The 72,089-nt window shown below is 46.0% G+C and overlaps 1 protein-coding gene across 2 annotated transcripts; it reads right to left on the reverse strand.

Annotated features, from left to right (window-relative positions):
• Positions 1 to 219: 219 nt before the first annotated feature.
• On the reverse strand, positions 220 to 28,461 carry LOC122946169 (X-linked inhibitor of apoptosis). 2 transcript variants are annotated; one of them, XM_044305576.1, is made up of 7 exons: positions 28,360 to 28,461; positions 15,453 to 16,340; positions 13,145 to 13,244; positions 9,563 to 9,641; positions 9,031 to 9,061; positions 3,531 to 3,719; positions 220 to 511 (listed from the first exon to the last, which is right to left on the reverse strand). In XM_044305576.1, the coding sequence occupies exons 2-7, from the start codon at positions 16,315 to 16,317 to the stop codon at positions 318 to 320; spliced, it is 1,458 nt and encodes a 485-aa protein (XP_044161511.1). In that variant the 5' UTR covers positions 16,318 to 16,340; positions 28,360 to 28,461; the 3' UTR covers positions 220 to 317. The 2 variants fall into 2 exon arrangements, with proteins under 2 accessions (XP_044161511.1, XP_044161510.1); XM_044305575.1 differs by lacking the exon at positions 28,360 to 28,461 and adding an exon at positions 27,966 to 28,350.
• Positions 28,462 to 72,089: the final 43,628 nt, after the last annotated feature.

Raw genomic sequence — 72,089 nt, forward strand, 5'->3', positions numbered from 1 at the left:
ACTTGATGCATTTCCAATGCACAGCGATATCACCGCAATCTTTTTGTAATGTCATTAAAAGGTCTAGGTGTCAGTCTAGCCTACAAGGGGTTCACTGTCTGGGGGTCTCATGAATCTTAGTCACGTTTCACCCATGGCTACGGCATAGATGCTGCAGAACAGGAGACATCTATGGGCTCCACGATTATGCAGTGCAAAGATAGGGTGTCTACTTTAATGATCCTTTATGTATTAAAATTTTATTAAAAAAATAAAAGACAAAACAAGAAGTCCCTTGAACTTTAGAATTAAAGGTAAGATTGAAAGACGGCTGACCTTTACGACATGAAAATTTTCTGCCGTCTTTCTATGAAACTACAACATATAGGGCATTTATCCAGGACCTCTGCACAGGCAGCACATGCCACCAAGTGACCACAAGGGATGAACACCATGCACACAGCTTTGTCCATACACACTTTGCATATTTTCTCCTCTTCCAGTTTCCTCAACTTTTCTTCTATGCTGTTCTCTGCAAAATGTAAAACAACAGTTATGAAGAAGGAAAAAGCCAACATGGTGAGAGACAGTGTGCATGTTAACAATACTGTAATGTATAAATGGAAAGGCCGGGACTGCCTTATCCTGCAAACTGCGATTTAAAATGATGATATCAAATGATACTTCATTATAAAGTATTATAGTTAAGTCTCATCCACATTGAAAATTGTCTGGGATACTTGACTCAAATTCCCAGAGTTCTCTACTTGTTCAGAATCTGCTCTGGCGATTTAGATTCTGGGGACATATGTCTGATCAGCCCGGCAGTGGTTAGGTGAGCGGTCAAGAGGAAGCATGGACTGGCGGGGGATCGGTATAAGCATCAGAATGGGAAATGATGGGGTAATGGTGAGTTGAATATGATATTTTTTTATTATTATTAAATCATTATTTATGTGTTCACAAAGGCTATTAAAAAAAAAGTAAAAAGTACATTTGGGATGGGACCCATGAATGGAGTCAGTCCGCTACCTGGACGCGATTCTCACTGATTTCATGCAGACTCGGCCTTTATCATGCAGATTTCAAATCCACGCAGACAAAAAAACCATATGAATGGTAACAAGGATTCCAACAATGGACTCTTGGATATGATGAACAATAGTCCTTTATTATTGCAAGCTAAAAACAATGCGTTTCAGGGAATAGTCCCCTTCTTCGGGTACAAATAAGAAGCAAGCATAAACCAAGGTGACTGGGTTCACGGAAACTTTGTTTCTAGCTTGCAATAATAAAGGACTATTGTTCATCACCTCCAAGAGTTGTGTGCCAGAAAACCGTACTACACCTTGAACCTTTGGCTGCTGCAAGGGTATGTTCACACAGCTTAAATTTCATTAGGATTGTATGTGAAACCTGCAGTAAATCCATGTCCCATTGTTTCCAGATGGAAACCACACCTTGTACCTGTGGATTCTACATCCCTACTGAAAAGCGAGCACTCGCTAGGGGTAGATTGACAGTAGCTAGTACCATCACTATATCACGCGAGATTTCTCCCGGTAAGACTGTTACAGTTTGTCTAAATAAGTGATCACATTATTTGGGAGATACAGCAGGACGCCGCTGTTGTAGACAAGTGAGCGGGACGCCGCTCTGTTCTGTGTCAGCGCTTGCTTGCACTTAAGATTGGAGACTGCCTCGTATAGGGATTCGGATTTTAGAGGACATTGGGCGATTATCTATCAAATTTGATACGATTTTTATTATGAAAATTTATATCACTGCATCATTCCACCTAGTTTCCTTTGGATTCTTCTGATGGACTATGTATGAGATTTATAAATCACCAATATATATATTATCGTTGCTGTCATAATACTGTATAAGCTACCACTCAGATTTTACCTATTTCTTATATATATTATTAAATTCTACTAGTTACATTACTACAGAGAGTGCCCCACTATATCTTATTTCTATACATTTTATTTTCTGTCAGATTGGGTGTTATCTGTCAATGGGAGGGAGCACCTCTAAGTGATTCCTCGTCACTCGTGTGCGACATAATTCTAAATTATACTATACACACTTTGTAGAGTTCTCCCTACCACTCAAGGTAAGGCTAATTAACATATTATACATTTATCTGTCTTTACGTAGTAAAGCTTATATTAAAAGGGGCAGATAATCCTGAATATCATTGCTAATGAGCGTTCATATGGACCCTCGTTAGCAATGATCTGGCAGTGTAATACTGCCACCACTGGAATCTTTTAGCAGGTTTAAAAATAGTTTGCCGGCAAACAAAGATTTAGTATGGGGATGAGTGATGGCATAGTGTTCGCTCCTCCACATACTGAGGAGAAGATCGCTGCATGCAATAGCAGTGGTCTCCTCCACTGACGAGCAAGCGACTGCCAGGAAGGAACGCTTCCTTCCCGACAATCGCCTAGGTGATCTGCAGATCTCATATAAGCCTTACCCTATGGCAGGCCAGCTTTGTGTTTTTTCACATGCCTAGCCTGAATGTTAACATATCCTTACAGCATGTCAGTCAAAAAGCTGACTACAGGTTCCAATAACAAAGAGTGGAGATCTGAATGCAATTGTGCCATCATACATGCCCTAGACCACCAGCGGGACCCATGAACCCACCTTCATTAATCCTAACTTGCCTGCAAAAGAAAGTTTGCAATTTATTTACTGTCTTAAACTTGCTTGGATCAGAGGCTCTGGATCCGGTCACGTGACATGTCTTAGGAAATCCTACATCCTTCAGTCTGAATAGCAGGTTTCTGGTCAGGGCTATAGGCAGGAACATCACTTCCACAGCCCAAGAGCTCATGAATAGACATGACTCTTCTCAGGCAGCCATGACTCTTTCCCAGGCCCAGGGTGAAATGTTTATGATGCTGGTTCTTAGCAACCACTTTTAGCTCATGAGTGATGACAGCATCAAGTTGATGACAGGTTCCCTTTAAGCTTTGTAACCTCTCCTGACATGTCCGTTTTAGTAGCTACTTACATCCTTCGTGTAAAAATTATGAAATATCTTTTCTTATTACTGTATGTTGTGCCATTCCTTTATTATTCCTGCTAGAAGTCGTGAATTGCTAGCAGTTTACAATGAAGGTCCAGCTGGTTGTTACCAGTTGAAGGTACATCCCTGCCCAGTCTAATACTGGCAGCACTGACTGGATAGTGTCAAAATGTTGCAGGGACACACCCCCAACTGGTAACACCCACCGTAGCTTCATTGCAAACTGCTAGTAAATCATTCATAACTTCTAGAAGGAATAATAAAGGAACGGCACATCATAGAGTCAAAAGAACAGATGCCCCAGAATTGTTATTACATGTAGGATGCAAGTAGTTGCTCAAATAGACAGGTTAGGTAAGGTTACAGGTCCTCTTATGCCCTTCTGTGGTCATAGATCACAGACGTCATTAATGTGATCTTCTCCCATGTATTATGACATACCAGACTATCATTCACTGAAACACCCCTTTAAGGAACCACAGACTGTGCACTGCCTATATTTTCTTACCTTTCTCTGTTGACTTAACGTTTCTGTTTGCAGACTGAGAGTTTAATAAGTCGGAGACCAGAATTTCGACGGATGTGTAGTTTTTTCCAGTGTTTTTTATTCTTTTTAACATAAGTTTCTTGATTTCTTCTAACTGAAATCCCATTTGCTGTGCATGATTCACCAAAGGGTTCTTCACCAATTCACTGTCTAGAGAGATACAGTTCTATTAAATGCAGAGAAGCTAATAACGCGGACAGTTTTCCAGCAGCGCATATCTTGGTAGAGATGCATTCCCTGGTTATCTCTAACGGGGAATGTCAGCACTGCCCAGGAGACCGTGCCCTTTAACCACCCTCACTGTGCTGCCAGCTGATGCCACTGAAGAATTTACTGTCTCCAGTCTCTTGAAAGGGAATCAGTTAGTAGTCAAGATGCATTTAGCAAGGAAAATATGCTCCAATAAAGCTGAAATAACGCATGCAACCCCCTCCCCCACTGACTGACTGATACATGACTCCTCATTATGCCTGATTGGCAGAGAGGGCATGAACTGTCAATCACAGCTGCCCGCTTCATTACCGTTATGTACATGTTATGCCAGAAGGCAGAATGGGCCACATACGTGATGTGCATGTTGGAGATAGTAATGAAATCTGAATAATCACATGAGACTCATGCACACGCTTTCCAATAGTATTCATTACATCCAAAGATAGCAAAATGACCCCATGCCAGTGCCACCCGGCCACAGTCCTACCAGATTGCTTTTTTTCCCCTTCACCTACACAGAAGTTACTAGATGCCACTCACATGTAAATTCCTCTTTCTGTGCCAAAGAGCGTCCATCAGAGAATGTCTGGCCAGCGCAAGCAATGTGATCACTTTTCTAGGGCAGAAGTGTTTTGTGCCAGATGAAGCCAAAAATTCTATACCTAGAAATGAAATGGGTTGTGCAAGAATGGGGGGAGGGTGTTGGGTTTCTTTCATTAAAGGGAGTCTGTCACCTCCATATGGCCATATACAGTGCTTACATGGCTCTGTAGCACACCTATACAGGATTGTAACGCTACCTTTGTTCTTTTCTTTAGACATCCAGAAGCAGGAAAAACGAAGTTGAATTCATATGCAAATGAGCCTTCGCAAGTGCCCAGGGGCGGCGTTCGGTGTGTAGGTGCCCAGGCTGCTCTGCCGCCTTTTCACTTTACTCCTCTCCAGTCTCTGCCTTTGCCCGTCCTCCAAGTCTTTTGCCTCATCGATAGGGCAAAGGCAGAGACTGGGGAGGAGTAAAGTGAAAAGGTGGCAGAGCAGCCTGGGCACCTACACATTGAACGCCGCCCCTGGGCACTTGCGAAGGCTCATTTGCATATGAATTCAACTTCGCTTTTCCTGCTTGTGCAAGTCTAAAGAAAAGAACAAAAGTAGCGTTACAATCCTGTATAGGTGTGCTACAGAGCCATGTAAGCACTGTATATGGCCATATGGAGGTGACAGACTCTCTTTAAAGTCAACGGAAAGCTACAGTTGGTGTTTTTATTGCAAATTTTTTGGCAGAAAATGTTTGTTTTCCACGATGGAATCCGCAATGGATTTTAATCATGTGACCATATTCTTACAGCCAGACACAAGACTGTGAAAAGGAAGAATGGGGCATGGCTGAGCTCCTTTGACCCAGGAAGATGTCTTCATGAGATAAACTAGGACCTATGGAACGAGGGATAAAGGCAAGAGCTGCGATATTGTTTTGTGCAGGTTCTGTCTGCAGCGTTCCCTATAACGAGAGGTCCAGCCGCTACCAGACAAAAATGCCAAGAATCATCCAAACAAAAAACGCTGCAGCGTGTTTTTATCCATCCGATTCCCGGCATTGTCGGCCGGAACAACCAGCCGCAGGTGTGAAAGAAGCCTTAAGCAGAGTGATATGTACAATCCAAACATATCTGATCTGCTGGCATTTCAATTCCTGGCTGGTTTCTTTGATACTGACTCTGGGGTAACATGGACTACTCATCCTGAAAATGGCAACTCAGTGTTGTAGGCTTTCCTTTTGTATCCTGACAGACTGGAAGTTAAAAGGGCATCCGTCAGCAGTTTTGTACCTATGACACTGGCTGACCTGTTACATGTGCGCTTGGCAGCTGAAGGCATCCGTGTTGGTCCCATGTTCATATGTGCCTGCATTGCTGAGAAAAATGAGGTTTTACTATATGCAAATGAGCCTCTAGGAGCAACGGGGGTGTTGCTGTTACACCTAGAGACTCAGCTCTCTCTGTAACTGCCGCGCCCTCTGCACTTAAAGGGAACCTGTCACCTCTACGATGCTACCCTCACTTAGCGTTTCTAAAAGTTCATTGTGTTACCCTAAACATATAAATTACACTTTTAATTTCATTTGTAGACAAATTCAATAAGTATTATGCATTTTTGTACTTCCCACCTTTTATGAAAATTAACAAATATCTTACTTGTGTGACCAGAGAAGACTCATTTTCAAGCTCTGACTCATCTCGGGTTATTTTGCATATGTATCAAATTTATTTTTATTTTTTTACACAATAAAAGCACACAGAGCTATGGGGACTGGGTATTGCGGATGTGCTAGCGGCCATCTAGCAGCCCATGTCCTCAGCTCTATACACAAAATCCTGGTGACAGGTTCCCTTTAAATTGACAGAGCTAAGCAGTGTAAACTTGATCATGTCTGATCCTGACTTCTCCTAAGGTACACCGGGAGCAGCAGTTGCAGAGCGAGCACAGCATGCTGCGGTTTTATCTCTGTCCAAAATTCCGGAACACTTGCCGGAATGCCAGATCCGTCACTTTTTCCCATTGAAATGCATTAATGCCGGAAACGGCCCTGGATCTTTTCAGATCGCAAAAAATAAAATAAAAATTTTAAATGCCGAATCAGTTTTTCCAGATGACACCAGAGAGATGGATCCGGCATTTCATTGTATTGGTCAAACGGATCAGGATCCTGATCCGTCTGACAAATGCCATCAGTTTGCATACGTTTTCACGGATCCGGCAGGCAATTCTCTGCACCAAGTGTGAAAGTACCTTTAGGATGCATACATGCCATTCTCCCAGACTCATTATCACAGAAAACATGGGAGAGAACAGTGTGAGCAGTCCGTTGTATGCTATGGCATCCGGTAAGGGTTCTGGTTTTGAGTAACAATGGTAAGATTTTACTTACGCATCATTAACATATTTGAATGGTTATGAATTATTCCCAGTTGTTAACCTTTTCATATAGTTTATTTTTATTTTTTAAGATCTCCGCTTACTGTTGGTGAATCTGTCAAAAGCAGTGGTAGTCCTGTGGGCAAACTTTAGATCAGGACCTCCTTTCCCCCACAATGTTACACCTGCCACCACTTATAGCGTAAAATATGTTCTTGAAGGCACAGAGGTAAATTAACCAAGTAAAATGCTCCAAAATGTGCACAAATTGAGTCAGTAAACTGGATGTGACACCTATATTATGGATTTACATGACGTGGAGAAGTGGAGACATTTTTATATGTGCCCTATTAAGGTGTAGTGTGAGGCCTTATTCACACAACAGTGTCCGGTCAGTGATTTTGAGCCAAAATCAGGTGCAGGTCAGAAACACAGAGCAGGTGCAGATCTTTCCCTTATGTCTGTGGAGGCTCCAATCCTGGTTTTGGCTCACAATCACTGCCAAACACTTGACATGTCCGCATCCGTTACTCTGTTCCGTTGTCCGCAAAAAATAAATAAATATATAACCTGTCCTATTCTTCTCAGTTTTGCGGACAAGAATAGGCAGTTATATCAATGGCTGTCCGTGCCGTTCCGCAAATTGCAGAACGCACATGGACGCCATCCATGTTTTTTGGATCCGCAACTTGCGGACCACAAAACACACAACGGCCGTGTGCATGAGGCCCAAGGCTGGGTTTACACTGCATTTAGCACTCCACTGGGCTTTTTGTTGGAGGTGTATGTCTGAAAGCCTGAAAATGGTATTCAAACTTAGGGCTCGTGGCACACAACGTATGTATTTTGCAGTCCGCAAAAAATACGGATGACGTCCGTGTGCATTCTGTATTTTGTGGAACAGAATAGCTGGCCCCTAACAGAACAGTGCTATCCTTGTTCGTTATGCGGACAATAACAGGACACGTTCTATTTTTTTGCTGAACGAACATGTAGACATGTGGAAACGAAATGCACATGGAGTAACTTCCGTATTTGCTTTTGCGGACCCATTGAAATGAATGGTTCCGCATACGGTCCAAAAAAAACCCCAAAAAAACCGGAATGGACACGGAAAGAAAATACGTTTGTGTGCATGAGCCCTAATACGGAGATGGACTCCATTTGCCTCATTGAAGCAAATGTTTCTAAAGGTTCATCTTCAGATCTGGTTACTGGTGTTTCCATATTTTTTTCCAGACAGAATAGTGTAATCTACCACGCTGTTGTGTCCAATAAGAAACAAAAAAACTGAAATGAACGAAGAGCTGGGTAAACGGAGCCCGAAAGTGAACCCTGCTGAAGAGGGCAAGGCAGATTTACTAACACCGTCACACTTTGCACTGTCTAAGAAACCAAATCACAGTCAGAATGTTGGAAAAACGTCATTCTGGCAAATGGAATATGCGATAATTCTGTCCATTCGACAACATTTTGTCCCAGTTTCAGAAGTGTGGTATTGTTGCCACTAACTGAGTAGAGAGCAGGGAAATCGATAAGTAATACCGTCTAACAGTACGCTGCTGATATATTTAGCTCATAGGTTTGCTGAATCAGGATCCGAATGAAGCAAAGCCTCAGTACTGTCCTACGGCTATAAACAAGCAAGCTTGCATTCACTTACAGCAAGAAAAGATCTTGATAATGCACAACTTAAACATAGGGATGCTCAACCTGTGGCCCTCCAGCTGTTGTAAAACTACAACTTCCATCATGCCCTCCTGTAGGCCGTCTGGGCATGCTGGGGGTTGTAGTTTTGCAACAGCTGGAGGGCCACAGGTTGGGCATTCCTGTACTAGAAGAATTAAAGAGGACCTGCCCCCTCTCCTGACATGTCTGTTTTAGTAACTACTGGCACACTATGTAATAACAATTCTTGTGCCGTTCCTTATTATCCCTGCTAGAAGTTATGAACAAATTGCTAACAGTTTGCAATGAAGGTCCAGATGGTTCCTACCAATAGGGTAAGTGTCCCTGATTAGTGCTGCCTGTCTCAGACTGCAGGGATCCCCCCCACCCCCAACAGGGAACAGCCATTTGGACTTCCATTGCAGATCGTTTCAATTTCTAGCAGGTATAATAAAAGAATAGCACATCATAGGGTCATTAGAATAGATGCTCCAGAATCGTTATTGCAAGAGGGATGCAAATAGTTTTAAGTCCAGATTGACACAGGGAAGTTTGGATAATTAGGAGTAGATCCTAAAAGGGAGGAAAACTGGAACATGCTTTGATTTTTATGGTTTTGACAAAAAAACTAAACTGCACTACAGTAAGTATGTAAGTGTTTTATTACCTTCAGGTAAAGCAGGTGGGGTGCCACTTTCCTAAAGAAAAAAATATTTAAGAAGTTACATTGCTGCATTAAGAAAACAGTTACAGTTAACTTTTAAAAGGGAACCTGCCCCCAGGTTCCTACAAAAAGATTCAGTGGAGCTTGTTCTTCATTTTAATACCTGCCCATTCTGGTCTTAATAGTGACTGTCAGTTTTTCGGAGTAGCACCGCCCACTGGACTCCTGAGCCAAGGTTGAGTAAGAATTCAATGACAAAAAATGACAAGCCAAGCTGCTGAGCTCTCCTGCTCTATAACATGCTGCCGAACTTAAAACCCAAGTTCGCTCAACACTAGTCATCAGTATAAAAGTCTCAGAAAACACCTTTAACTTTTGCTCATTTCACACCAAAAACCAGAGGTGTCAGCCATTGTCAGACTATTACACGTCTGAACACTACCGCATCCATGCAGCAGACTTAGCTTGGTTACTCGTCCCTCATTAAATAGTGATCACGTATCCGACGACATTGTTAGGAGGAAATGGAACTTACCGGCTTGCCTGGCAGAGGCCTGGTTAACTGCACATTATTGATAAAATGTTGTCCTTTTTCCTCAATTAGAAATCTGCATCTACAGAGACACAAAATGACAAAGCAAGGTATGTTACATGGTTACATAGACGGTACGTTACCGTATTTTTCCCTTTATAAGATGCAATTTTTTTTGGGGGGGTGGGGGGGGGGGGGGAGGAAGAACACAGCTGTGCGTCTTAAGAGAATAGTAGTGAGCGCTGCCATTATGGAAGCACTCACTAGTGTGCATTAGGTGCCGGGAGCAGGGAAGAAATGCTGCAAGCGCTTCAGGTACTCACCCTCCCTTGTCTTCTTTGCTGGGGCCGGCGCTGCACTGTCCTGACCCCGTACAGCGTCAGGATGTTGTGTGCACACTATGACCTAAGGCTACAGGCCGGAGATGACAGGGGAGATTGACTTCTGCCGGAGATGAAGAGGAACCGCGGCACAGGAGAGGTAAGAGGAGTTTTTTTTATTTTATTCTGATCTGAGTTCTGATGGAGGTCAGAAGTAAAGGGCTGATCTGAGGGGGGGGGGGGGGGGGTTAGAAATAAAGGGCTGATTTGAGGTCTGATGGGGTATGACATGGAGGGCTGATATGATGTCCTTATATTTATGTGGGTCTGATATTAGGATCTGATATGAGGTCAGATTAATTTTTTTTCTTATTTTCCTCCTCTAAAATCTGGGGTAAGTCTTCATCATCGGGTGCATATTATAAAGTGAAAAATATGGTAAATTCTTGCACTGGAAAAATCGTTGCATTTTACTGGTCCAATCACAAAAACCTACAAGTTCACAACATTGGCAGGTGACAACATTGTCTTCCCAGGAGTCTGGAGATACCACTTGCTCGTCATGGCCCCAATAACATTAGGGGGCTACCTACCCAGAGCAGCGCATAAAAGAAAATACAGCCATCTAGTGAGTAATAACAATGGGACAAGTCTATTTTCAGTAGATTTCTTTTTGCTGTGGAAAAGTATATAACAAGATATGGAATTGAAAGAGAGGAGTATGGGCAGGCAGCGTACCTGCAAGGCACATGGAGGTTTTTCGCTCACATGCCATGTTGCTTCGAGGGGAGAATCTGCTTCCTCAATGTGGCGCCACTTGATTGCACTCAGAGTGCCCAATATATTACAATGCACATATACAGCAAAAAGTCAGCTGAAATGGCCTATTTTAGCCAATTGGACCGACCATTGTTTGAAAATTGCTCGCTGGTGGCTGACAGACTACCGAATATGCAAGTGTATGGCATGCTCTGCAAAATGGCAAATGATTGCCCAAATTCTGCTGCTGTTCAGTATGGCTCCCTGGTCAGACAGTTTAGGGCTCATTCACAGAAACGTAAGGGCTCCGTGCCCGTACTGCGGACTGCAAATGGCAAGTCGACAATATACAGGCACTGGCCGTGTGCACGCCGTGCTGCGGATCTGTTGACTTGAATGAATAAGCGATCTGCAAGATACAACAAAAGATAGGACATGCCCTATCTTTTGCAGAGCGGAGGCATGGATCAGAAGACCACGGAGACACTCGGAAGCGATTCCATGGACTTTCGCCTCTGTGCCTCCGCTATTTGTGGTTCGCAGCATGGCCACAGGCCCCCAACGTTTGGGTGAATGAGCTGTTACTCTGCTATGTTAATAATTTAAGGGGTTATGCAATATCATAAACAGACCCCCCCATGTGCAGCTCCTGGACCCTGCACCGCCACTTCTCCCTGTACATGGATGAAAACATCCGGTGTCGGGGGAGGAGCAGCTAATGGCAGGCAGGGACGGGGACAAGCCTCCCTAGTGTCACCCACGATGATGGGGACAAGCCTCCCTGTCCCCCATTGGCTGCCCCGCCACCCCACACCAGATATTTTCATTCATGTACAGGGAGAAGCAGTGGCAGTTCAGGGACCAGGAGCGGCATAGGGAACGGGTAAGTATATTCCATGTGAGGGGCCTCATGGGGGGGGGGGAGGAGGGCTGTTTATGACATAGGATAACCCCTTTAATACAACTAATCCATAGGACAACTAACTGCCCTTCTCTCATGTGCAAGGCCAGCTTAAAGGGGTTGTCAAAGTTATCCTAAAATATGCCTATGTCACTACACATCTTAAAATAAAAACCCCCCACTGCTTCTCCCCGCAGCTCCAGTCCTCCTCCCTGTGTTTGTATAGACGACAGCAGTGACGTCCAGGTACATGGCAGATAAGCGCTGCAGCCAAATACTGACTTCAGCGCTCTCATGTCTTATAATGCAGAGAGGACAGTGATTGACTACAGTGGTCACGTGTGCAAAAGAAATAGGTGACTACTGGATTTTCTTCTTTATTTTAAGGGTGCCTGCATGTGCTGCAGATTTTTGTGCAGAAAATCCACAAAATAATCTGCACCAAAACCACCACACAAATCTGCACCAATTATTACAGGGTTTTTTGGGGCACTTTTTGGTGCAGATTTTCCATAGATCTCACTCTTCCATTGAAAAGGGTGTAATCCGCAAAAGAAAAAAACATGACATGCTGCAGATTTCAAAATCCGCACAATAAGTCAATTTCTGCACCTAAGGAAAATGCATTTGTCTAATCTCCTACTGTCACGGTCCCTCCTGTGACAGATGTCAGGAGATCAAAGTGACTGGCTACACATGAAGGAATCTAACTAATCTTTGGTTACTTGCTTCAGTTCTTGTTATTGCTCATGACCACACCCCTTGTTTCAGGTGTAGCTTAGTGGTCATCACACCTCCCCTATATAGTCTGACCTCACCCTTCTGACTATGTGGTTGATAGCTTCATTTTGATTTTGGAAGAGCTGGTGTGTTGTCCTCTTTGGAGGCTGTGCTCGTCCATCTCTTCTGAAGTTAAGTGTCTTGCTCCTTTGTGTCTTGTTGTCCCTCCTCATGTCTGCTGCTACTAGGCCTCAGGGAGACGCTGGTTCCTTCAACTGGGAAGGAGCGGGTCGCCTCAAGCCCAGCCTTTATCTATAGGGCTCCTTAGGGTCTCAGGTTACGGTGTATGGGCATTCCTAACTTCGGGTGTGCCAATACGGATAGGAGACAGGGCAAGGAGTAGGGTTATTATAGTGGCTTTTTCCTTCCCCCCTGTTGTCGGTGTGGTGTTCCCTCTCATACCTCACCCGTGACACCTACACTTTGCAGGTATTTTATTATGCTGCGTTTTTTTCTTTGTGGAAAAAACGTATATAATCTGTATTGTGTGAAGGCATCCTTAGGCCTCTTTCACATGAACGATACTGATTGCGTCAGGGTCCGTTAGGTGAAAAACCACTGAAATGAATGGGTCAGGATTCAGTGCGGGTGCTATACGTTCACTTCACGCATTGCACCCACACGGGAAACTCGCTAAATTCCTTAGGCATTTAGTGGTACATTTTAGGTGTATTCTAACAATCCCTTTCATGGCCAATACGGGAATAACCGCAGTAAGTGTTGGCCCAGGGAGGTGAAATTCCGGAACTGTCCAAGAGTTCAGTGCTCCACTGCTTCCATAACTCCCACATATCCATATGATCAATCATATCAGCCACATCTTACCCTGGAAACCATCTTGCGTGTAATTCCCATGGGTCATCTTTTACAGTCCAATCTTTCAGTTCCCCGCCACAGTAAAAGCATCTTGTCGAGTCACGTTCACCTGACAAAGGCAATGATACATTAAAAACCAGCAGTACTACAAGCAGAAATGTCTACACCAGTAAAGTTATAACATGCAATGGTAGAAACTTCTTCAAATCTGAGGTTGCTACTTCAAATGCCATATTAAAACAGTAATGTATGGTGGCATTTTTCAGCTCCCATTAAAGGGGGTCATCCTGGAAAAGGTAATTGCTTATCCTCAGGATAGGTCATCATTATCACATCAGCGGGGATCCAAGTCCCGGCACCCCCGCCAATCAGCTGTTTCAGGAAGCCGCTGCGCTCAAAGGGGCTCTGCTGAGTGATGCATGCTCCCGGCAGCTTTCGAAAGATAGTGCCGTACATCATATAGTGGCAGTGCTTGGTACTGGAGCTCAGCCCCATTGACTAACATGGGACTGAGCTGCAACTAGGCCATCTGACCAATGTACAGTGATGTCACTGGCCTAAAAAGTGGATGCAGCACTCAAGGCCTCTTCTAACAGCTGCTCGGCGGGGGGCCAGGGAGCAGCACCGCTGCACATCTGATACTGATGACCTATCCTGAGGAGAAGTCATAAATATCTTTTTCCTGGAAAAATTATCTTATATTTGGGGGCTGATCATAGAAAACAATTGGTGTTCATGTGATCACTAATCGCTATAGCACTTATAGTAAAATTGCGTTGAAATATGCACTAGCAATAGAGAGAAGATGGACACCAGTGGATAATAATTCTCTCCACAACTGAAAACACCGGGCAGCACCAGAAAACTTGAACCTTTAGGACCATGCCACCAACCCTGGCGACCTGCAGAATTCAAACTGAATATTTCAGGTGTTGAGAGCGGTTGCAGTGAAGTTCTGTAAGTTCTGCCTGGAACTACAAGTCACCTGACCATAGCGGTGGAACTAAGCTGTACCGCTACAACGAACATCCAAGAGCGTGGGAAATCCTACTTACAGGTCCTTGCAGCTCACAACAGAGCATTACACAAAAAAAAAAAAAAAAAGCTCTGGTGCACAAGCGGACCGACGATAGTAGAAGACGCAGGAGTGGTAAAGTACCCTGCTATACGAGTACCAGTGAGCACTGTTATACGAGTACCATTTGCGTATATACCAAGTATATGACTCTGACGTTTCGTTTAACCCATTGTGACATATATTTGCATCAGACTCTATACATCTGGGTCACAGACTTTGGGATAATTTATAAAAGTTACGGTGAAACAGCCCCCTTTTGGCGCAATTGCCTCAGTGCTATTGATTTTAGGTCTTTTATAAAGTTTTTATATATTATTGCTGCTTTTAATGTATATTGTTTTATGCAACATGTACATATTATGTGTGTGATATATACTATAAATTTATTCTGATATAATCCAACTTGTCTATATGTTTGCTTGATAATGAGTGACGCCCAACCCAATCCATTTTCTTTTTTCACTCGATCAGCATTAGGAAGTGCTCTGGGGCAGTGCACCTTTCCAAAAGTGGAACAGTGAGTGAGACACCATTTTCTTCGTATTTGCAAGTTCTGTAAGTTACCTACTTCCTAAAACTTCACAAAAGTAGAGATTTACTAAAAGGACATCCAATATTATGGACATTCCCATTACAGAGGTTTATTGGAGAAACTAATCATTCATTGGATTCACTGACTTACTCCTGTGGCATCCACAAGTGGTGGTAATCAGGCTAGTTTTACACTGGTGCTCTTAGATCCAGCAGGCTGTTCTGGCAGGGAAAACTCTGCCTCATCTCTCTGCATTGCCGGAAGCTACCGCATTGCTGTCTGGCCACCTTCACTATAATGGAGACCGATGTCGGGCGTCGTCTGGATCCGGCATTGCTGGACACTACCTATCTCCAGCTGCCTGCTCCCTGCCAGAGATGTCTAACACTAGTGTGAAACTAGCCTAAGCCTTTGAATTCATACAGATCTGTGGATTAAGACTACAGTGGTAATATATATATTATGGGGACTGAAGCCTCCACACATGCCCCCACCACATGCCTCATACACAAATTAATGTTCTCCCTATGCTTGTGTAACCTAGATTCCTCCCACACTGTGAAAACAAAAATAGGATTATTGCTGATAAGGTCCACTGGGGACAGAAGGCTATGTGACTACAATCAATGTATAGCACCAAAGACTAGGCTGGCGCTACAAAAGCTAAGAGAATAAGGTACACGTAAAGTACACAACCGTCTTCTCACCAGTACTACAGAATCCTGCTCTGGCAAGCAACTCCTTGTTAACGGCAGAAGGCCAATTAGCAAAACTCTCAATCCGAGCCTTTAGGTGACTCATAGAGGGATTTTCCGGAACTTCAGAACTTCTTCTTCTACTGCTAAACATACTGCTCGACTCAACTGCTACATTCCCGACATCTCGACCCAAAACGAACAAGCAGTCTGGAAAATGTTTGCGATGCTCTGTCCATGCCACATCACTGGGCTCCCAGTTCATCAGCTTTCCTCCACAGCAGAAACATTTCACCTGGTCATCGATGCCTGTGTAGAAGAGACCAGCGCTGGTCAGCTCCTTTGGAGTCTGGCGCACATAGCTTGGCCAGTTTTGAAAGGTCTTAAGTCGTGCTTCTTCACTACACATATTTAAACATCGAGGGAATTTTGGTACTGATTCATCAACTATTCTTCCAGTCCTCAACAAGTAATCAGTGTGGATATCGGAGTTGGAGGTCTGACCCAGGTCAAAGCTCGCACAGTTATTTAGTAGGGGAGGACCGGCGCTCTGACTCGCAGGAGCTTGGGTTTGTATGCTTTCACTTCTCGAGTTAAATGCATTAATGAATTTACAGTTAGGGCTGATTTTCCGATGCTTGCCAATCGCTGTGTCTCCATGCTGCCAGCCCTCTACAACAGCCTTACAGCTGAAGCACTCCACTCTGTCGTCAGTCCCAGTGTAATAGAAGCCAGCACGGGCCAGGGCTGGTGCCGAGATGGGACAGGTGCTTGAAAAATTTGCAAATGACGCCAATCGACTGGGTTCCTCAGAGTAGTCACTGTCCAGTTCCATGTCGTAAGCACCATCTGACACTTTTGGACAGTTACATGTCATGTCCCCTGGAAAGAACGGTTTATCTACAGCAAGAGAAATACAAGGAGGAATTAAAAGCCAGCAGAAAACCTAAGAACCTACATCCTGAAGAAATGGTTTTAAATGGTGCATCAATTACGACTGTTTAGTTAAATTAGATAAGCCAATAATTAACAGGAGAAATATCTGCTGAATTAAATGGGTTCTCCTGAAAACGCCTACTTTCACACTAGCGTTGGACATCTCCGGTAGGCTTTTCCTGAAGGGGGCAGCCGGCTGGAGATGTCTGGATCCAGCATTGCCGAACGCTACCTGACACCTTCACTATAATGTGGACTGGCGGAGATCTGTCTGCAACCCGGCAAACATGCTGAGAATCGGGAGGATGAAAACTGCTGTGTGCAGCGGTTTTTGCCCGGCCGAATCTCTGCATATTTCCTGGGTCATGGCTGGATCTCTGCTGGTCCCCTTTATAGTGATGGAGCCGGAAGCTTCCATCAATGCTGGAAAGCAGGGAAAAGCCTGCCGAATCTAAAAGCGCTAGTGCGAAACTAGCCTTAGGGCGCCTGTGTGCGCGCGTTCACAGGAAATCTCGCCTCTCGCGAGAGGACGCGTATATGCGTCCACCCAGAATAGCAGGGCCGCCGCCAGGACGCAATCCTGCGTACGGCAGTCCTGAGGAGGTTAAAGAGGATCTGTCACCACTCCTGACATGCCCGTTTTAATAGGTTCATGCACTCCCCGTGTAATAATTCTGGAGCATCTATTCTTATGGCTCCATTGTGTGCCATTCCTTTATTATTTCTATTAGAAGGTATGAATTGCTAGCAGTCTGCAGTAAGGGTACAGAGGGGTGGTAAGAAGCTATTAAAACAGGCATGTCAGGAGTGGTGACAGGTCCTCTAACTCCTAGCAATCAGCTGGAGGAAAAATGAAAGGGCGTAGAAGTAATATGTGTCTGCCAGAGCAGTGGGTCCCTCTCAGTCATCCATATCCTCCAACAGGCCCCAAAGAGGTGGAGAATAATGTTCACTTACTTATATATTTAAAGATACTGTAACAATTATAGAAAATAAATACAAATGAAACCATCAAATATCCCAGTGAGAAATGCAAACCTGCACTCCCAGGCCTGCCTGTAGCATCACGTGCCTGTCATAAGTTCAGGATTTACCGGAGGCAAACCCGCCGCGTACTTTACAAAGAATCAATAGATTAGAGCGATTTTTGTTTGAATTCCTGTATAATCAATGTTCAGAGCAGAAGTCCAGCTTCCAATACAAATGTGGCAGCTTTTATTGAAATAGTGCATTAAAAACCAAAAAGGAGGTCCATGTCACGCGTTTCGGATCATAGAATACTGATCCTTACTCATGACAAGGATAGACTACACAGGCTTAGGTGAGCGAAGCTGGCCCCCCTTCAATCAGCACAAACAAAAACTCCAGTGTGTTTCTTTAGTGCTACGTTTGTGCTGCTTTTATTTTAAAGATAATATCAATTGTTTGTTTCAAGATGATGACATCACCAGCCCCCCTACAACAGCAAAAAGACATGAAACTTGCTGGATGGTTAGTGCTACGTTTGTGCTGGTTTGTGCCGTTTAAATCTCCATTCTACCTCCTTTCGTTTTCGAGTTATTAACCATTTATTGAAAGGTCACAAAAGGTCACCCAGCCCCCCATCACAGCCAAAAGACACAAAACCGGGCCAGTTGGTTAGTGCTACGTTTGTGCTGGTTTGTGCCGTTTAAATCTACATTCTGCCTCATTTCGTTTTCGAGTTATTAACCATTTATTGAAAGGTCACTAAAGGTCACCTAGCCCCCCATCACAGCCAAAAGACACGAAACTGGGCTAGTTGGTTAGTGCTGGTTTGTGCTGTAGAAATTAACATTTGTGCTGGTTTTATTTGTAAGATAATAACAAAACCGGGCTGGTTGGTTAGTGCTGCATTTGTGCTGTAAAAATGATCATTTGTGCTGCTTAATTTTATGAACTCCATTAACAGGGCTGAAGCATACTGACTTTACACAGGTAGTAAGACAAGTTACTGTGGACTGGCATCACTTGAAGTAAGAAAGATTATAGCATGCAGACACATCAGTCTCAATGAAAAAGGCAAAAATAGGTTTAATAAGGAATGGCAACATCAGAGACCTGCAGCCTGTGAAGGTGTGCGGACACCCAGCGAGAGTCACAAACACATGTGCATTTGATGCATTTTGTCAGTGCCTTTGTAGTGCCTTTTGTGACAGCACATCCTACAGTAATTATGTGACGCAAGAAATAAGCAATGTAGAATGTTTTCAGCTTGTGAAAGCCATGGCAGAAAAAGGTGTACAAAAAGAAATTTACATGCTGAGAGGTAAAATCCTAAGGGACATATTTGGAGCAGAACAAATAAAAGCAGGACTCCAGCTGGTTAAAGCTGAGTGCAACATATCATCAATAATTTCAAATGTGTTCTCAACAGTGCCCAGTATAGTGGCTGAGAGCAAATGTTCTTCAGAAACATGTTCACGACATGTTGGAGCATCAAGAAATATTGCATGTGTATCAGTTGACCAAGACACATTAAAATCCAGAGGAGTTTCAGCTCTACAAGATGCAGTCAACAAACACATTCACTTACCACCTTCAAAATGCCTGTCACACATCCACGCATCCATGATGTGCAACATACACCCATAGAAATGCAGTTTTTTGACCCTTCAGTTTCTGGAAATGTTCTTTGTAATGGCACAGTAGGACACACCTTCAAAACAGGACAGCACCTTTGGATTGACACTGACATAGGATTCTGGGCAGCTGGTGAAACACGAAGCAGAGGTTCACAAGAAAGATTTCTTGAAGAAGAACTCTCAGAATTTCCAACCTACCTTGAATTAAATGAGAACAGGTTCACTTTAAGAGCTGTTGTTGCATTTTGCCAACCAGCTACCAGAAGCTCTCTAGGCCATTACATAGCCTACTGTAAAAGGTCTGATTACGCATGGGAAAAATATGATGATTTGACAAATGGTATGGCAGTGGTAAATTCACATACCAAGATCTGCCCCCATACTGTTCTGTACACAAGAGGTAGCTGCTTGTAGTCCGCAATAGAAGACACCAGCACTGGATAATATGTGCCAGAAGTAAAGCACTTTTTAATTGACAACTACATCAAACAGCCAACATTTCGGGGCCATGCAGGGTCCCTTCTTTTGGCCAACATAGTGACGGTCACTATGTCGCCCAGAAGAAGGGACCCTGTATGGCCCCCAAATGTTGGCTGTTTGACGGACACAGCGCCAGGGCCGTTTGAAGGAATTTGGGGGCCCCAAGCAAAATAGACATGGAGGCCCCCCCCCCCCCTCCACACCTTACGCACGCAAAGCCTACAGGAACCACAGTATAGCCATACAGTTTAAGTTCACCCACACTTTATATTAAGAAAAAAGGAGGTTTACAGTGCAAATACTGCTGTTGCATTTAATGTGCATGAAATTCGAACAGTGCCATCCACAGATCCCCCCCTAAACAATGCCATCCACAGATCCCCCCTCCCCTAAACAGTGCCATGATGACATTGTTTAGGGTAGGGGGGATCTGTGGGTGGCACTGTTTAGGGGGGGATCTGTGGATGGCACTGTTTAGGGGGGAGATCTGTGGATGGCACTGTTTAGGGGAGGGGGGGGATCTGTGGATGGCACTGTAGGGGGATCTGTGGATGGCACCGCCATCCACAGATCCCCCTACAGTGCCATCCACAGATCCCCCTCCCCGACGCTCACAGCAGTATATTTATAAACTAATCAGTAACTACTTTAACTTTAATCATTGCTCATTGCTGAGCTCTTTACTTGGATTATTTGGATATCTTACTTTGTCTTAGCTCCGGTAACAGCAGGCAGTGCGGGGGCGGCGCTCACTCACTGATGTCACACGCCTGCGCCGCCTAGTGGGAGCAGGCACGTGAAGTCAGTGAGTGAGCGCCGTCCCCCGCACTGCCTGCTATTACCGGAGCTAAGACAAAGTAAGATATCCAAATAATCCAAGTAAAGAGCTCAGCAATGAGCAATGATTAAAGTTAAAGTAGTTACTGATTAGTTAGTTTATAACTATACTGCTGTGAGCAGCGTGGCCCTGTATATTCTAACCCCCAGGCAAGCGTCCTCGTCACCATGGGAACGCCTGGGGGTTAGAATATACCATCGGGCACCGGCTCTACTTGGCCCCGGGCCAGCTCGGGGCCCCAAGCAATTGCTTGTTTTGCCTGTTGGGTAGCGACGGGCCTGCACAGCGCCATCGATGTTGTCACTTCAAGCACCAACCTCTTACTCAAGGTCTGTACACTGTATGGAGTGCTGATGATTTTGTATTATTAGCTGCTTGTAGTTCCAAGTTACTATTTGTTAAGCGTAGGTAGCAAAGGTTTTAGCTTGAGATAATCTACTTTTTTATGCACTTCCCATGGACAAGTGCAGTTACCGTTTAATGAAGACTGCGAAAAAAATCAGGACTTAATATGGATATCTCTATGTTTGGGTTTATTTGTTCTTTATTTGTCATTGATTTTCATGAAAACTTTATGATCTTTAGTTTGTAAAATGATTTGTAGAATAAAAATGTTTGAGACACATTTTACTATTCTACTTTTTGATAGTATTTATTTTTTTGGCTGTAGCTATAATCATTCTTACTTCAAGTGATGCCAGTCCACAGTAACTTGTCTTACTACCTGTGTAAAGTCAGGATGCTTCAGCCCTGTTAATGGAGTTCATAAAATTAAGCAGCACAAATGATCATTTTTACAGCACAAATGCAGCACTAACCAACCAGCCCGGTTTTGTTATTATCTTACAAATAAAACCAGCACAAATGTTAATTTCTACAGCACAAACGTAGCACTAACCAACTGGCCCGGTTTTGTGTCTTTTGGCTGTGATGGGGGGCTGAGTGACCTTTGGTGACCTTTCAATAAATGGTTAATAACTCGAAAACGAAAGGAGGTAGAATGGAGATTTAAACGGCACAAACCAGCACAAACGTAGCACTAACCATCCAGCAAGTTTCATGTCTTTTTGCTGTTGTAGGGGGGCTGGTGATGTCATCATGTTGAAACAAACAGTTGCTATTATCTTTAAAATAAAAGCAGCACAAATGTTAATTTTTGCGGCACAAAACAGCACAAACGTAGCACTAAAGAAACACACTGGAGTTTTTGTTTGTGCTGATTGAAGGGGGGCCAGCTTCGCTCACCTCACAGGCTTGGATTTATATCGTGACCCGCTGAGAAAATCAGGGGACCACAATTAACCTTAACCACACCTTCATACAAATAAAATACACAATGTTCTTATGTTTCAACAAAAAACTATCCTAAAAACAATGTTGCACAAAGAGTCAATAATGAAGAATCAAGTCATGTCTGCGATGTAATCCCTTAGGAATGCATGAACCCATAGGAAAGATCCAAAAGGATTCCCTATTCAGTAATTCCCTTCTGTGGTCACCTCCTCGAACTGGGGGATTAACTCTTTCAAGTCCCTGAACATGCATCCCTGTAACATCACCTCCATGAACAGCCGCGTAGTGTGAACTGACCGCCGACACATTTCTCGTTCTAGAATGTGGAATGTCCGAAATGTGTCTGCAGATTCTTTTTTTTTTTTTATATTCAAATATCTTTATTAATTTTCTCCAGACAAAAACAATATACAAGGGTATGAAAGGTAAGGAGCATAGTACATATATACATATAATATTTTTTTACTTCTCCAAATGTATAATCTCAATTATATACAAACTAACAAGATTCTAATCTGACCCATTAATCTAATAGGCCAGTCAGCATAGTGCCTGCAGATTCTAACCTTGAGGCCGTTAGTGGTGCATCCCGCATATTGGAGCTGGCACAGGGAGCATGTGATGCAGCAAACCACTAAATTTGTATTACAATTGATATATTGCTTTAATTCAAAAGATTGTTGATTAGCAATAGAACCAATGTGACACCCCATTTGGATCACTGCAGCACATACATACCAGATGGCCACATCTGAGGTTGCCCTTATGTCTCAACCCAGTGGGTCGACCCCGCTCTGTATCAGAACAGGAAAGGACTCACTTTCTGTGCCAGCGTGGGTGCTCGGCGAGCTACACACCGGCACTGGCAATGTCAGCCCACTGCTCGTCACAACTAAGAACAGGTAGATGCTTCCTGATTATATGGCAGATCCGCGAGTATTCCAAGCTATAGCTGGTGGCGAAAACCGGGACTGACAGATTTTAATGATTTTGGGACTGATTTGCAGGGAAAATCAAGTTGGACCGGGATTTACTGAAGGCATACTCTCTGGACGATTTCAGTGCATGGCCAGAGAATTTGCGGTCAGAAAGACGGCTAGCAATCAAATCCATTTCTCTGCGGCAGGCTGCATCATTAGAGCAATTGCGTCTTGCTCGAATAAACCCGCCCTTAGGCATGTTTTAAATGATATGGCGGGGATGGCAGTATGTCGCTAAGGCCTCATGCACACGGCCGTTGTTTTGGTCCGCATCAGAGCCGCAGTTTTGGCAGCTCGGATGCAGACCCATTCACTTCAACGGGGCCGCAAAAGATGCGGACAGCACTCCGTGTGCTGTCCGCATCCGTCGCTCCATTCTGTGGTCCGCAAAAAAAATATAACCTGTCCTATTCTTGTTCGCGTTTTTCAGACAAGAATCGGCAGTTATATTAATGGCTGTCAGTGCCGTTCCGCAAATTGCGGAACGCACACGGCCGCCATCCGTGTTTTGCGAATCCGCAGTTTGTGGACCTCAAAACACACAACGGTCGTGTGCATGAGGACCTAAGAGTGTGGTGTTGCCCGCCATCTCCTTCCAGAAGGTGTGGGTAACTACAATTGATTTTTCTACAGAACCTGTTAAAAAAGGTCCAAAAATGGGATGGTGGAGGCATCGTCATTAAGAGTAAATTTAAGATTGCATGTATTATCACTGAGATAGTCCCCGAAGAGTGGCATGGCCGTCCGATCGCCCGACCATACAAACAGCAGACCGTCGCTATAACGGCCGTACCACTCCAGGGAGGCCCCACATGGATTGCTAGATGAAAATAAATAACTATGCTCCCACCAAGCCATATAGATATTGGCCAGAAGATTTGGCTCCCATCGAGACACCGGTAAGTTGCAGAAAAAAACGGTGATTGAACATAAACACATTGTGTTTTAGCAAGAAAAGGACAACTTGACAGATGTATTCCCAAAGATTTACAGAAAAATCTGAGTAAATACTGATAAACAGTTTGAGGGAAATTATAGCTAAATCATGTGGATCACAGTATAAAGTGCAGGGACATCAGCCGTGATCCAGGTGCAATCATGAAAAGCTGTGGTAACACGCAGGAAGAGTTGGGACCGGGGGTTTCTCAGTAAAAGAGCCGATGCCGGACACCGCCCTCTCTTTTTTTCGTTAATCAAGGTTCAAGGTTGGTCATTTTCTGTGAATCGGACAAATCTGCCCGCCTTAATCGTCGCCTGCCCTTCATTAAAGATATGAATGACTTATCCTCAGGATGGGTCATCAGTATCAGATCTGTGGGGGTGTGACACCCAGGACCCCCCACCAATGAGCTGTTAGAAGAGGCCTTGAGCGCCACAGCCTCTTCCTAGGTCAGTGACATGGCCTGCAATACCAAGCACTGCCACTAAATGATGTACGGCGCTGTCTTTAGGAGCCTGCTGGGAGTTTGCATTGCTCACCAGAGCCCCGGTGAGCGCAGCAGCTCCCTGAAACAGCTGATCGGCTGGGATGCCAGGACTTGGACCCCCGCGGATGTGATAATGATGACCTATCTTGAGGATAAGCCATTATCTTTTCCAGGATAACCCCTTTAATGAAAATTCCTTGCCAGTCTAATAGGACCCTTATATTTCTACAGCGGATGTGCAGCCCTACTGTTATTCTCTGGGGCTATTATGCAGCTTTTCAGCACAGAATCCGTGCAAAAAATGCGCATGCGCAGCACAGTGTATTTCATGCAGATATTTTTAGCTGAATGTGAATGGGGTATGAAATACTAATATGGAGAGAAGACCGCGGCACTCAATGTCTTCACAATATGCAGAGTTTTATTAACCAACCGTGCACCGTTTCGACTCCTTAGAGTCTTTCTCAACTCCTTGGAGTCGAAACGTTGCACGGTTGGTGAATAAAACTCTGCCTATTGTGAAGACATTGAGTGCCGCGGTCTTCTCTCCATCTTATGATCTCTTGGAACTCGACGGGCTAGGGTTTAACACTGCGGGCACCGCCACTAATTGGATCTACTAAAAGTAAATTTGTAAGTGGTGCTGTCTCTCCCTCAAACAATTTTTGGGGTATGAAGTACCCCCCCACTGAATGCAGAAGTTAAAGGGGCACCCCAGTTATAACAAGTTATCTTCTATCCACGGGATCAGATCAGTGAAGGTCCTACCGCTGGGACCCCATACCCCATGGAGCGGCTGGCCGTAAAAGTGCGCCACAGTTCCATTCATTTCTATTGGAGTGCCGGAGACATTTGGCTATCTCCGGAGCTCCCATAGAAATGAATGGAGTGGTGGTGCACTTTCCCGACCAGCTGCTCCATCCATTTCTGGGAGGCTCCACAGGGTATGGGGTCCCAGCAGTAGGACCCTCACCGATCTGATAGATATCCTCAATGCAGGCAAGAATAGTAAACGTTCTATATTTTTGCTGGGCCGCGGAATGGACATATGGATGCCGACAGCACATGGTGTGTGGATAAAGTGAACGGGTCTGAAAAAAAAATGTGGATCAGACGCAGACCAAAAAATAACTTTGTGTGCATGATCCGTTAGTAGGCCGTGAACGGTCCGTGGTATCCCGGCCTGGATTCCTGCTGACAGCAGGAGCGCACGGCGTCATTGGTTGCTATGACGCTGGGCGCTTCAGTTATACACTCGTATAGATCATACGAGTGTATTACTGTAGTGCAGCGGCAGGATGCCAGGCCGGGATACACGGCTGTGTGCATTTGGCCTTAAGTGGAATTGATGAGGATTTAGGCGCAAAATTCTGAAAACGTGAGCTGACCATGAGCTCAACCCAGCAATATGGTGCCACGTCCCTCATAAAATGACAATAGAGCATAGTCCTAGGGCATTTCTGTCAGTTTGGATCCTAACGCCATATTTATGAAGGAGCCGCTGAGTCACAGCACAGTCAGCTCATTTGTCAAAGAAGTAGTAAAATGTCAGGAAATAATACTGGGTTGGGCCTGGCAGAAGATGGACTGTCACAGACCCTCACACCGCTTGTACAGTGGAATATGAAAATAAAACCGACCTCGCTGGAAACCACAAATCTTTTCCCAGAATCCATGCACCGAGCAGACAGGGGATTTCATGTTCTTCTCCAAAAGGGGAATTCTTCAGCTTCACTTTAGAAGAGGCAGCTCTGCCCTTCACCTCCACTTTATACTATTCCCGAATGCTCTATAGCAACGTGACCACAATACCGCAATCCTCCTGCCCCTAACCAACTGCAGATTTAGGGCACGGTCAGGTTTCTACATGCAGTTCTAGAAGCCAAAATCAGACATGATCATAAAAGTCGAGAAAATACGTTTTTTGAATTCACTCCTGGTCTTGGCTTTCCAAACCGCATCAAGAAACCTGACCGTGTGGGCGCATCCTCAGGGAAATGTCACACAAGCGTATTCAGCGCAGGAGAGCGCTATTTCCCGGACAGAACGCTGCTCCTTAGTCTAATGATTTATAAAGTTAAATGTTCCTACCCGACCTCGGATGTAATGAACTGCACACACATAATGCCATCAGTACAATTCCGTAGAGCCGCGGTCAGGCAGGGACACACAGCATTATAACTCATTATGTCACAGGAGCAGCGTTCTGTCCGTAAAATACCGCCGTCACACATAGTGTATCTCCGCCCTGAATACGTGCGTGTGAAATTACCCTCATGCCACTTTTACCATCACCCAGCAGAGACGTCAACACAATCAATAGCGGGTGAAGGTATTCAGAAATAGCGGTATAGGACGCATTCATTCACGGTCTATTTACTTCTTGCAAAATCACTGAGAAATCCAGCAAAAAAATAATAATAATGTATAAAAACAAAAATGCCATAAGATCAGTACGTGTTACTAGACCCTTCGGGTGGATCACACTTTTTTTTCACACACAGTTCATGTGGAAAACTGCAGCATAATACAGTACCAGCAAAGCGTATGAGATTAGAGAGCCGCGACAAATCCCGCGGCAGATTCCTTTTTGCCGCCAATGCATCTTAATAGGAGCCAGCTCTGAGGCCCCCATTGTCTAATAGGTGCAGGTCCCACCTCTGGGACCTGCACCCACGCTGAGAATGGAGCGGGGTGAGTGGTGGTTGGAGGACCTCGGTTTCCCCGGGTCCGGCCACCAACAAGCGCTCTCCCCATACAAGTGAATAGAAGCGCACCTCACTTGCACGGCCACCGCTCCTATTCACGTCTATGGGGCCGACGGAAATAGCTGAGCCAGCACTCGGCTATTTTCGGCAGCCCAATAGAAATGAATGGAGGGCGGCTGCGCAGTACGCCCTCCACCACCTTTTCCCACTCCGTTCTCAGTGGGACCCGCACCTATCAGACAATGGGATCATATCCTAGCGATATACCCCCATTGTCTGTGATGGAAATACCCCTTTAAGTCTCCACTCTGCGACCTATTGAGATGTATGGGAGGCAGAAAGGACGTGGCCTCTGGTGGGCTTTCAGCTAAATTACGGTGTGGCAGAAAAGGCCGTCAAGTGCACGTCTCCCTAAGGGCCAGTTCACACTGATTTTTGGAGCGTTGCTGCCTCAAAATCAGCTCCAAAAAACGCCTCCCCTTCATTTCAATGTGAAACTGCACTTTTTCTTCCACATGGAAAATATCTACATGATGTTTGGCACAAATCCGCACCAAAAACCTCAAGCTGAGAAAAAAAAAGTGGCAATTAATTTTTAAGGTGGATTTTCAAAATCTGTCATGTGAACTGACCCTTAGGGCACGAGGTGTCATGGCGGCGGATTCCCACAAATGAACTTTGTGCAGAAAAGTTGCCGCATTCACAGTACAAACGAAGCGGATGACATTTCAGAAACCCCATCCTCGCAGCGGAGAAACGCAAACTGATTCGCACTGCGGCCTTTCAATTCCCATCCTGTCAATTTTATCCGCAGTTGAAAGCCGCGTTGTGATCATGGCCGCAGCGTCTTCGTGAAAAACTAACCCGTTTTGGATTTTTATTTGCAATGCCAGATTTCGGACTGTTCTGCTGAGGATTTGCTATATTTGCCCATGTCCTTATAAACCAGCAAAAACAGCGCAAATTGCTGCTATGTTTTTGAACCTGACTCATAGGACATGATAAATATGGCGCAACTCGCCAGACACGTCACGCTCCTCGCCTTATGCCACCTCCTTGCTGACCTACCTATACAATGAGGTTTTGCCCCCCAAAAATGTCACCTCTCCTCCCTTTTTCTCACATAAGGTCCCAGCTGATATAGGCCAGCTTTTTCATGGTCCTGACCCCTCTGTGAGTGCCAGCATGGTGGGAGGCACATTACTTCACACTACTTGCAAATCCCAGTCAGAACCGCAGGAAGCCATGTTCCCTACTCACCTGCAAGCTTCACAAACCAGGGGAGGAGGAAGAGAACGGGCGGGCCCCTGACACAGCGAGTCGTCTGACACCTCCGGCCAAACCACGTGGTTACACAACCAGAGAATTCGTTCAATGACAGGAGGAGGGACTAGAAGTGACGTGGGCGGGCGGAATGGAATGTTCCAACGATTACACCCGGGACAACACACAGAGGCACGTAAGGGGCGTGTCTGGGAGGCTGCGGCAGTACAGAGCACCAGGGCTTATGACGTCACAAGAACGCCTTCCAGTACAACTAGCAGGACAGATGTTGTAGCGTCAACCACACGCTACTGCTATACGTGAGGAGCGCCTGGCTGCAGCACATCGCGCTAGAAGCCTCCACACACAGCACATCGCACAGAAAACTTACTGCGTTCAAGCGGAGGACATGACAGATTAGGAGGTCGGGACGCGTCACCTGGAAGTACTAGTGTAGCTTCCTGCAACCCAGGCGTCAGCTGAAGGAACACTGCCACCTAATGGCCGCACACTGGAAGGACAGGGAGAGCGCGGTGAAGAAACTACTTGCGCCATTATGGATGGGTTGTGTCTAAACTCCAGACACCAAACGGACCTGGTCGTTTTGCAGTATGGGAAATAGCCAGCTCTCTATGAGCTGTCTAAACTCCATACACGGTACGGACCTTTTTGCCCCCTAGTGGACGGGTCCGGAACAGAGCTAGTGTTTAGCCAGCTCACATTGATTTGGCTAAACTCCATACACGGTGCGGACCTGGTCCTTACTAAGTATGGGGAATAGCCAACTCTATAGGAGCCGTCTAAACTCCATACACGGTACGGACCTCTTAGCCCCCTAGTGGTTAGGTACAGAACTATGATGGGATTTAGCTGATTCAAAGTGAATTGGCTAAACTCCATACTCTGTAAGGACCTTCTTAACCCTTTGTGGTATGTGATCCATTACAAATAATTTTGCCAAATAAAGTTGAACAGATGAGTGGTAGAAAATATCATTTTTATTTTTAATCCTTATAAGGCCTCCTGCAGAAGACCGGATGGTTTTGAAGTCCGTTTTAAAAGGATACGTTTTTAAATTTTTTTTGTTTCAGTACTGTCTCAGTTTCCGTTCCGTTTTTCTGTTTGGTTTGCGTTTTTTGAGGAACTTAAACAAGGCATATACAGTAATTACATTCTAAAATTCCGCTGGGCATAAAATTTTCAATAGACGGTTTATCAAAAAATGGAACAAATACGGAAAACATACGGATGCATTCTGTATCCGTTCATTTTACAGCCCCATTGACTTGAATGGAGCCACTGAACATGATTTGCGGGCAATAATATGACCTGTTCTATCTTTGAACTGAAAAACGTTAACTGAATCCATTCGGAGTACATTCCGTTTTTTTCCATATATGGGATTTAAAAAGCCTTTTGCTAAACGGAAACAAAAAACTTTTGTGTGCAGGAGGCCTAACTGTTTAATATCACTATAAAACGTGAATCCATATCATGGACGCCCTTCACCCCGAGTCCTGTTAGAACAGGGTCTGAGCTCAGATGATGCTGCAGAGGAGCCTCTAATCACTGAGAAATGTCCGCCTTCCAGTGTCCGAGAAAACGAAAGTATCGGCTCAAATTTTCTATTCATCAAGTGTTATCTGTGAAATGTTACCATCAAATTATACATCCAGATTGCAATACTCTGGCGGTAACCTGTGATTTCACCATCATCATGGTCAAAGGAAAGCTCAGCATGAGCCCCATCAGATCTGCTGCTTGTTAGGTCCTCTTCAGACATGGAGTTTAGCCTGCTCACTGTGAACTGTCTATTTCCCATACACCAGACGGACCTTGTCTATGTGTTATATACAGAGAGGTTCTCCTGCTGGAGAGGTCCTCTTCAGACATGGAGTTTAGCCTGCTCACAGTGAACTGTCTATTTCCCATACACCAGACGGACCTTTTCTATGTGTTATATATAGAGAGGTTCTCCTGCTGGTGAGGTCCTCTTCAGGTATGGAGTTTAGCCTGCTCACAGTGAACTGTCTATTTCCCATACACCAGACGGACCTTTTCTATGTGTTATACAGGTCCTTCTCAAAAAATTAGCATATTGTGATAAAGTTCATTATTTTCTGTAATGTACTGATAAACATTAGACTTTCATATATTTTTGATTCATTACACACCAACTGAAGTAGTTCAAGCCTTTTATTGTTTTAATATTGATGATTTTGGCATGCAGCTCATGAAAACCCAAATTTCCTATCTCAAAAAATTAGCATATTTCATCCGACCAATAAAAGAAAAGTGTTTTTAATACAAAAAAAGTCAACATTTAAATAATTATGTTCAGTTATGCACTCAATACTTGGTCGGGAATCCTTTTGCAGAAATGACTGCTTCAATGCGGCGTGGCATGGAGGCAATCAGCCTGTGGCACTGCTGAGGTGTTATGGAGGCCCAGGATGCTTCGATAGCGGCCTTAAGCTCATCCAGAATGTTGGGTCTTGCGTCTCTCAACTTTCTCTTCCCAATATCCCACAGATTCTCTATGGGGTTCAGGTCAGGAGAGTTGGCAGGCCAATTGAGCACAGTAATACCATGGTCAGTAAACCGTTTACCAGTGGTTTTGGCACTGTGAGCAGGTGCCAGGTCGTGCTGAAAAATGAAATCTTCATCTCCATAAAGCTTTTCAGCAGATGGAAACATGAAGTGCTCCACAATCTCCTGATAGCTAGCTGCATTGACCCTGCCCTTGATAAAACACAGTGGACCAATACCAGCAGCTGACATGGCACCCCAGACCATCACTGACTGTGGGTACTTGACACTGGACTTCAGGCATTTTGGCATTTCCCTCTCCCCAGTCTTCCTCCAGACTCTGGCACCTTGATTTCCCAATGACATGAAACAGTCCAGTGCTGCTTCTCTGTAGCCCAGGTCAGGCGCTTCTGCCGCTGTTTCTGGTTCAAAAGTGGCTTGACCTGGGGAATGCGGCACCTGTAGCCCATTTCCTGCACACGCCTGTACACGGTGGCTCTGGATGTTTCTACTCCAGACTCAGTCCACTGCTTCTGCAGGTCCCCCAAGGTCTGGAATCGGTCCTTTTCCACAATCTTCCTCAGGGTCTGGTCACCTCTTCTCGTTGTGCAGCGTTTTCTGCCACACTTTTTCCTTCCCACAGACTTCCCACTGAGGTGCCTTGATACAGCACTCTGGGAACAGCCTATTCGTTCAGAAATTTCTTTCTGTGTCTTACCCTCTTGCTTGAGGGTGTCAATGATGGCCTTCTGGACAGCAGTCAGGTCGGCAGTCTTACCCATGATTGCGGTTTTGAGTAATGAACCAGGCTGGGAGTTTTTAAAAGCCTCAGGAATCTTTTGCAGGTGTTTAGAGTTAATTAGTTGATTCAGATGAATAGGTTAATAGCTCGTTTAGAGAACCTTTTCATGATATGCTAATTTTTTGAGATAGGAATTTTGGGTTTTCATGAGCTGTATGCCAAAATCATCAATATTAAAACAATAAAAGGCTTGAACTACTTCAGTTGGTGTGTAATGAATCTAAAATATATGAAAGTCTAATGTTTATCAGTACATTACAGAAAATAATGAACTTTATCACAATATGCTAATTTTTTTTAAAGGACCTGTATACAGAGAGGTTCTCCTGCTGGTGAGGTCCTCTTCAGGTATGGAGTTTAGCCTGCTAACAGTGTAATGTCTATTTCCCATACACCAGACGGACCTTTTCTATGTGTTATATACAGAGAGGTTCTCCTGCTGGTGAGGTCCTCTTCAGGTATGGAGTTTAGCCTGCTAACAGTGTAATGTCTATTTCCCATACACCAGACGGACCTTTTCTATGTGTTATATACAGAGAGGTTCTCCTGCTGGTGAGGTCCTCTTCAGACATGGAGTTTAGCCTGCTAACAGTGTAATGTCTATTTCCCATACACCAGACGGACCTTTTCTATGTGTTATATACAAAGAGGTTTTCCTGCTGGTGAGGTCCTCTTCAGGTATGGAGTTTAGCCTGCTCACAGTGAACTGTCTATTTCCCATACACCAGACGGACCTTTTCTATGTGTTATATACAGAGAGGTTCTCCTGCTGGTGAGGTCCTCTTCAGACATGGAGTTTAGCCTGCTCACAGTGACCTGTCTATTTCCCATACACCAGACGGACCTTTTCTATGTGTTATATACAGAGAGGTTCTCCTGCTGGTGAGGTCCTCTTCAGACATGGCGTTTAGCCTGCTCACAGAGAACTGTCTATTTCCCATACACCAGATAGACCTTTTCTATGTGTTACCTACAGAGACATGGGTTTTAGCTGCCATTCAAACCGCTTCGGGTTCATGGTCTGACTGAAAATTGGAGTCTGGTAGAAAATGTCAGAATTCCAATATTGTCTAACGTTTGGCTTCTTTACTACGCCCATATGCAGCACGAGTCCCCAAAACTTCATCATCTCTGCTGCATCTACTGGGGTCCAACCTAGGGGTCTAGCGTATGGAGAACTCGGGTTCTGAGCAATGAATTGTTGGGCGTCTAAATTGGTTTCGGTCACCATTAGATTTACAAAATTTTCAGAGAAGATTTTGAAAAAATCTAGCTCAGCGAAGTCCGCACAATCTATCAGAATTCCTGAGTGGCCCACGAACTCCGGAATTTGGGGCTGATAATGGTCAGGGGGTGGGGTCCATGTGGGCTCACTCTGGGGGGCTGCCTCCGCTGCTACCCTGGGGCACCTTCTAAAGCAGGCATGCTCAACCTGCGGCCCTCCAGCTGTTGCAAAACTACAACTCCCAGCATGCCCAAACAGCCTACGTCAGGGCATTGTGGGAGTTGTAGTTTTACAACAGCTGGAGGGCCGCAGGTTGAGCATGCCTGGTCTAAAGGGTCCCTCATCAGCGGATGAGGATGAGGGGGTAGAGGAAAGTGGCATCCTCTTCTTCCTCACTGGCAGACTCTGTATCGGAGGCAAGCATGGCGTATGCCTCTTCAGCTGAATATAGTCGTTGGGATGAATGGGACATTTTTATTTTATTGAGGTGTGAAACGTGTAAACCTTTATTTAGTGTGGGGAGTGTATGTAGTGTTTTCACACGTGAAGGGGCTTGTAATAAATTTGAAATTTAAATTTAGAAGAAAAGTTCTAAAAAAAATAAAAACATTTTCAGCAAAAAAAAATAAAAAATTACTTGCAGCGCAAACTGAGCAGACGCGATCAGTAATGGACACTACTGATCGGTGCTCAGTGGTTGCAAAATGCACGTACACAGATGGTGCGTTCGTGCTGAAATCTAAACTGACTAACTGAAATTGAGAGAGATATCTATGTATCTATCTAACTAACTAACTTAAACTAACTACCACTAACTGCAGTTATTTTTTCACACACAAATGTGAAAAAGAAAAAAAACCTCAAATGTGCAAATGCTACTGAGCACACTACTGATTGTGCGTGCTGCAGAGCACCAAAGATCGTATAAAACGTTACTACATTGGCTAAAATTTTTTACTTATATCTATATAGAAATATATAACTCTATATATATTTATATAAAGCCCTAACTACCAGTTCTTTTTTAACCCCCAAAAATTTTATATGAAAAGAATTTGCCAAAAAATCTGCACAAATAGTCCGCAGGTGCTGATCAGACAGGTACGCACTGAAAAGCACTTGGCGGTCATAGGTTGCAAACAGAAAAAGTGACGCAGAGCTGGAAAATGGTTAAAAAAATAAATAAATGCACGGACCAAATGGTGTCCTTAAAAAAAGGATGGGGGGGACTGCAAAAATTGTGCAGCCATTCCAGATGTTGTTGTTCTTTCTTCTTTTCAGCAGCAAAGGCGTTAAATTCGTAGTGGTGGTACAGCACAAGTCCCAGCAAGCCACAGAACCTATCTGCAAGCAGTCACTAGCTAGAATGGTTGCTTGCAGGGACGTTCTGCCTCTTCCTGTGCAGCTATAGCGCTGCCATTGGCTGGAGCGTTGTTTCAGCCAATCGCAGCGCTGGCAGGGGACCCAAAACACTGGTGTTCCCTGCCTCACCTCGGAGGTGACCGGTGCTGACCAGTTCAGCACCGGCCACTGTCCTCTGACCTCCTCCCAGCAGCTGCTGACAGCTTCCTGTGCTGCGATGTGACGACACATTGATCATCCAATCGCAGCGCTTGGAGCTGCAGGGCATAGCTGCCTGCCGGTAAGAGCACCCATGGTGCAGCGATTCCACCCCGATCTTCCCCCAGACCTCATGAAGTACATGTACGTCATGGGTCCTTAAGGGGTTAAAACAGCACCCAGCAGCTATGGTGCTCACGAGCGGCCACCATATTTAAATACCCACCCACCGAGGTACAATCCTGATCAAAAGTTTAAGACTACTTGAAAAATGGCAAAAAATCATATTTTACATTGTTGGATCTTAACAAGGTTCCAAGTAGAGCTTCAATATGCAACAAGAAGAAATGAGAGTGTGACAAAACATTTTTTGAGCATTCAATTAATTAAAAATAACGATTAAACTGAAACAGGCTGTTTTTCAGCTGATCCAAATTTTCGGACCACATGCCTTTAGGCCTCTTTCACACGGGCGTTGCGGGAACATGCGTGATTTTTCCACGCGAGTGCAAAACATTGTAATGCGTTTTGCACGCGCGTGAGAAAAATCTGCATGTTTGGTACCCAAACCCGAACTTCTTCACAGAAGTTCGGGATCGGTGTTCGGTAGATTGTATTATTTTCTCTTATAACATGGTTATAAGGGAAAATAATAGCATTCTTAATACAGAATGCATAGTGCAATAGTGCTGGAGGGGTTAAAAAAATAATAATTTTTAACTCACCTTAATCCACTTGATCGCGTAGCCCGGCTTCTCTTCCGTCTTCTTTTTTGCTGTGTGCAGGAAAAGGACCTGTGGTGACGTCACTGCGGTCATCACATGGTCCGTCACATGATCTTTTACCATGGTGATGGATCATGTGATGACCGGAGTGACGTCACCACAGGTCCTTTTCCTGCACACAGCAAAGAAGAAGACAGAAGAGATGCCGGCTGCGCGATCAAGTGGATTAAGGTGAGTTAAATTATTATTATTTTTAACCCCTCCAGCCCTATTATACTATGCATTCTGTATTCAGAATACTATTATTTTCCCTTATAACCATGGTATAAGGGAAAATAATAATGATCGGGTCTCCATCCCGATCGTCTCCTAGCAACCGTGCGTGAAAATCGCACCGCATCCGCACTTGCTTGCGATTTTCACGCAGCCCCATTCACTTCTATGGGGAATGCGTTGCGTGGCAAACACACAATATAGAGCATGCTGCGATTTTCACGCAACACACAAGTGATGCGTGAAAATCACTGTTCGTGTGCACAGCCCCATAGAAATGAATGGGTCTGGATTCAGTGCGTGAGGTGAACGTATTGCACCCGGGCGGAAATCTCACCCGTGTGAAAGGGGCCTTAAAAGGCCAAATCTGTGGATTCATTGTCATTCTCTGTCAGGTAGTCACACGTTGTGATGACAAAGGCAAAAAAACTCTCCCTTTTTGAACGTGGTCGGGTTGCTGAACTGCATAAGCTGGGGGGGACACAGGTGGGACGCAGTAAGACAGTCATTTGGAATTATCATTTTTTATGATCCTGAGGGTTATGGAACAAAAAAAAGTCAAGTGGAAGACCCAAAAGCATTTCATCAGCACTGAGCCGGAGGATCCAGTTGGCTGTCCGTCAAGACACTGGACGATCCTCGACCCAAATTAAGGCCCTTACTGGTGCTGACTGCAGCCCCATAACCATCAGACGGCATCTGAGACTGAAGGGCTTCAAAAACAAAAAACGTCTTCAAAGACCTCATCTCCTTGAATGCCACAGAACTGCTCGTTTGGACTTTGCAAGAAAACACCAAACATGGGACATTCAAAAGGTGGAAGAAAGTTTTATTCTCTGATGAGAAAAAATTTAACCTTGATGGTCCTGATGGTTTCCAACGTTACTGGCATGACGAGCAGATCCCACCTGAGATGTTTTCTACGCGCCACAGTGGAGGGGGCGCCATAATGGTCTGGGGTGCTTTTTCCTTCAGTGGAACAATGGAGCTTCAAGAAGTGCAGGGGCGTCAAATGCAGGGCTGTGGAGTCTGAGGCAATTTTGGGTACCTGGAGTCGGAGTTGGCAAAAAATGAACCGACTCCAATCCCTACTAGATTTAAATTGGAATAAAAATAAAAAAAAGCAAGTTTAAATGTCCCAATTCACAAAAAGTTATAATTAATTACCATATTTTTCACCCTATAAGACACACCTAGGTTTTTGAGGAGGAAAATAAGAAAAAAAATATTTTTAACCAAAAGGTGTGCTTTTGAACTAATGGTGGTCTGTGGGTGGCACTGTTATGGGGGCATCTGTGGGTGGCACTGTTATGGGGGATCATTGTGGGGGCATCTGTGGATGACACATATATAGCATCTTATCTTATGTGTCATCCACAGATCCCCCCCATAACAGTGTCCCTGTGTAGTGAATGGTGCCCGGCCTCTGTTTCTGTAATGGCAGCGGGGCCCGGTGCCTGCTTCATTCATAAAGTCGGCGGAGCAGGCGCGTGACGCAGTGAGCTACGCTACGAGCGCCCGCCCGGCCTCCTGACTGCCAAGAAGTTTTTAAGATGATTGGAATACTTTAACAATACCCACAAGTTAGATATGATTACCGTATACTACAGTGAGCGGGGCCCGATGTAGTAGAATACAGTGACTGCCCCGGGCCCCGCTGCCATTACAGAAACAGATGCTGGCCCCTCCTCCCTCTCAGCCTATTCACCGGACGGTCGTAGCATTCACCCCCATAAGACGCACTGCTATTTTCCCCCCACTTTTGTGATAAATATGGTACTTCTCTACTGTAAGAATAAAGGCCCGTGCATGCAGTGCGTCACGTTACCGCAAAACGAACACGTTAAGTGACCATGAAGAAGCATGCTTTTCATATGCTTCACTATATGGCAGGCAACGCACAGTTAAGGAGCGGCAATACTTATACTTTCCATTGTGTTGTGTTCCGCTGTTACAGGGAACGCAACGTCCATGGTTAACCTCCTAGCCTCTCACTGATAGCTGATTAAGTAAATATGTTTTTTGCAGGACTAGAGACACTTGTATAAGGGAATGGATGGTCAATAGCTCAAGACTGAAGCTGTAAACCATCAGAAAAACTGCTGCCATTCAGCTAAGGCTATAAAAACTTGTAAACTCGATTGTTAGCTTAAACATGACTATGGGATTCTACTGGGGAAATCATGTTTTACAATAAATGCCCCGTCCTGGATCCCCCACTGCCCGATCATCAGCAGATCAGCACACAGCGGAGAAGGCAGCGGCTTCCTGGCCAGTAGTTCTGTGGTAATGACATTCGCATATTAAATACAAAGGAGTCGGAAGTACCAAAAACTGAGGAGTCAGACCATTTATCTACCGACTCCACAGCCCTGGTCAAACGGCCGCTGGCTATGTCCAGATGTTGCAGAGAGCATTCCTCATGACTGAGGGCCCTCGTCTGTGTGGTAACGACTGGGGTTTTCAACAGGGCAACGCTACAGTACACAATGCCCGCAAGACAAGGACTTCTTCCAGGAGAATAACATCACTCTTTTGGCCCATCCTGCGTGTTCCCCTGATGTAAATCCAATTGAGAACCTTTGGGGATGGATGGCAAAGGGAAGTTTACAAAAATGGACAACAGTTCCAGACAGTAGATGGCCTTCGTGCGGCCGTCTTCACCACTTGGAGAAATGTTCCCACTCACCTCATGGAAACGCTTGCATCAAGCATGCCGAAACAATAACGGTGGAGCTACTCATTACGGAGTTTATGTTTGGAAGTTGGATTTCTTTTTTTTTTTTTTTTGGAGGTGTGGTCCTAAACTTTTGATCAGCTGAAAAACAGCCGGTTTCAGATTATTCGTTGTTTTCATTAAATTGAATGCTCAAAAAATGTTTGGTCTCGCTCTCATTTCTTCTTGTTGCATGCTGAAGCTCTACTTGGAACCTTGTTAAGATCCAGCCATGCTAAAAAGGATTTTTTGCCATTTTTCAAGTGGTCTCAAACTTTTGATCAGGACTGTATATTTACGTTGGGTGGTCAGAAAGGGGTTAAAGCACTGTACAGGGAGTCCCCCTTGTAGCAGTAAATGCTGTTCCTCACAGATCAGCAGGGCGGTGTAATGTGAGCGTCCATTAGGCCATTGTCAGTGTCAAGCGCAGTGAGCGTTGGAGGCTTCATCCGAAGGCACTTTGTTTAAAATTTCAGATTAATACTGTACAGTGATTAGACTACGTACAGTCTTAGAATGTATGGGCTCCGAGGAGCCGAAGTCAGTTATTCATGAAGTTGCATGAGACTCCATTGAATAACTCAGGTAGTTGATTTTTTAAGTGGAAAAGCACTTGAAACCGAACTCTGCTTCGGTCCCGTCTAGAACCTCTGAACCGAAGCAGAGTTCTGTTTAAAGTTTTACCCTGGGTTCACACCTGAGCGTTTTACAGCACGTTCAAACGTGCTGTAAAACGCTCAACACATGAAAACCAATGCTTCCCTATGGCCCTGGTTCACACTTGAGCGTTTTACAGCACATTCAAACACGCTGTAAAACGCTCAACACATGAAAACCAATGCTTCCCTATGGCCCTGGTTCACACTTGAGCGTTTTACAGCACGTTTGAACGCGCTGTAAAACGCCTTACGCTCAAAAAAGTTCTTGAGCTTCTTTGGGGCGTTTTGTCGCGCGTTCCTGTACATAGACTTTCGGGAACGCGCGACAATGGGCGTTCGCTTGTCTCTGTATGCGCGATTGCAAACGCTGGTACAATCGGGCATACAGAGCGCTCCTTTCAGAACGCTCAGGTGTGAACCCAGGGTCAAAGTGTTTTTCCACTTTAAAAATCCACTACTCGCGTTATTCAATGGGGTCTCGCACAACTTTGTTAATAACTGACTTTGGCTCTTCGGAGCCCATACATTCTAAGACTGTACAGAGACGAATCACTGCACAGTATTACTCACAAGTTTTGAATGAAGCATCGGAAGCTTCACTCAACACTGACCATTACAGACGTCTGCACCCGTCTCTATGCACAGCTACAAGCGCCGAGAATACAGAACTGCAATAAAAAATAATAAAAATAGAGAAATGAACATAAATATATAGAATACCTTTTTTTGGGGTTCAACAATAAGTTTTTATTAAACAGTAAAACCTGCAGCTTTCACTTCGACTTGTACAGTAGAAAATATATAAGAATAAATATCGGGTGCGGAGAAGATGGAAACCTGTTCTATTCAGTAACACGTGTGACATACAACGTGGCCCCCCAGATAGCAGCCCGCAAACAAAATCACACAGCGCCCCCCCCCCCCGCATCCAATATTATACGGGGCCCTACCCCCCCGCATCCAATATTATACGCCCCCCCCCCCGCGTTCCAATATTATACGGCCCCCCCGCATACAATCCCGCACCGCAGCGCCCCCCCATCATACAATTCCGCACCGCCCCCCCATCATACAATCCCGCACTGCCCCCCCCATCATCATACAATCCCATCCCGTACCGCACCGCCCCCCCCCATCATACAATCCTGCACCGCCCCCCCATCATCATACAATCCCATCCTGCACCGCCCCCCCATCATACAATCCCGCACCGCCCCCCCCCATCATCATACAATCCCGCACCGCCCCCCCATCATACAATCCCGCACCGCCCCACCCCATGATCATACAATCCCGCACCTCCCCACCCCATGATCATACAATCCCGCACCTCCCCACCCATCATCATACAATCCCGCACCGCCCCCCCCATCATCATACAATCCCGCACCGCCCCCCCCCCCCATCATCATACAATCCCGCACCGCCCCCCCATCATACAATCCCGCACCGCCCCCCCATCATCATACAATCCCGCACCGCCCCCCCATCATCATACAATCCCGCACCGCCCCCCCATCATCATACAATCCCGCACCGCCCCATCATACAATCCCGCACCGCACCGCCCCCCCCCCCATCATCATACAATCCCGCACCGCCCCCCCCATCATACAATCTCGCACCGCCCCCCCATCATCATAAAATCCCGCACCGCCCCCCCCATCATACAATCCCGCACCGCCCCCCCCCATCATACAATCCCGCACCGCCCCCCCATCATCATACAATCCCATCCCGCACCGCCCCCCCCCCCCCCCCATCATACAATCCTGCACCGCCCCCCATCATCATACAATCCCATCCCACACGACCCCCCCCCCCCCCATCATACAATCCCGCACCCCCCCGTCATAAAATCCTGCACCGCCCCACCCCCATCATACAATCCCGCCCCGCACCGCACCGCCCCCCCCATCATCATACAATCCCGCACCGCCCCCCCCCCCCATCATACAATCCCATCCCGCACCGCACCGCCCCCCCCCCATCATACAATCCTGCACCGCCCCCCATCATCATACAATCCCATCCCACACGACCCCCCCCATCATACAATCCCGCACAGCCCCCCCCCCCCATCATACAATCCCGCACCGCACCGCCCCCCCATCATCATACAATCCCGCACCGCACCCCCATCATCATACAATCCCGCACCGCCCCCCCCCCCATCATACAATCCCATCCCGCACCGCACCGCCCCCCCCCCATCATACAATCCTGCACCGCCCCCCCATCATACAATCCCGCACCGCCCCCCATCATCATACAATCCCGCACCGCCCCCCCATCATCATACAATCCCGCACCGCCCCCCCATCATCATACAATCCCGCACCGCCCCCATCATACAATCCCGCACCGCCCCATCATACAATCCCGCACCGCACCGCCCCCCCCCCATCATCATACAATCCCGCACCGCCCCCCCCATCATACAATCTCGCACCGCCCCCCCATCATCATACAATCCCGCACCGCCCCCCCCATCATACAATCCCATCCCGCACCGCACCGCCCCCCCCCCCATCATACAATCCTGCACCGCCCCCCATCATCATACAATCCCATCCCACACGACCCCCCCCCATCATACAATCCCGCACAGCCCCCCCCCATCATACAATCCCGCACCGCCCCCCCATCATACAATCCCGCACCGCCCCCCCATCATACAATCCCGCACCGCCCCCCCATCATCATACAATCCCGCACCGCCCCCCCATCATCATACAATCCCGCACCGCCCCCCCATCATCATACAATCCCGCACCGCCCCCATCATACAATCCCGCACCGCCCCCATCATACAATCCCGCACCGCACCGCCCCCCCCCCATCATCATACAATCCCGCACCGCCCCCCCCATCATACAATCTCGCACCGCCCCCCCATCATCATACAATCCCGCACCGCCCCCCCCATCATACAATCCCGCACCGCCCCCCCCATCATACAATCCCGCACCGCCCCCCCATCATACAATCCCGCACCGCCCCCCCATCATCATACAATCCCATCCCGCACCGCCCCCCCTCCCCCCATCATACAATCCTGCACCGCCCCCCATCATCATACAATCCCATCCCACACGACCCCCCCCCATCATACAATCCCGCACCCCCCCGTCATAAAATCCTGCACCGCCCCACCCCCATCATACAATCCCGCACCGCCCCCCCATCATCATACAATCCCGCACCGCCCCCCCCCCCCATCATACAATCCCATCCCGCACCGCACCGCCCCCCCCCCCATCATACAATCCTGCACCGCCCCCCATCATCATACAATCCCATCCCACACGACCCCCCCCATCATACAATCCCGCACAGCCCCCCCCCCATCATACAATCCCGCACCGCACCGCCCCCCCATCATCATACAATCCCGCACCGCACCGCCCCCCCATCATCATACAATCCCGCACCGCCCCCCCCCCCATCATACAATCCCATCCCGCACCGCACCGCCCCCCCCCCATCATACAATCCTGCACCGCCCCCCATCATCATACAATCCCATCCCACACGACCCCCCCCCATCATACAATCCCGCACAGCCCCCCCCATCATACAATCCCGCACCGCCCCCCCATCATACAATCCCGCACCGCCCCCCCATCATACAATCCCGCACCGCCCCCCCATCATACAATCCCGCACCGCCCCCCCCATCATCATACAATCCCGCACCGCCCCCCCATCATCATACAATCCCATCCCACACGACCCCCCCCCCCCATCATACAATCCCGCACCGCCCCCCCATCATACAATCCCGCACCGCCCCCCATCATACAATCCCGCACCGCCCCCCATCATACAATCCCGCACCGCCCCCCCATCATCATACAATCCCGCACCGCCCCCCCATCATCATACAATCCCATCCCGCACAGCCCCCCCCCCATCATACAATCCCGCACCGCCCCCCCATCATACAATCCCGCACCGCCCCCCCATCATCATACAATCCCTCACCGCCCCCCATCATCATACAATCCCATCCCGCACAGCCCCCCCCATCATACAATCCCGCACCGCCCCCCCATCATCATACAATCCCGCACCGCCCCCCCATCATCATACAATCCCATCCCACACGACCCCCCCCCCATCATACAATCCCGCACCGCCCCCCCCCATCATACAATCCCGCACCGCCCCCCCATCATCATACAATCCCGCACCGCCCCCCCATCATCATACAATCCCGCACCGCCCCCCATCATCATACAATCCCATCCCGCACAGCCCCCCCCCCCCCCCCCATCATACAATCCCGCACCGCCCCCCCATCATACAATCCCGCACCGCCCCCCCATCATCATACAATCCCACACCATAGTCCCCCCCATCATACAATCCCACACCATAGTCCCCCCCATCATACAATCCCACACCATAGTCCCCCCCATCATACAATCCCACACCATAGTAGCGCCCCCCCATCCCACATGGCAGCCCCTCCTCACACCTCCTAGAATTGTCAGGCCCCCTCCACAGGCTTCACATGTACCTCTCAGGCAGACACTCTCCCCTGTCAGTGCTAAAGACGCTGGTGCGCAGAGCGAGAGCAGCCATGCCTGACCAAGTTCCTGCTGTAATATAACTTCTGAAGCGCGCGCTGGCTGCCGACCCACGTGACCTAGAAATGTCACGTGATAGTGTGACGTCAGAAGGTCCGTTTGGTGTCTGGAGTTTAGACACTACCATTATGGATGTCGGGGTATATTCACACGGGCGGGTGTTGTTCAGGTTTTCTAGTGCAGTTTTTGTAGGCAACAAAATAGGAGTAATATCTGCCTTTTATACCCTTTCTCCCTTTATGGCCCACACCTGATTAACTGCATGGTTGCCAAAAACCCCGAATTTACAAGGACTGTCCCTAACAGTCCTGATAAACCTGGGTGACCCCGGCTGAAAATAGGCGTGGCTTACATAAACCCCATCCATAAGTGGGTGGATCTGCCATGATTAGTAGCGTTCCCGTGGCGGGGTTTAGGGGTATGTCTGGCTAAGGGCTCGTGCCCACGACCGTTGTTGGCTAGTGCCCGCACTATACAGGCATCGGCCGTTTGTGCACCGCATCACGGATGCAATCTGGAAGGTGTGGTGCGGAACGGGGTTTCTCTCCGTGCCTCTGCACCGCAAAAAAATACAACACGTTTTATTTCTTTACGGTGCGGACGGATAACGGACCCATTCAAATTGAATGGGTCTGCATCCGTCTGTGGCAAGCACGCGGATGGTGCCCGTGCATAGCATGGACTGGGCAGCACATGTTCGTGTGCATGAGCCCTAAAACTCGGCACTGATGCCCCATTATAGTCCATGGGGCCCGGCGCCTGGCTAGGCCGGATCCGTATGCTGCGGGTGTGAACCTGTTAAGGACCAGGCCCATTTTAGTTTTTTTCCTCCCTGCCATCCCAAAGACATAACTTTTATATTTTCCTGTTCACATAGCCGTATGGGGGCTTGTTTTCTGTAGGACAAGCTGAATTTTCTAATTGCGCAATTTACTATTCCATACAATGTAGTGGGTATCTGGAAAAACATCCAAATGAGGTAGAATTGGGGGGGAAAATGCAGTTTTGCCATGTGTTTTTTTTTTTTTTGTCACCCGCGATGCTAGTGTGGCTTATCCCCACCTGCCATTTGCTTCTCCCCCCCCCCCCCCCTTATCCGTGTACCTCAGGGAGCGGAGTATGTGTATTCCCTGCGAGGGGCCCAGCACATAGGGGGGCTGTTTATGATATTCGATAACCCCTTTAACCACTTCAGCCCCGCTAGCTGAAACCCCCTTCATGACCAGGCCACTTTTTACACTTCGGCACTACACCACTTTCACCGTTTATTGCTCGGTCATGCAACTTACCACCCAAATGAATTTTACCTCCTTTTCTTCTCACTAACGGAGCTTTCATTTGGTGGTATTTCATTGCTGCTGGCATTTTTACTTTTTTTGTTATTAATCAAAATGTAACGATTTTTTTGCAAAAAAATGACATTTTTCACTTTCAGCTGTAAAATTTTGCAAAAAAAACGACATCCATATATAAATTTTTCGCCAAATTTATTGTTCTACATGTCTTTGATAAAAAAAAAATGTTTGGGCAAAAAAAAAAATGGTTTGGGTAAAAGTTATAGCGTTTACAAACTATGGTACAAAAATGTGAATTTCCACTTTTTGAAACAGCTCTGACTTTCTGAGCACCTGTCATGATTCCTGAGGTTCTACAATGCCCAGACAGTAGAAAACCCCCACAAATGACCCCTATTTCGGAAAGTAGACACCCTAAGGTATTCGCTGATGGGCATAGTGAGTTCATAGAACTTTTTATTTTTTGTCACAAGTTAGCGGAAAATGATGATGATTTTTATTTTTTTTTTTTTTCTTACAAAGTCTCATATTCCACTAACTTGCGACAAAAAATAAAAAATTCTAGGAACTCACCATGCCCCTCACAGAATACCTTGGGGTGTCTTCTTTCCAAAATGGGGTCACTTGTGGGGTAGTTATACTGCCCTGGCAATTTAGGGGCCCAAATGTGTGAGAAGAACTTTGCAATCAAAATGTGTAAAAAATGACCGGTGAAATCCAAAAGGTGCACTTTGGAATATGTGCCCCTTTGCCCACCTTGGCAGCAAAAAAGTGTGACACATCTGGTATCGCCGTACTCAGGAGAAGTTGGGGAATGTGTTTTGGGTGTCATTTTACATATACCCATGCTGGGTGAGAGAAATATCTTGGTCAAATGCCAACTTTGTATAAAAAAATGGGAAAAGTTGTCTTTTGCCAAGATATTTCTCTCATCCAGCATGGGTATATGTAAAATGACACCCCAAAACACATTCCCCAACTTCTCCTGAGTACGGCGATACCAGATGTGTCACACTTTTTTGCAGCCAAGGTGGGCAAAGGGGCACATATTCCAAAGTGCACCTTTCAGATTTTGCAGGCCATTTTTTACACATTTTGATTGCAAAGTTCTTCTCACACATTTGGGCCCCTAAATTGCCAGGGCAGTATAACTACGCCACAAGTGACCCCATTTTGGAAAGAAGACACCCCAAGGTATTCCGTGAGGGGCATGGCGAGTTCCTAGAATTTTTTATTTTTTGTCACAAGTTAGCGGAAAATGATGATTTTTTTTTTTTTCTCTTTTTTCCTTACAAAGTCTCATATTCCACTAACTTGCGACAAAAAATAAAAAATTCTAGGAACTCGCCATGCCCCTCACGGAATACCTTGGGGTGTCTTCTTTCCAAAATGGGGTCACTTGTGGCGTAGTTATACTGCCCTGGCAATTTAGGGGCCCATATGTGTGAGAAGTACTTTGCAATCAAAATCTGTAAAAAATGACCGGTGAAATCCGAAAGGTGCACTTTGGAATATGTGCCCCTTTGCCCACCTTGGCATCAAAAAAGTGTCACACATGTGGTATCGCCGTACTCAGGAGAAGTTGGGGAATGTGATTTGGGGTGTCATTTTACATATACCCATGCTGGGTGAGAGAAATATCTTGGCAAAAGACAACTTTTCCCATTTTTTTTATACAAAGTTGGCATTTGACCAAGATATTTTTCTCACCCAGCATGGGTATATGTAAAATGACACCCCAAAAAACATTGCCCAACTTCTCCTGAGTACGGCGATACCAGATGTGTCACACTTTTTTGCTGCCAAGGTGGGAAAAGGGGCACATATTCCAAAGTGCACCTTTCGGATTTTGCAGGGCATTTTTTACACATTTTGATTGCAAAGTTCTTCTAACACATTTGGGCCCCTAAATTGCCAGGGCAGTATAACTACCCCACAAGTGACCCCATTTTGGAAAGAAGACACCCCAAGGTATTCCGTGAGGGGCATGGCGAGTTCCTAGAATTTTTTGTCGCAAGTTAGTGGAATATGAGACTTTGTAAGGAAAAAAGAAAAAAAAAGAAAAATCATCATTTTCCGCTAAATTGTGACAAAAAATAAAAAATTCTAGGAACTCGCCGTGCCCCCCACGGAATACCTTGGGGTGTCTTCTTTCCAAAATGGGGTCACTTGTGGCGTAGTTATACTGCCCTGGCAATTTAGGGGCCCAAATGTGTAAGAAGTACCTTGCAATCAAAATGTGTAAAAAATGGCCTGCGAAATCCGAAAGGTGCCCCTTTGCCCATCTTGGCTGCAAAAAAGTGTCACACATGTGGTATCGCCGTACTCAGGAGAAGTTGGGCAATGTGTTTTGGGGGGTCATTTTACATATACCCATGCTGGGTGAGAGAAATATCTTGGCAAAAGACAACTTTTCCCATTTTTTTATACAAAGTTGGCATTTGACCAAGATATTTTTCTCACCCAGCATGGGTATATGTAAAATGACACCCCAAAACACATTCCCCAACTTCTCCTGAGTACGGCGATACCAGATGTGTCACACTTTTTTGCAGCCTAGATGCGCAAAGGGGCCCAAATTCCTTTTAGGAGGGCATTTTTAGACATTTGGATCCCAGACTTCTTCTCACACTTTCGGGCCCCTAAAAAGCCAGGGCAGTATAAATACCCCACATGTGACCCCACTTTGGAAAGAAGACACCCCAAGGTATTCAATGAGGGGCATGGCGAGTTCCTAGAATTTTTTTTTTTTTTTGCATAAGTTAGCGGTTATTGATTTTTTTTTTTTGTTTTTTTCTCACAAAGTCTCACTTTCCGCTAACTTAGGACAAAAATTTCAATCTTTCATGGACTCAATATGCCCCTCACGGAATACCTTGGGGTGTCTTCTTTCCGAAATGGGGTCACATGTGGGGTATGTATACTGCCCTGGCTTTTTAGGGGCCCTAAAGCGTGAGAAGAAGTCTGGAATATAAATGTCTAAACATGTTTACGCATTTGGATTCCGTGAGGGGTATGGCGAGTTCATGTGAGATTTTATTTTTTGACACAAGTTAGTAGAATATGAGACTTTGTAAGAAAAAACAAAAACAAACAAAAAATTTCCGCTAACTTGTGCCAAAAAAAATGTCTGAATGGAGCCTTACCAGGGGGGGGGGGGGGTGATCAATGACAGGGGGGTGATCACCCATATAGACTCCCTGATCACCCCCCTGTCATTGATCACCCCCCTGTAAGGCTCCATTCAGACATCCGCATGATTTTTTACGGATCCATGGATACATGGATCGGATCCACAAAACGCATGCGGACGTCTGAATGGAGCCTTACAGGGGGGTTATCAGGGTGATCACCCCCCTGTCACTGATCACCCCCCCTGTAAGGCTCCATTCAGACATCCGCATGATTTTTTACGGATCCATGGATACATGGATCGGATCCACAAAACGCATGCGGACGTCTGAATGGAGCCTTACAGGGGGGTTATCAATGACAGGGGATGATCAGGGTGATCACCCCCCTGTCACTGATCACCCCCCCTGTAAGGCTCCATTCAGACGTCCGCATGATTTTTACGGATCCGATCCATGTATCCATGGATCCGTAAAAATCATGCGGACGTCTGAATGGAGCCTTACAGGGGGGTGATCAATGACAGGGGGGTGATCAATGACAGGGGGTGATCAGGGAGTGTATATGGGTGATCACCCGCCTGTCATTGATCACCCCCCTGTAAGGCTCCATTCAGACGTCCGTATGCTTTTTGCGGATCCGATCCGTGGATCCGTAAAAATCATACGGACGTCTGAACGGAGCCTGACAGGGGGGTGATCAATGACAGGGCGGTGATCAATGACAGGGGGGTGATCAGGGAGTTTATATGGGGTGATCATGGGTTTATAAGGGGTTAATAAGTGACCGGGGGGGGGGGGGGTGTAGTGTAGTGTAGTGTAGTGTAGTGTGGTGTTTGGTGCGACTGTACTGACCTACCTGAGTCCTCTGGTGGTCGATCCTAACAAAAGGGACCACCAGAGGACCAGGTAGGAGGTATATTAGACGCTGTTATGAAAACAGCGTCTAATATACCTGTTAGGGGTTAAAAAATTCGGATCTCCAGCCTGCCAGCGAGCGATCGCCGCTGGCAGGCTGGAGATCCACTCGCTTACCTTCCGTTCCTGTGAGCGCGCGCGTTCACAGGAAATCTCGCGTCTCGCGAGAAGACGCGTATATGCGTCCAGGAGGAATAAAGCATCCACCTCCCGGACGCATATACGCGTATATGCGTCCAGGAGGAATAAAGCATCCACCTCCCGGACGCATATACGCGTACAGCGGTCGGGAGGTGGTTAAACCTGGTCCAGATTTTTGTCATTAGAGAGATTGTAGGATAATTCCCAGAGCATGCTTGTGGCTATCCCAGCTCTGCCATAGTGATGGGTGCCTTCTGCCTCATAATAAAGGAAGCTACTCTAGCGGAGGGCCCTAAACCTATATGCTGCCCCCTTAAGGTGTTGTAATTGTGCGGCTACGAAGTAGAGCCACTTGTTTGGGAGAGATAGACCTCCCTCCTCTTTGCCCCTCTGGAGAGTTTCCATGCGGATTCTATACTGTTGCTTTTTCCATACCAAGGAGCGGAAGATGCCATGAATCTTAATGAATACCCCGATGGGGAATCCTTATGGGGGAATTATGTAATATATAAAGCAATTGGGGCATCAGTATCATTTTAATTAAATTACAAGTAATTTACACCAGGCATTGACCTTTACAGTAAATCTATGAAGCAGGGGGTCTATATTAACTTATATATTTTGTGATTATTGGTGTTATCACAACACTCATATATTTATAACTGCGGGTGACCTGTAACTGGATTTGAGTCCATTCCATCTGTGTGGGATAAAGAGGGAGACTGACCGATTTGTCCCAATTAATTGTTAACCCTGAACGTTTCCCAAATTCGATACTATCCCTCATGATGGGGCGAATAGAGTGCTCTATATTCCCTACGTACAGGACCATATCATCGGCGTACAGGGAGATTCTCTCCTCCCGAGAACCGAGTGGAAACCCCTTCCAGTCAGGAGATGAGCAGCTTAACCCATGACATGAAACCTTGACCAGACCCCATGACCTCCCACAGATATTCCCATTCCACACTGTCGAAAGCCTCGGCAGCATCTAAAGATATTATTACACGGCAGCCCCCAGTGTCCACAGATCTTTGGAGATTGAAGAAAAGTCTCCAAAGATTAATGGAGGTACTTTTGTCAGGCAGGGAAGTAATAACCTTGTTAAGCCGTTTAGCAAGTACCTTCGCCAGTATTTTCACGTCCGTCAATAAAATGGAAATGGGCCTATAGGATTCAGGCAAAGTTGGATCCTTGCCGGGCTTTGACAACACTACAACCACCGCCTCCCGCATAGGTGCAGGCAATTTCCCCAATCGCAAAGCGTCATTAAAGGTGACTAACAAGTCAGGGAGAAGGGTCTCCTGATATCTTTTAAAAAACTTGGGGCTTTCTTGTTGGGGAAAGAGCCAAGAGCCGCCTTAAGTTCCTCAAATTCTAAGGGCTCATCTAGGTACCGGGCTGACTCCAGAGACCTCACCGGGATAGGTATATTGCAGGGATCTCAAGTCTCCCAGAGGTTCAGGGAGTCTCCCGCTATTAGATAGCGGCTCCCTGACACCGCATGTGAAACAATATCTCCCGGAAAGGTTTATCTCAGTCAGATAGCAGAGCAGAGAGATAAGAGAAGTGACAGGACAGAGTTTAGATTACAGGTTGAATTAACCCTTTAGGGTCAAATTGGCTTTTCAAGGAGATATATATGTTAAAGGCATCCCTTCTGTCTCATTCAGTAGCTATATAACTATTGAGAGAGATGCATTTTTAGAAAAAAATACATTTACACATTTAACCCTCCATTTTAATTATTATTTACCCCAGTGTTAAATTCACACCCCCTGGATGCTTTAATCATATATATAAATATGATAATTTGGTGCAGATAGAGCAAAGTGTGCAGATACTTCATATGTTTGGAAAATGTAATAAAAAGTTAGTGAAAAAAAAACAAACAAAAAAAACTCCCTGAAATAAGAAGTGCACCTCCCTGAAATGAGTTTTTGCAGGTTGGGATGTCTGATATTGGCTAGATAAGATTTAATATCACCAATCTCTGTTTCCTATTTAGAGGTGTATAGGTCTTTATAGTATCTATAAAACTCATTAAGAATAACTGGATCATTCATGGAGTGAACCCCCTCTAGTCCTAGCCTCTATTCTGGATGGGCCTTCCTGCGAGCGAACCACTCTGGCCAGCAAACTACCCGCACTTTCACCTGCTTCAAAATATCTCTGTCTCGGGAAGATGCGCTTATTGTCAGCAACTTGGATCAAATGGTTATTACGTTTATCCTGTACCTCCTTCCACACAGATTCAGTCCGCGTGGATGGGTCCCGTATAAAAGCAGCCTCAGAGTCTTTCACCTCCCGCTTCATAGAGTCAGTAAGTCACCTAGTCTTAGTTTTGCGCCATTTAATTTTTTATATATAGAGACCCCGGACATAACCTTTAATAGTATCCCAGACCGTCCCCATAGCCGCTGAACCCAGATCAGAGCAAAAGTACTCTTTAATCTGCTCTGTGAGAGGCTCCCCCTCATCCAACAGCTGAATCCAGAAAGGGTTAAGTTTCCAAAGAAATGGTCCGCTACGTTCCTTACCCCTCTCAAGTTGTATCTCCATGTGGATGGGAGAGTGATCCGACAGGCTGCATGGTAGATATTCCATAGAGGAAATATATGACGAGGCCTCCAGGAATCCAATAGGCAAGTCTATTCTGGAAAGAGAGTTATGAGATATTAAAAAGCAAGAATATTGGAGCACATGAGGAAATCGGAGTCTCCACAGGTCACGAAGATCCAACTCGTGTAATAGCCTTGCCAATGAGGTTTCCGGGCGATTAGCTGGGGTGGGGCACGCACTGGTAGAATTTGTCTAGAGATGGGTTTAAATACTTATTAAAGTCCCCTAGCAAAGGTATCGGCACCGGAGGGCCTCGAAGTACAATCATAGAAACATAGAACGTGTCGGCAGATAAGAACCATTTGGCCCATCTAGTCTGCCCAATATACTGAATACTATGAATAGCCCCTGGCCCTATCTTATATGAAGGATGGCCTTATGCCTATCCCATGCATGCTTAAACTCCTCCACTGTATTTGCAGCTACCACTTCTGCAGGAAGGCTATTCCATGCATCCACTACTCTCTCAGTAAAGTAATACTTCCTGATATTACTTTTAAACCTTTGCCCCTCTAATTTAAAACTATGTCCTCTTGTAGCAGTTTTTCTTCTTTTAAATATTCTCTCCTCTTTTACCTTTTATGTATTTAAAAGTTTCTATCATATCCCCTCTGTCTCGTCTTTCTTCCAAGCTATACATGTTAAGGTCCTTTAATCTTTCCTGGTAAGTATCAATATCCTTCTGGAGATATGGTCTCCAGTACTGAGCACAATACTCCAAATGAGGTCTCACTTGTGCTCTGTAGAGCGGCATGAGCACCTCCCCTCTTTCTACTAGTAATGCCTCTCCCTATACACCCAAGCATTCTGCTAGCATTTCCTGCTGCTCTGTGGCATTGTCTGCCTACCTTTAAGTCTTCGGAAATAATGATCCCTAAATCCCTTTCCTCAGATACTGAGGTTAGGACTGTATCACTGATTTTATATTCTGCTCTTGGGTTTTTACGCCCCAGGTGCATTATCTTGCACTTATCAACATTAAATTTTAGTTGCCAGAGTTTTGACCATTCCTCTAGTTTTCCTAAGTCCTTTTTCCATTTGGTGTATCCCTCAGGGAACATCAACCCTTTTACAAATCTTTGTGTCATCAGCAAAAAGACACACCTTACCATCGAGGCCTTCTGCAATTTCGCTGATAAAGATATTAAACAATATGGGTTCCAGAACAGATCCCTGAGGTACCCCACTGGTAGCAAGACTATGGTCTGAATATACTCCATTGACTACAACCCTCTGTTGCCTGTCCCTCAGCCACTGCCTAATCCATTCAACAATATGGGAGTCCAAGCCCAAAGACTGCACTTTATTGATAAGCCTTCTATGTGGGGCAGTATCAAAAGCCTTACTAAAGTCTAGATAAGCGATGTCTACTTCACCTCCTCCATCTATTATTTTAGTCACCCAATCAAAAAAATCTATAATATTAGTTTGACATGATCTCCCTGAAGTAAACCCATGCTGTTTTTCATCTTTCAATCCATGGGATTTTAGATGTTCCACAATCCTCTCCTTAAGTATGGTTTCTATTAATTTCCCCACTATTGATGTCAGGCTTAATGGGCTATAGTTGCCCGATTCCTCCCTACTACCTTTCTTGTGAATGGGCACAACATTTGCTAATTTCCAATCTTCTGGGACGACTCCTGTTGCCAGTCATTGGTTAAATAAATCTGTTAATGGTTTTGCTAGTTCACCGCTGAGCTCTTTTAATAGCTTTGGGTGTATCCCATCAGGCCCCTGTGACTTATTTGTATTAATTTTAGACAGTTGACTTAGAACCTCTTCCTCTGTAAAGACACATGCATCAAAAGATTCATTAGTCTTCTTTCCTAACTGAGGTCCTTCTCCTTCATTTTCCTTTGTAAAGACTGAACAGAAGTATTCATTGAGGCAGTCAGCTAGTTCTTTATCTTCTTCCATATACCTTCCTTCTTTTGTTTTTCATTTGGTAATTCCTTGTTTTAGTTTCCTTTTTTCATTTATATATCTGAAGAATGCCTTATCGCCTTTTTTCCCTGACTGAGCTAATTTCTCTTCTGCCTGTGCTTTAGAAGCTCTTATAACTTGTTTGGCCTCGCTCTGCCTAATCTTATAAATTTGTCTGTCATACTCGTGTTTTTTTTTGTTTTTTTTTTTATAATTCCTAAATGCTATCTTTTTGTTTTTAATGATTTTGGCCACTTCTGCTGAGTACCACAGTGGTCTCTTCATTTTTTTGCTTTTACTGACAAGCCTAATGCAATTTTCTGTTGCCTGCATCACCTGCCATCACCTGTTTTATCACTTCACAGGAATACGGTGGTGGAATATACATAGCAATCAGAAAGAATTGTACCCTATATAAAGAACAGTGTAGGCAGACGTATCTGCCGTCAGGATCAATTTCCGTGGAATAGCACTCAAAGGGAATAGCCCTGTGAACTAGGACACTGACCCCTCAGGCATGTGTGGAGAAGGTGGAATGGAAGGCGTGTGAGATCCACAGTTTATAGAGCAGTCTTTGGGAGTGTTTGGAAAGATGCGTTTCTATGAGACCTCATATGGCCAGTTGATACATTTGTACGGCCATATAGACTGCCTGCCGTTTTGTGGCATCTCCCAGGCCCCTGACATTCCTTACTATGATCTGAGCCCTACCTGCCATCATTTAGAAAAGTACTTAAATGTGTAGGATATACATCCACATAGGTTAATCTGTTCCCATCAGTCAGATGGAAATATGTGAGTCCTATTTATGAGTAGATCCGCATGATCTCTTGCTTTGCGAAGGATAGTGTCCCGGTCTTGAAAGTGCAGAATCCTAAGCAAGATCTGCCTGGGGGGGGATGCCCCTGGCGGTGGCGGGCGGAATGGCACCCTGTGCGCCCTTTCTATTGCAAATGATGGAGACAAGAGAGTCTTGTCCAAATGTATCTTTAAACCACCCTTCAAAGAACCGAGCAGCTTTAAAGGGAACCTGTCACCAGGATTTTGTGCATAGAGCTGAGGACATGGGTTGCTAGATCGCCGCTAGCACATCTGCAATACCCAGTCCCCATAGCTCTGTGTGCTTTTATTGTGTAAAAAAAACGATTTGATGCATATGCAAATTAACCTGAGATGAGTCAGAGCTTGAAAATATGACTCTTCTCTGGTCACACAAGTAAGATATGACTCTTATGTTAATTTGCATATGTATCAAATCGTTTTTTTTACCGCATGGCTGATCGCCTTATGGCTGATCGCATGCATGTGCCGTGTGTCTCTGCTATTTAAAATAGCAGAAACCCGGTGGCTATGGCGCCCGCTGAACATGTGAGCAGGTGGCATGTTTAGGGACTGGACCTCGCCGTACATATACAGCGGAGGTCCTTAAGGGGTTGTCCAGTCAGAAAAAACTATTTAGAAAACAGCTTCACATGTTATAAAATAACAAAAGAAGTCATACTTTATCAATCTCCTAACGCGCAGGTTCCAATGACTCGCTATGGCCAGTGATTGGCTGCAGCCATCACATGTCCGTTTCAAGAGGGAGCCTGAAGAAGAGACATTTATAATTTTGACATTTATGATATGACTAGGTGAAGGACCCGGCTTCGCTCGGGTATATTTAATATATTTCATTTAATGTTTGTGTGTGTCGTTAAAATATATAAACACTATCCACTATAACAGTGACATCTACAGCACCCTGCCCCCAAAACATTGACCTCCACAATCCCCCACCCCTTGACACTGACCTCCCCACAGTGCCCCGTCTCTTAAAATTGGACCTCCACAGCAGCCCACTCCCTTAAGTTTGACCTTTACTGGATCGGGGGGGGGGGGGGGGGTGTCCTTTTGAACAGCTCACTCTAAGACAGCAGCACTGTACTGTCTGATTGTAAGCTGCAGGGAGAAAGTCACCCTCCCTCCCACCTCTGCAGCTGACAGAAGTTGATTTTTACCATAATTTTTTCAATCCCTGTTGTCTCAGGAACGGGAGGGTGTGTGTCCTAACCAGATCAGGGGCTTGGCTTAGCCAGACCTGGGGGGCGGGGGGGTTAAGTATTTTGACGGTGGACAGATTGTGGCAGGGGGTATGTCTGGGCTCCTTCCTGCAAAAGTGACGCCCCTCTGGGCACCTTACTGGCTCATTTGCATACCAAATAAACTGGATTTTCAGATGATAAAAACATCTATTGCCGGAACAAAGGAACATCTGAAAATAAGTTACTAAGTGCTAGGCCATGGCTTTACTTCAATAGCAATTATCCTGGTGACAGATTTCCTTTAAAGCTCTTCTATAGCAGTGAAGATAAATGGCTGGGTTGTTATTGAAACCTAGAGTAAAATTGTGTATGTGGAGACTGGAGGACCTGCAAGCTTCTATTGGCTGATAAGGGTCATGTGACCAAGCTTCTATTGGCTAATGCATTTTTTGGGTATATCTCGGGGACGGTACGTCCTAGAGAGCTGAGACCTGGTCTAAAACCTTTCCGGACACCTGATGTACTCGTGTGCCAAATTTTGTGATTGTAAATGCGACGGTGCCGCTTCCTTTAGCGAACATGCATACATACACACACATACATACATTCAGCTTTATATATTAGATCAGCAGATTAATGGCTAAATGTCATAAAAAGGGCTGTTTGTGTTGTCTTTTTTTCTGATGATCTTTGTGCTTGGTCATAATAAAAAGGTGTCAGTCTGGGAGAACCCTTCATGAAGTGATATTTGAGCAGCAGATCACAGAAAGGTGGCAGGTGGCCTCTTTGGTGAGCGTTACTTATATGAAAGGACTTTGCTAAATATTCAGAAGGCATATTAACCCCTTAGTGACCAGCCTGTTTTGGGCCTTACTGACTAAGGCCTAGTTCACACGACCGTATGGCTTTTATTGTTTTTTGCGGTCCGTTTTTCACGGATCCGTTGTTCCGTTTTTAAGTTCCGTTTCCTTTCCGTTTTTCCGTTCCGTTTTTCCGTATGGCATATACAGTATACAGTAATTACATAGAATAAATTGGGCTGGGCATAACATTTTCAATAGATTAGTCAGAAAAAACGTAACGGAAACGGAAGACATACGGATGCATTTCCGTATGTGTTCCGTTTTTTTTGCGGACCCATTGACTTGAATGGAGCAACGACCCGTGATTTACGGCCAAATATAGGACAAGCTCTATCTTTCAACGGAACGGAAATACGGAAACGGAATGCATACGGAACACATTCCGTTTTTTTTTGCGGAACCATTGAAATGAATGGTTCCGTATACGGAACACAAAAAAACGGCCCGTACACCCGCAAAAAAAACGTTCGTGTGAACTAGGCCTAAGGGTTTTTCTTCCTTTTTTCGTCGCGTTCCAAGAGCTATAACTTTTTTTTATTTTTCCATCTATATAGCTTTATGACGGCTTGTTTTTTGCAGGACAAGTTGTAGTTTTTAATGGCGCCATTTTGGGGTGCACATAACTTTCTGATTAACTTTTAAGTCCATAGAAAGGACACACTACAGCTGGAAAAAGTACAGAGGAGAGCGACTAAAATGATAAGGGGCGTGGAGGGTCTTGAGGAAGAAAGATTAAAAGAATTGAATTTTTTTTAGTCTTGAGAAGAGAAGTCTAAGGGGGGACATGATTAACCTATCTCTTATATATATAAAAATGTGTTGTCTGTCTGTCAGTCTGTTCTTTATGCGTGACCAAACGACTGGACCGATCTTCACCAAATTTGGCACACAGGTACATCAGGTGTCCGGGAAGGTTTTAGATCGGGTCTCAGCTCTCTAGGACGTACCGTTCCTGAGATATTCCCCAAAAATTAGGCCCCCCAATACAAGCCTGCAAGTCTTTCTCTTCAAATCCCAACTGCTATAAACACAGTTTTACTCCAGGTTTCCATAACAACCCAGCCATTTTTCTTTACTACTTAAAGGGGCGGGCAATGTGGAGGTCACTGTTTTTAAAGGGGCGGGCACAGTGGAGGTCACTGTTATTAAATGGGCGGGCACTGTGGAGGTCACTGTTATTAAATGGGCGGGCGCTGTGGAGGTCACTGTTAAAGTGTCGGTCACTGAAAGTCACTGTTAAAGGGGCTGTCACTGTGATAGTCACTGTTAAAGAGGCGGTCACTATGAAAGTCACTGGTAAAGGGGCGGCCAATGTGAAAGTCACTGTTAAAGGGGCGATCACTGTGAAAGTCACTGTTAAAGGGGCGATCACTGTGAAAGTCACTGTTAAAGGGGCGATCACTGTGAAAGTCACTGTTAAAGGGGCGATCACTGTGATAGTCACTGTTAAAGGGGCGGTCACTGTGATAGTCACTGTTAAAGGGGCGGTCACTGTGATAGTCACTGTTAAAGGTGTAATCGATGGTAAAGGGGCAGTCACTGTTAAAAGGGTGGGCACTGTGGAGGTCACTGTTAAAGGAGCGGGCACTGTGAAAGTCATTGTTAAAGGGGCGGGCACTGTAGAGGTCAATGTTAAAGGGGCGGGCACTGTGGAGGTAATTTTTAAAGGGCCAGGTGCTGTAGAGGTCACTGTTATGGGGGATACTGTCAATATTTTTTAACAACACATTATTATTATTATTTATTATTTAAGCGCCATTCATTCCATAGCGCTGTACATATGATAAGCGGTGCACATACATAACAGACAATTGTACTAATCATAAACAAGATGAGTTACAAACTGGTACAGAAGGAGAGAGGGCCCTGCCCGTGAGGGCTTACAATCTACATGGTATGGGAGAAGGACACAGTAGGTGCGGGTTGAGTTGGTCATGGCGGTATAGAGGCAGCAGGGTCATTGGTTGTAGGCTTGTCTGAAGAGGTGGGTTTTCAGGTTTCTTTTGAAGGATTCCACTGTAGGTGAGAGTCTGATATGTTGGGGTAGCGAGTTCCAGAGTATGGGGGATGCACGGGAGAAATCTTGGAGTCGATTGTGGGAAGAGGCGATAAGAGGAGAGGAGAGAAGGAGGTCTTGTGAGGATCGGAGAGTGCGTGTGGGGATGTATCGGGAAAGTAGCTCAGAGATGTAGGGAGGGGACAGGTTATGGACGGCCTTGTATGCGTTTGTCAGTACTTTGAAGTGGATTCGTTGGGCAATGGGGAGCCAGTGAAGGGATTGGCAGAGGGGAGAGGCAGAGGAGTAATAAGGTGAGAGGTGGATTAGTCGGGCAGCGGAGTTGAGGATAGATTGGAGGGGTGCGAGGGTGCTAGATGGAAGGCCACAGAGGAGAATGTTGCAGTAGTCTAGGCGGGAGATAATGAGGGCATGTACGAGCATTTTCGCAGATTCAAAGTTAAGGAAAGCACGGATGCGGGAGATGTTTTTGAGTTGGAGGCGGCAGGTGGTGGAAAGGGCTTGGATGTGCAGTCGGAAGGAAAGGGCAGAATCTAAGGTCACTCCAAGGCAGCGGGCTTTTTTGACTGGGGATAATGTGCAGCCATTGATCGTGATAGATAGGTCTGTTGGGGGGGGTTGAACAAGATGGGGGAAAGATTATGAATTCTGTCTTATCCATGTTAAGTTTAAGAAAGCGAGAGGCGAAGAAGGATGATATAGAAGATAGACATTGTGGGATTCTTGATAGTAAGGTGGTGATGTCTGGCCCAGAAAGGTAGATTTGTGTGTCATCAGCATAGGAGTGATACTGAAAGCCATGGGACTCTATGAGCTGTCCCAGGCCAAAAGTGTAGATTGAGAAGAGCAGGGGTCCTAGGACAGAGCCTTGCGGGACACCAACAGAGAGGGCATGAGACGAGGAGGTGGTGCGGGAGTGGGAGACGCTAAACGTCCGGTCTGTGAGGTATGATGTGATCCAGGAGAGAGCCAGGTCAGTGATGCCAAGAGATGAGAGAGTTTGCAACAGAAGGGTGTGGTCAACAGTGTCGAAGGCAGAGGACAGGTCAAGGAGAAGGAGGACAGAGTATTGTTTCTTGGTTTTGGCTGTCAGTAGGTCATTGGTGACTTTGGTAAGGGCAGTCTCGGTCGAGTGGTGGATTCGGAAGCTGGATTGAAGGCGGTCAAAGAGGGAGCAAGAGGAGAGGTGGGAGGACAGTTCAGAATGGACATGTTGTTCAAGTAGCTTTGAGGCATACGGAAGAAGTGATATGGGGCGATAACTGGACAAGGAAGATGGGTCAAGTGAAGGCTTTTTGAGGATGGGTGTAATGGTAGCATGTTTAAAAGCAGAGGGGAAGACACCAGAGTTTAGTGATAGATTGAAGAGATGAGTTAGGGCTGGGATAAACACTGGGGTGAGGTTAGGGATGAGGTGGGATGGGATCGGGTCAAGTGCACAGGTGGTGAGATGTGATCTGGAGAGTAGAGTGGAGAGTTTTTCTTCTGTAATGGTGGAGAAGCGGGTTTTAGGGGGAGAGGACCGAGCAGTTGTGTAGAGGGTCTGTGGGGACTGCGTAGTAAAGCTTTCTCTGATGTGGACTATCTTTTGTTTGAAATATTTGGCAAAGTCCTCAGCTGAGAAGAGAGGAGAGGGTGGGGGCGCTGGAGGGCGGAGAAGGGAGTTAAAAGTGCTAAAAAGTTGTTTAGGGCTGTGTGACAGGGAAGATATGAGAGATGAGAAGTAGGCCTGTTTTGCATCAGCGAGTGAGGATTTGAATATGAGAAGGGATTGCTTGTATGCAGTGAGATGATCTATAGAAGGGGATTTTTTCCATCGTCGCTCAGCAGCCCTGGAAGCTTGTCTGAGTTTCTTGGTCAGGTTGGTGTGCCAGGGTTGTCTGTTGATTTTCTGGATTTTGTTATGTGTGAGGGGGGGCAACAGTGTCCAGAGCTGTACTTATTGTGGTGTTGTATAGGGTGGTAGCAGCTTCTGGGTCTTGGAGGCAACAGATGGTAGAGAGTGGGAGAAGAGAGTCAGAAAGCAAGCGAAAGTCGAGATGTTTAAGGTTCCTGCGGGGGTGTGCTGGTGTGTGGACCGGGGGGGCTACAGAAGAGACCAGTGAAGAGAAGGTGAGTAGGTTGTGGTCGGATAGGGGGAGAGGCGAGTTAGAAAGGTTAGATAGGGAGCAAAAGCGGGTAAAGATCAGATCCAGAGTGTGACCATCTCTGTGGGTGGGAGCTGAGGACCACTGTGATAGGCCGAAGGAGGAAGAGAGCGACAGGAGTTTAGAGGCGGCCGAGTGGCAGGTGTCAATAGGGATGTTGAAGTCACCCATGATGATAGTGGGGATGTCGGCAGAAAGAAAGTGTAGTAGCCAGGTGTTGAAGTGGTCAAGAAAGATGGTTGCTGGGCCTGGAGGGCGGTAAATGACAGCTACTTGAAGGTTGGAGGGAGAGTAGATGCGAACAGAGTGTACTTCAAATGAGGTGAGCGTAATGGAGGGTGGCAGTGGAGTTGGGCTGTAGGAGCAGGTGTCTGATAGGAGAATACCAACTCCTCCACCATGTTTGCAGCCGGGGCGGGGGGTGTGAGTGAATTGAAATCCACTATAAGAGAGTGCAGCAGGGGAGGAGGTGTCTGAGGGTGTCAGCCATGTTTCTGTGAGACCCAGAAAGGAAAGGTTTTGAGAGATAAACAGTTCGTGAATGTACGACAGTTTGTTACGGACAGAGCGCGCGTTCCATAGTGCTCCTGCAAGAGGAGCCAAAGGGGCAGGGGTCAGAGGAATGGTAATTAGGTTTAAGGGGTTGCAGGAATTTGTAGAAAGAGATTTGTAGTGGTACATGGAGGTGATGGTGGGGATTTGCTGAGGGGGTCCTGGATTTGGAGAGATATCACCAGCAGTAAGGAGAAGCAGAGAAAGTGTTAATAGGTGAGAATAAGAGCGGGCATGAGGTGTCTGTGTGTGTTTTGGAAGGAAGTGTTTTATGTTTGCAAACAGGTTTGTGCAAGCTATCAGATGAGAAGGTAAGATGGAAGAAGAGATGAATAGTTCCTTGCTGGGTGAATGGATGTGGGGGTATTTCAGGAGGTTGTGGAAAAGTAGGAGGAGTAAGAGGAAAAATTTAAACATTGTTTGCAATGACTATGTCTAATTACCTGAGGTCCCCTTCTGGTCCAATTCTGGTATAATTCAGTCTGTGCACTTAAGGAGTTGCACTTGAGAGATGTTGCATGTGGAAAGACTATAGAAATGAAATATACCCGTGTAAAGCCGGGTCCTTCTGCTAGTCTCATATATATAAAAATGAATTTCTGTCTGTCTAGACGTCTGTCTGGACGTTCTTTATGCGCGACCAAACGACCAAATTTGGCACACAGGTACATCAGGTGTCTGGGAAGGTTTTAGACCGGGTCTCAGCTCTCTAGGACATACCGTTCTTGAGATATTCCCACATTAGCCAATACAAGCCTGCAAGTCTTTCTCTTTAAATCCCAACTGCCATAAACACAGTTTTACTCCAGGTTTCCATAACAACCCAGCCATTTTTCTTTACTGCTTAAAGAGGCGGCCACTGTGAAAGTCACTGTTTTTAAAGGGGCGGCCACTGTGAAAGTCACTGTTAAAGGGGCGGCCACTGTGAAAGTCACTGTTAAAGGGGTGGCTGGGCTGTTAGAGCAGGGCGGCGGCTCTCATGTGAGAGCCGGGTGCCCGCTGCACGGGAGACCTGTGCAGCACTTAGACTGGGCCGCCGTAAAAAAAAGGCGGCCCAGCCTAAGGCCTCTTACTCACTGCCGTAAAAAACACGCATGGGTGGTCACTAAGGGGTTTAAGAAGACCTTTCACCGGTCCTGACATTACAATATAACTACCTTGCACTGTAGGAAATTATTAGTCGATGTCATTGCTGTAACTTTTTTCAGATCAGCTGCTCTGTTGCCGTGCTGTGCCCTCCGTTCTTGTTTCACACCCTGTATGCTAATAGATAGCATCGGTACAGGGAGGAGGAGACACCAGCTTTTCTCAGGGGGTGTCTCCTTCTCTGTGGCGGTGAGCTGTTCAATCTCAGCAGAGCATTTCACAGGGAGAAAAAAAAAGCTCACCTTCTTCGTGGCTGTGACAGCGATGACATCTACTAATAATTCTCTACAGTGCCAGGAACTTTATATTTTAATGTCAGGATCGGTGAAAGGTCCCCTCAAAACCCCTTTAATATTATATCAAGACCAGACCCCCTATATTAGTATCAGATACCAAGACCAGGCCCTCTATATTATTATCATATCCCACAACAGACTATATATTGATATTGTACTCTCAAATCAGACCCCAGACCAGGCCCCTAAATTGATTTCAGATCCCTATATTAATATCAGACCCCAGACTAGAACCCTAACTTAAAGGGAGCTTCCGAGATTCTTTTTTACAATTGTCCACCTAGTAAGAACCTGTATATAATAAAGAAAAAACGTCACCAATTAAATGTCCTGCTTCTCCATCGTCTCTTTTTCAGTCCCCATTTGTTTTGTCCTGCAGCGATGATGTAAAAAAAAAAATTAAATCCAAGATGAGAATACATGTTTACCCCCCCCCCCCCCCCTTGCTCTTGTTTAGCTGTAGATGTCACTGACCTGTCACCACCTATCATTATGACTTTGTGTGTCCTTCAGCAAACAACATCCAGTGCAGGGGTGTCGGGAGGGAGAAGAGCAAATATATCCAGAATCAATCCAGTAGATACATTTAAATTTTTATGTTTTATTTTTAATGTTGATGCTGGACCCCCTTCCCGGAACCAGCAGCTAAAAACTCACTGTCACTCTTCTGTGTGGGAGGGAAACACCACACCGAGCATAGGAGGGAAGGAGGGGGGGGGGCAGGGAATCAGGCCTGAGAACTAGGGAAGGAAGATGGACACCTCCTAGTGAAAACCCTAACCAAAATCCTGACTGACGATCAGTATGAACAGACCCCAAAGGTAGGTGAGTTCACACGCAGGAATACCTAGAGTCCAATCTAGCCACATAGGACCCTGGGTACTAATGGCAGGGATGAGACTACCTGTTACTCTAAAAGGAAGGATGAACAGGAGTCTCCCTCAGGCCTAATTCAAACAATACTGAATGCAGAGGTACATGTCAGATTTACTGCCATGACCAGGCCCATTTTCATTTTTTTTCCTCCCTGCCTTCCAAAAGTCATAACTTTAATATTTTCTGTTCACATAGCCGTATGTGGGCTTATTTTCTGTAGTACAAGCTGAACTTTCTAATGGCATAATTTACTATTCCATACAATGTAGTGGGAAGCTGGAAAAAACATCCGAATGAGGTAGAATTGTGGAGAAAATGCAGTTCCACCATAGTTTTTGTTTTTACAGCATTCAATGTGATGGAACTGACCTGTTTCCTTTATTCTCTGGGTCAGTACGTTTACAGCCATACACATTTATATAGTTTTTCTTTTGTTTTATTACTTAAAAAAAGAAAAACGTTGAAAAAAATATTTCTTTTAATTCTCATATTCTGAACCCCATAACTTTTAAAAATATCTAAGGAGCTGTGAAGAGGGTGTTCATCTGGCCTCTCTTTAGTAACCACTAATCGTTTTATGTATTCTATAAATTTTGGGTGATCTGTATGAACAGAGTGTGGAAGTATGGTATCTGAGCAAATGTGGACATGTGTTCTATTGGCCATAAAAAACAAAGGTTAACATAGTGCTGGGTTGTAAATGCAACATCGTGATGTCTTTTTGAAGATTATGGGTTGTGGATCACATCACTTACAGTATTTGTGATATATAGCTTATATTTAGAGTGCTATTTGCATAATTAACTTAGAAAAGTTCATAAATATTTAGCGTTAAAGGCTTTTACAGCAGCAGCCTGTGCCTGCCACCACTCTGCTCTCTCTCTGGTGGACACAGCCGACACTCAGCTGACCTGCTCAATTCTTCTGTCGGCTGAGACCTGCCTGTCTTCTCCTCTTTCTTCCCAGCAGGCCCAGCTGGGTTCTTCATGCAAACAGTGGCCTGCATCTTGCCAACACTGCCTCTCTTTGCCTGTAGGGGGCCCACTCTCTCCCCAACTCTGAAAGAGCCAGTGCACACACCCTAATTGTCACAACCAGACAGCTGAGAAGCTCTGACAGAGGCCTTTCAGAACCTCCTCCTTGAGTTTCTGTGTTGTGGTATTCAGTTCCTCCTCTCGTTAGCCTCTCTCAGCTGTCATGTGTTGGACTAATTGCTTCCCTTTAAATTCCTCCCCAGAATGCTTTTCTGGGCGGCTTATACTTCTTCCTGGAGTGTGTGTGCATGCTGACCTTGTTCTCCTGTCTGCTACAAAGCTAAGTGTTGTACCTTTATCTGTTATTTTCTGTTTGCTGGATCCCAGGTGACCCTGACTCCCTCCGTATCTTGTGTAGGGAGCCAGTGGTCGTGTGCCCTCACTATTGTAGGGTGCTCAGGGCTTTATAGTCAAGGTTCGTGGATATGCAAACCTCCACCATTAGGATCTTTGCATAGGCTGAGCAGCCAGGGAAAGTGCCAGGTCTTCTGCAGGGGTCTCCCTTGGTTCCTTAGCTTTTGGATCCAGCGAGTCATTTATACATGTTGCTTTGCCTTGTTTCCTGTACACCGTCCGTGACATATTTGACAGTCAATGGCTGGTCACCTAGGAGTATGGAACCTTCCACCGTGGTAGGGTGTCTGAGCAATAAGTTCCAGTCGACTAGTTCCTGCTAAGGTGTGCTGATTACATTCTGCCTATGTACTGATTGCTGCCTGTTTCCCAGATTTTGACACATTGCTGCCTGTCCTTACTTCTGCCTGATCTCATTGCTGACCGTGAGCTGTCTGCCCTGACCTTGGAGTCTTTCTGCATTTCATGTACCTTGGCTTGTTCCTGACTACAAAACTGCCTGATCCCTCAGTGTCCTGCACTGGTGTCTCTAGATCACTAGAACATAGACTACTCTGAGAGGTAGCGGCCTGGTGGTTCCCCTGCAGCAAAGTCCAGATTCCTGTAGTTGTTAAAGGATGAATACCAGGAGGGAAAACATTTGTCATGTTCTAGCAATGGTCCACCTGACCCCCTAGAAAATATCTCGGGAAAATAACTCAAGGCAAGTAATCAGACAAGGCAATGATCAACATCAATACTTTATTCACAGATACCAGACATGGCAGAAAACTGGATCAGCAGGTAAGGGACCAGTGGCAGGTAATAGCACTGGACCAAGTGCACCGGATTGACTTGTTTACAGAGCCCCTGATGGTGGGGCCGAGGGCTCACTGATCACACCTCCAGGATGGTCCCGATGCACTTGGCCACTTACCTGCAGACTGATGGTGCAAGCACCAATGGTCCACACAAACAAGGACTGGCACATGAACTGGAACCCAAACAACTGCACAGGACATAGTTCACACAAGATAATGGGAGCCAAAAAACAAGCAGATGCCTGAACCCCATGCAAAACGGATGTACGGCAGACACACAGACAACCAGATGCCTGGACCCCATGTGGAACAACACATGGCGGTCACAGGCAGATCTGCACACAAACTAGATGTCTTCCCTTTGAAGAACCTGGGCGCCCTCTCACCAAAGGCAGACTTGGACTAGCAGATGCCTGTTCCCCATACGGAGTTAGTCCATGGGCTAACAGACAGTTGCACCACAAGACACAGAACCGGAATAGCAGATGCCTGTTCCCCATGCGCAGCTAGTCCATGGGTGAACAGACCACTGCACACAAGACATAGAACCGGACTAGCAGCTGCCTGTTCCCCATGCGGAGTTAGTCTATGGGCGAACAGACAGAGCTGCACACAAGACATGAAACTTAATAAGGTGACCTTGAAGTCTCACTAGGTGACCACACAGACAGGGCAGATGGAATATCCCCAGGTCAGGTGTATAGCTCCTGCACCCAGCAAAGCTGGACACAGACTCACTTCAAGCCCAAAGCTCACAGGTAAATAAAGAGCAGGATAACAAGGTCATCTGACTACATAAGAGACAGACCACTAACCCCACCAGAACTGAGACAACAGGGAGGGGGGCATGCGTACACAAGTAGCAGTTTACACACAGGCTGCCGCAACTACACGTAGGTCATTTCAACCAGCCTACACGGAATCCACTGCAGCCAGTATGCCAGAGAGCTACTACAATCTTACACGAGATGGAGGTGGAATTCTTAAAAAAAATGCCAACAAAATTACAGCAGATTCTAGGGCTAAATCAGTGGGTTATCCCCAGGAGCATCCTGCAGAGATAGCTTTCAAAAAACAGAACTTCACATCCCAATTTAGCCAAGGGGTGAAATCCTCACAAGATGTCTACAATTCTCACTGTGGTGCAGACCCTAAAAGCAGTACTTGTAAGCTGCCACAATGATATGTCTAGGGGCCAGAAGCCTTAAAGTTTAGACCCAATTAAAGGTTGTAAAGTCCTATAGCCTTATATGTGCATTTCATTTACAGGCTGATGCAAGCATTCCCTCCTTTTTGACTGCTCATTCTTAAAGGGAATCTGTGACCACATACCTGGCTATAAATCCTTCCTAAATGCCAGATGCATGCCTGGCAGAAGGTTTTAAAGGGAACCTGTCACCTCCTAAAAACATCCCAAGCCGACAGCAGTACCTGAGAGTAGAGATGTCCCGAATAGTTCGCCGGCGAATAGTTCCCGGCAAACATCGCTTGTTTGCGTTCGCCACGGCGGGCGAACATATGCGATGTTCGGTCCGCCCCCTATTCGTCATCATTGAGTAAACTTTGTCCCTGTACCTCACAGTCAGCAGACACATTCCAGCCAATCAGCAGCAGACCCTCCCACCTCCTGGACAGCATCCATTTTAGATTCATTCGGAAGCTGCATTCTTAGTGAGAGCAGGGACAGTGTAGCTGCTGCTGATTCAATAGGGAAATCGATAGCTAGGCTAGTGTATTCAGCATCCACTACAGTCCTGAAGGACTCATCTGATCTCTGCTGTAAGGACAGCACTCCAAAAAGCCCTTTTTAGGGCTAGAACATCAGTCTGTTTTTTTTTTTTTCCCTGTGTAATCTAATTGCAGTTGCCTGCCAGCGTGTGTGCCAGGCTCACAGCGTATACTGTGCCCACTTGCCCAGTGCCACCACTCATATCTGGTGTCACATAGCTTGCATAAAAAATAAAAAAATAACTTTTTTGACTGTGAAATAATAGCAGTCAGTTTCCTTCACACGTGTGCGTTTCAGGGCCTGCCAGGGCACAGTGTCACACCAGTGCAACTCATATCTGGTGTAACAGTAGCATTCATTTAATAAAACTAGAAACTTGACTGTGAAATAATAGCGGTCAATTGCCTGCGCTTCACACGTGTGTGTTTCAGGGCCTGCCAGGGCACAGTGTCACACCAGTGCAACTCATATCTGGTGTAACAGTAGTGTTCATTTAATAAAACTAGAAATTTGACTGTGAAATAATAGCAGTCAATTGCCTGCGCTTCACACGTGTACGTTTCAGGGCCTGCCAGAGCACAGTGTCACACCAGTGGCACTCATATCTGGTGTAACAGTAGTGTTCATTTAAAAAAAAATAGAAATTTGACTGTGAAATAATAGCAGTCAGTTGCCTGCCCTTCACGCGTGTGCGTTTCAGGGCCTGCCAGGGCACAGTGTCACACCAGTGCAACTCATATCTGGTGTAACAGTAGTGTACATTAAAAAAAAAATAGAAATTTGAATAGCAGTTAGTTATCTGCAAGCGTGTGTGTCAGGCCTACAGCGTCTTCTCTGCCACTGCACAGTGCCACTCATATCTGGTGTCACAGTAGCTTGCACGCATAGTACCACTAATCGGAAAGAAAATGAGAGGCAGAGGCAGGCCACCCCGCAGGGGCCGTCGTGGTCGCGGTGCTGTGATTCCCTTTGGCCCTAGAATAATGCCCAGTGTTCAAAGGCCACGTACCCTGAACTCGAAAAGTACTGAGGACATAGTTGACTGGCTAACACAGGACACCCAATCTTCTACAGCTCCGGCTAGGAACCTTGACGCACCATCCTCCTCCAGCTTAGCTTCGGGCACCTCTCAAGTTACCACTCGCCCGCCTGCCGCCACCACCAACATTAGCACCACAGCCACTTCACTTGATCTGTCAGAGGAGTTATTTACACATCAGTTGGAAGAAATGAATGATGCGCAACCATTATTGCCAGAGGATGTAGATAACAGGGATATGTCTCAGTCAGGCAGCATTACACAGATGGACGTACGGTGTGATGATGATGATGTTGTACCCGCTGCTGCTTCCTTTGCTGAGTTGTCAGATACAGGTGAAGCGGTTGATGTGTGTAATCTGATCGTACAACGCTTTGTGCATAAGTACCCAGGCTTACAGGACGTCCTCAAGCAGGCCAGGAAGGTGTGTGGCCATTTCAGGCGTTCCTACACAGCCATGGCGCACTTTTCAGACATCCCGCGGCGAAACAACATGCCAGTGAGGCGCTTGATTTGCGACAGCCCGACACGTTGGAATTCAACACTCCTAATGTTCAACCGCCTGCTTCAACAAGAAAAAGCTGTCAACGAGTATTTGTATGACCGGGGTGCTAGAACAGCCTCTGCGGAGCTGTGAATTTTTTTGCCACCTTACTGGACGCTCATGCGCAATGCCTGTAGGCTCATGCGTCCTTTTGACAGGTAGCAGACTACCTGGCCCTAATGGCAGATATCGACACTCTGGGGAGCGATGAACCCCTTGACTACTGGGTGTGCAGGCTTGACCTGTGACCTGAGTTATCCCAATTTGCGATAGAACTTCTGGCCTACCCCGCTTCGAGTGTCCTGTCAGAAAGGACCTTCAGTGCAGCAGGAGGTATTGTCACTGAGAAGAGAAGTAGCCTAGGTAAAAAAAAGTCTAGATTACCTCACCTTTATTAAGATGAATGAGGGATGGATCCCGAAGGGACTGACAGTGGGCGATACATTCGACTAAAAAAGGCCTGGTGATGAGATGATCTGCCTTGGGCTAAAAATGGTCCACATGCTGCTGTATTTTATCTCTGAATGCCGGATGACTTGCATGACTTATCCGCCACCAACTAGGGTTCAAACCGCAATGTTTTAGGGCACTTTCTGCCTGGGAAACAAACATCAATTTTTCTGTCCGCTGCTAAAGCAATACCTAATTTTTCTGGCCTCTGGTGCTGCACTGTGGCTTCAAAAACCAAACTGTCACGGGGCGTCAAAGGCGCACTCGGTCTCCCATCAGCCGCAGACCTGCTGCTTAGCTTCGGGAGCGAGGATCTGTGTTTGGCCTCGTTCCCAGGGCAGCTTTGCTAGCTGGGAGGCTCCATGCTCGACTTGTCTGTCTGTCGGTCATGTGACGCTGGCCACGTCACATGACCCTCAGACCCCACTATAAATACAGGCAGCCTGCTGGCCACAGGTTGCCTGTTAATTCTAGGTTCCTGGCTATTTGTTGGGCTACTGAATACTCACCTGATCCTGTTCCCTGACTATCCTTTGCCTGCTCCTCCTGTACTGCGCATCCGTCCTGGTATTGTGACCTCGGCTCCCACCTGACCACTCTTTGCGAACTCCTCTGGTATTTCTCTACTCTGCTGGTATTTGACCCCGGCTTCTCCTGACCATTCTTTGCTTAACCCTTTGTACTGCGTAGCTCTCTTGGTTCTGACCCGGTCCGTTCATGTTCCGTATTTTGGGCCTACACTGCAGAATCATTGTTTTCTGGGTCACTTAACTGTCACTGAACTACCTCAGCACGACCATAGACTTAGGAAAAACCCCATCGCCTGCAATTTCCCAAACGTGCGCACAAGCACAGTCATCACTACACCAAGATTGACGCATAGAGAAATAAAATTTATGTCATGAGTGTGTCAACTATTGACAACTCTTTGCAGTTGTCTAAAATCTATTCCATACACATCCCCTGATAGGGGACGTAACAGGGATTAAACTGATAAGAATAGTACTACTTAACACGCCACTCATATCTGGTGGCACATTAGATTGCATGCGCAGTGCCCCAAATTTGAAGTAGGAGGACCGACCAAGCATCTTTTTCCATCTCCCGGTTCCTAAAATCAATGCCATATACACGTCCCCTGATAGGGGACGTAACAGGGATTAAACTGATAGGAATAGTACTACTTAACACACCTTATAATAACACACAGAGAGGCAATGCAAAGAGAGGAGTCAGAGGAGGAAGGTGGCTTTGAGGAGGTGGAAGACCAAACACAGCAGGCATCCCAGGGGGCTTGTTGTCACTATTCGGGGACCCTTGGTGTTGTACGTGCCTGGGTGAAGGAAGAGCCCTTCAACGACATCAGTGAGGACAAGGAACGGGGCATGGCTAATTTGGTATCCAAGCTTGTGCAAATAGGGAGTTTGCAGTTGTGCAAATGGACTGTTTGCGGTTGTTTATGGTGCGTTAAACAGGGAGTTTGGTCTGTCACTGTGAATTGGGCATAACCGTTACACTACCTGATCGATACAACATCATACCTGATGTTTTAAAGCACGTTATTCCAAACAATTTAGGAATGTTAGGTGATTTATGCCCTTTATGGATTAAAACCCGACTCTGCGTCAACTACGTAATTTTCCATGGGAGTTTTGCCATGGATCCCCCTCCGGCATGCCACAGTCCAGGTGTTAGTTCCCTTGAAACAACTTTTCCATCACTATTGTGGCCAGAAAGAGTCCCTGTGGGTTTTAAAATTCGCCTGCCCATTGAAGTCAATGGCGGTTTGCCCGGTTCACCCGTTCGCGAACATTTGCGAAAATTCGCGTTCACCGTTCGCGAACGGAAAATTTTATGTTCGTGACATCTCTACCTGAGAGTAGCCAGCAGCGTGTTTGTAATGATAATTTTCTTCCTGCAGGTAGTTGAAGCAAAAGCTGTAAAAACTTTCTTTAATCCCCTGCCGGCGCGCTTCTCTGATTAGGCTCGAAGTCACGGAGGCAGCAGCCTCCTTTCTTCAAGTCATAGTAACCACACGAAGGGGCAGGGAAGGGGGCGTGGCTACCGTGATTTGAAGCAAGGGGGCCGCTTCCTCCGGGACTTCAAGCCTGACTAGAGAAGCGCGCCGTCAGGGGATTAAAGATCGTTTTTACAGCTTTTGCTTCACCTACCTGCAGGAAGACAATGATCGTTACAAACACGCTGCTGGCTACTCTCAGGTACTGCTGCCGGCTTGGGATGCTTTTAGGAGGTGACAGGTTCCTTTTAATGGTCTTTGTTCTGTATCCATCAGTGCCTCCATTGGGGGGAAAACAGGTTTTTATATTATGCTAATTAGCCCCTGGGTGAAACGAGGGCGGTGCAGTTGCACTGAGTCTCTGCTCATCTTCACTGCTAACCACACCCTCACCACTTTGACTGACAGGGCCAGGCAGTGAAGACGTACTCACACTTGACCCTGAAGTCTCGTGGGTCCGCGTTTGGTGCAAGGACTTAACCATCTGATTTAGCCTTAAGTACAGGCTTAATTTTTATTTATATATTTGCTTATTACTGATGTCATATACAGTACATGACAATTATATGATCTGTCATGTTGATTAGATAGCCCTCAGGTGTGGCTGCTCAGCATGACAAACAAGCACACAGTTGCCATCTAGGAGCTACTTCGGCTTGGATTAGACCAGCTGATGTCTTGCAAATAACGATTATAGATCGAAAATTTTGCGATTTGTTAGTGACTAGAGTTGAGCGAACACCTGGATGTTCGGGTTCGAGAAGTTCGGCCGAACTTCCCGGAAATGTTCGGGTTCGGGATCCGAACCCGATCCGAACTTCGTCCCGAACCCGAACCCCATTGAAGTCAATGGGGACCCGAACTTTTCGGTACTAAAAAGGCTGTAAAACAGCCCAGGAAAGGGCTAGAGGGCTGCAAAAGGCAGCAACATGTAGGTAAATCCCCTGCAAACAAATGTGGATAGGGAAATGAATAAAAATAAAAATTAAATAAATAAAAATTAACCAAAATCAATTGGAGAGAGGTCCCATAGCAGAGAATCTGGCTTCACGTCACCCACCACTGGAACAGTCTATTCTCAGATATTTAGGCCCCGGCACCCAGGCAGAGGAGAGA

The sequence above is a fragment of the Bufo gargarizans genome, chromosome 9 (assembly GCF_014858855.1).
Source record: "Bufo gargarizans isolate SCDJY-AF-19 chromosome 9, ASM1485885v1, whole genome shotgun sequence".
In the NCBI taxonomy this organism is placed as follows: domain Eukaryota; kingdom Metazoa; phylum Chordata; class Amphibia; order Anura; family Bufonidae; genus Bufo; species Bufo gargarizans.

Coding starts and splice junctions, on each gene's coding strand:
- LOC122946169 (XM_044305576.1), bottom strand. CDS start 16,317: ATGACATGTAACTGTCCAAAAGTGTCAGATGGTGCTTACGACATGGAA. Junction 9,062..9,562: donor GGCCTCTGCCAGGCAAGCCG/GTAAGTTCCATT, acceptor TTTTTTCTTTAG/GAAAGTGGCACCCCACCTGC. Junction 3,720..9,030: donor CCCACCTGCTTTACCTGAAG/GTAATAAAACAC, acceptor GTATCTCTCTAG/ACAGTGAATTGGTGAAGAAC.